The sequence below is a fragment of the Hyperolius riggenbachi genome, chromosome 8 (assembly GCF_040937935.1).
Source record: "Hyperolius riggenbachi isolate aHypRig1 chromosome 8, aHypRig1.pri, whole genome shotgun sequence".
NCBI classification, from domain to species: Eukaryota; Metazoa; Chordata; class Amphibia; order Anura; family Hyperoliidae; genus Hyperolius; species Hyperolius riggenbachi.
This window is the reverse complement of record NC_090653.1, coordinates 150,116,756-150,188,844: the sequence shown is the minus strand read 5'-3', so window position 1 is coordinate 150,188,844 and position 72,089 is coordinate 150,116,756.

Sequence of the window (72,089 nt, the reverse complement as noted above, 5' to 3'; positions counted from 1 at the left end):
TGGTTGTCTGTCGTTGCGATCACTACATGGTAGCACTCAGGCCTTGTCTGTATCTGTGTTCTAGCATAGTTTCCAAAGGTGTTGACGACCACGGACCTCACACCTTAGCGCTAGGAATATTAAACTGTATTATTTGTTATGACCTTCTGCCTGCCTGACTATCCTCATGTACTCTGATTCTGTACCTTGCTATCTCTGATATCCTGTTGCCAAACTCTGTTCGTTCCTGGACTCTGCATTTGCCTCCTGACTCTGTACCCCGCTATTCTGATACTCCATTGCCAAACCCTGCCTGTTTATTGGATTCCGTATCTGTCTCCTGAATCTTTTGGGAGTGAGTTTCTCCATTTGTGTGTTTGGTAAGTTTTAGAGCAGTAGGAGACAGGCCTTGGGGGTGGCAGCTCCAAGCGTTTGGCTGCGCTCACATATGGTGTTAGATGCTGGTTCTGGGGCCCCGGGCAGTGAGAGTTCCCGGGGCCCCAGGCTGGCTCATGCACCATTGTTTTTAATTTTATTGTAGTATCCCATGCAGTTTAGTTAGGAGGGGGGCAGATGAGAGGGAATATCTTGCACGCTGGTGCCCTCTGCTGGTCATATAGCCATTGTCTATATGCAACTGAAGCCCTCTCCAACTGACTGGCTGACTTGCTCAGCTTCTGCTTGATTAATCACTGCAAGCTAGGTGTGGCTTATAAGCAGCCTGCAGGCTTTATAAAGCAGCAGAGAACTGTTTGGGAGTGAGTTTCTCCATTTGTGTGTTTGGTAAGTTTTAGAGCAGTAGGAGACAGGCCTTGGGGGTGGCAGCTCCAAGCGTTTGGCTGCGCTCACATATGGTGTTAGATGCTGGTTCTGGGGCCCCGGGCAGTGAGAGTTCCCGGGGCCCCAGGCTGGCTCATGCACCATTGTTTTTAATTTTATTGTAGTATCCCATGCAGTTTAGTTAGGAGGGGGGCAGATGAGAGGGAATATCCTGCACGCTGGTGCCCCCTGCTGGTCATATAGCCATTGTCTATATGCAACTGAAGCCCTCTCCAACTGACTGGCTGACTTGCTCAGCTTCTGCTTGATTAATCACTGCAAGCTAGGTGTGGCTTATAAGCAGCCTGCAGGCTTTATAAAGCAGCAGAGAACTGTTTGGGAGTGAGTTTCTCCATTTGTGTGTTTGGTAAGTTTTAGAGCAGTAGGAGACAGGCCTTGGGGGTGGCAGCTCCAAGCGTTTGGCTGCGCTCACATGTGGTGTTAGATGCTGGTTCTGGGGCCCCGGGCAGTGAGAGTTCCCGGGGCCCCAGGCTGGCTCATGCACCATTGTTTTTAATTTTATTGTAGTATCCCATGCAGTTTAGTTAGGAGGGGGGCAGATGAGAGGGAATATCCTGCACGCTGGTGCCCCCTTCTGGTCATATAGCCATTGTCTATATGCAACTGAAGCCCTCTCCAACTGACTGGCTGACTTGCTCAGCTTCTGCTTGATTAATCACTGCAAGCTAGGTGTGGCTTATAAGCATCCTGCAGGCTTTATAAAGCAGCAGAGAACTGTTTGGGAGTGAGTTTCTCCATTTGTGTGTTTGGTAAGTTTTAGAGCAGTAGGAGACAGGCCTTGGGGGTGGCAGCTCCAAGCGATTGGCTGCGCTCACATATGGTGTTAGATGCTGGTTCTGGGGCCCCGGGCAGTGAGAGTTCCCGGGGCCCCAGGCTGGCTCATGCACCATTGTTTTTAATTTTATTGTCTCCTGAATCTGTACCGTATCTGTCTGTGTGTTAACGACCTGGCTTGTCCGACCTCGAGAACTGGCCTTACTGTTAGAGGCAGTTCCCAGACCTGTTAGTGACACCCTCCCTCTTGGGTGTCACTCACGCTCTGTCCTTCCTCCCCTCAGCCTAGCTCCTCCCCCCTGGAGAGTCTAGGCCAGAGGAAGGAACATACTTCTGGTGAAGTACTCAATGTATACTGTTGCATCTAAACACTCACTTGTTATATCAGGTGTCCAGAGGTTAGTAGATATATCTGATTATCGGTGATACTGCAGATCACCAATAATCGGGTATATTCTGTATTCTCAGTGATACTGCAGTTCACCGGTAATCAGACCCTGTCTGTGTTACACCGATCGTTACAGAACGACAGACCGAAATACAAATGGACGCACACTCTGACCGTCTGGGCGCACTTGCCACTTCGGTGGACACCATCAATCAAGTGCTGGGTAGTCACAAGACTATGATTGAAGCCTTGTCTGGCTCTTTACAAACCCTCCAGACAGCAGTAGATGAGGTGCAATCCCCTCCTAGTTCTGATATACGTTTACCCGTACCTGAGAAATTTTCTGGTCACAGATCTGACTTCCGAAATTTCAGAAGTAGAGTGTTATCTTATTTTGAGTTGAAACACCGAACTTCTGGAACAATGGCCCAAAGGGTCACATTTATTAAGACGTTGTTACCTGGCGATTTTCAAACGTGGGCATACAGTTTGCCCACAGGAGACTTAGCCCTCACGTCAGTGGACAAATTTTTTAAAGCTATGGCAGTAATTTACGACGACCCAGACCTCGCTGCGACTTCTGAGTGGAAGCTCAAGCTTTTGCGTCAAGGCAAGGGTCCGGTCGAGGACTACGCAGCGGAATTTAGGAAGTGGGCAGTTTCAGCCAGGTGGGGCAGTTATGCCCTCTTAGATTGCTTTTTATCGGGACTGTCGGATGAGGTCTCCAATCTCATGCTAAGTCTGCCTGAACCTAAGACAGTCGATGAGGCCATTTCATCGGCCATTCGAGTCGACCGTAGGCTGCGCTATCAGAAACAGACCCGGGGTAGTAGTCAGGTAAAGATGGTGTCCTACGCTGCGCCTCCAGTAACTCCACCTCCTCCTGTCTCACCTCCACCCGAACCTATGCAAATTGGTCGGTCAAGACTATCTCAAGTGGAGCAAAGACGTAGGATGTCTGAGCAGCTGTGCCTTTACTGCGCAGAGGGAGGTCATAGAGTACGTAATTGTCCCAAGAAGTCGGGAAATGCTACCGCCTAGGAGTTGTAGGGGGTAACACCCTAGGCGCGCGTCTCTTACCCCTAGAAGATAAACGGTTACTTCTTCCTTGTACTGTTACATGGGAAGATAAAACTGAGGTTTCCGAGGCCTTTGTTGATTCCGGCTCGGCAGCTAATTTTATGGATTTCGAATTTGCAAAGAAATTGGGTATTCCGCTCACCCCGGTAAAACCACCCATTCAGGTTACGGCAGTAGATGATTCCCCCTGCAAAGTAATCATCCGCTGTCTCAGACACCAGAGGTGGAAGTCACTATAGGGGTACTACATACAGAGAAACTGCAGTTTTTTGTGTTACACATGACCACCTCCACAGTCATCCTTGGCATGCCATGGTTGCACCGTCACTCTCCACAGATCGATTGGACCACTGGGCAGTTAACCAGCTGGTCACCTCATTGTTTCCAGCAGTGTTTAGGGAGGGTGACATTAGGTCAGACCAGGATTCATTTAGAGGGGGTTCCAGTACAATATTCTGAGTATACTGATGTGTTCTGTCCCAACGCTGCTGACAAGTTACCACCACATCGCCCGTTTGATTGCCCCATTGATCTTCAATCTGGTTGTATGCCCCCAAGGGGTCATCTTTACAATTTGTCCGGGCCAGAGAAAGTGGCTATGCAAGAGTATATTCGTGAGAATTTAGCCAAAGGGTTCATTCGACCTTCCCGGTCGCCCGCTGGCGCAGGGTTCTTTTTTGTTAAAAAGAAAGACGGAGGTCTGCGGCCATGCATAGATTACCGGGGCCTGAATAAAATCACTGTAAACAATCGCTACCCCTTGCCCCTGATAGATGACCTGTTTACACAAGTTACCAACGCTAAAGTCTTTTCAAAATTAGATTTACGGGGTGCATACAACCTGGTGCGGATCAGAAACGGCGATGAATGGAACACGGCCTTTAACACGCCCGACGGGCACTACGAGTATTTGGTGATGCCCTTCGGGCTGTGTAACGCCCCGGCCGTCTTCCAAGAACTAATTAATGAGGTATTCAGAGAGGTGTTGGGCAAATTGGTGTTAGTATACCTGGATGATATACTTATTTTTTCCAACAACCTCCCTGAGCACAGGACACACGTCTGAATTGTATTGGACAAACTGAGGCAGAACATGCTTTACGCTAAATTGGAGAAATGCATCTTCGAGGTAACATCTGTCACATTTTTGGGGTACATAATTTCCACCTCGGGCCTGTCGATGGACCCTGCCAAGGTCTCTGCTGTGCTGGATTGGCCTCAACCTGTGGGGTTGAAATCTCTTCAGAGATTTTTTGGGTTTTGCCAATTACTATAGAAGGTTCATAAAGGGGTACTCTACTGTCATTGCACCCCTCACTAGTCTCACTAAAAAAGGGGCAGATACTTTCCACTGGTCTCCAGAAGCTTTGCAAGCGTTCTCCACGTTAAAATACTTGTTTTGCTCTGCACCCATCCTAAGACACATCGACATTTCTTACCCCTTTATTGTTGAGGTGGACGCCTCAGAAGTCGGGGTAGGGGCTGTGCTGTCGCAGCGATCAGGGTTGCAGGGTAGATTACACCCATGCGCCTATTTTTCTCGTAGGTTTTCTCCGGCAGAGAGAAACTACGACATAGGCAACAGGGAGCTCCTGGCCATCAAGTTAGCCTTTGAGGAATGGCGTCATTGGTTGGAAGGAGCAGAACATACAATCACAGTTTTCACTGATCACAAAAATTTGGAATACATCGAGGGAGCTAAAAGATTAAGCCCCCGTCAGGCTCGGTGGTCTTTGTTTTTCTCGAGGTTTAGATTTATAATTACGTACACTCCAGGTAGCAAGAACATTAAGGCAGATGCCCTGTCCAGATGTTTTGAGCCAGAGACAGCACAGCCCTCTGCCCCAGAGACCATTGTTCCGCAGAAACTGATACTAGCAACAACTGAGACATGGAAAGACTGGACGGAGACCTTAGGGCCCTTTCAACAGGACGCCCCGGAGGGGAAGCCTGAAGGGGTTATGTTTGTACCCAGTGGCGTAGCTAAGGAGCTGTGGGCCCCGATGCAAGTTTTACAATGGGGCCCCCCAAGCACTCTATAGATAACAATTGATACGGCGCACCAAAATCTGCCAAGAACAACCACAGTGTCAGAGGTGCAAAAAGGGTATGGGGAACAGTTTGTTAATGATAACCACTATTAAAAGTATCTCTAGAAGATATTATTATGAGCACAGGACCAATAAAGAGCTAATACTGTAGTTGAGGGAGGGCCGTTTGGGGCCCCTCTGTCCCAAGGGCCCCGATGCGGTCGCTACCTCTGCACCCCCTATTGCTACGCCCCTGTTTGTACCACTGCCATTCCGTCTTCAGATTTTACAAATGTTCCATTCACACAAAAATGCGGGACACCCTGGAGCCTCCAGAACACAGGATCTGGTTGCCAGGTGCGCTTGGTGGCCTTCTCTGGCAACGTATTGCAAGGAGTATGTTAGGGAGTGTACAGTGTGTGCAAAAAGTAAGCCCTCCCGGCTGGCACCTGTGGGAACGTTGCAGCCCTTACCCACCCCGAGTGAGCCGTGGACCCACCTGTCCATGGATTTTGTGGGTGAGCTTCCCAGGTCTGAGGGCATGTCGGTCATTTGGGTGGTAGTCGACCGCTTTAGTAAAATGGCCCATTTTGTGCCCTTAAAAGGACTCCCCTCGGCCCAGGAGTTGGCCGATTTATTCATCATCCATGTTTACCGTTTGCATGGCATTCCGGAATAATTTGTGTCAGATCGGGGAGTCCAATTTGTTTCGAGATTCTGGAGGGCATTCTGTCACCAAATGGGCATGGAACTGTCATTTTCGTCGGGCTACCACCCACAGACCAATGGTCAGACTGAGAAGGTCAACCAATCGTTAGAACAATTTTTGAGGTGTTACGTTGCAGAGGCGCAAAACGATTGGGTCAGGTTTTTGCCCTTTGCAGAATTTGCGCACAATAATTTGAAAAGTTCTTCCACGAAATTCTGTCCATTTCAGATAGTTACTGGGAAGCTGCCCAAATTTTCCCCATTGCCAATCGCTTCCACTCCGTTTCCAGCTCTGGAGGCCTGGCAAAACTCATTTAAGGACGTATGGGGGATCGTGGAGAATAATTTGGGAAAGTCGTTTCAAAGTCAGAAAGGTCAAGCTGACAAAAAACGTTCCTTAGAGTGGAAATTTCAACCACGAGACTTAGTCTGGGTATCCACACGTCACTTAACCTTAAAACAGCCTTCAGCCAAGTTGGGGCCCAGGTTTGTGGGTCCATTTCCAGTAACTAGAAAGATCAACAATGTTACTTATGCCACTGATCTTCCTGCCAGTATGCGTGGCGTAAGATCCTTTCACGTGTCTCTGCTTAAGCCAGCAGTCCATGTGGGTCCCACTCCTCCTCCTCCTGTGATGATAGATGACCAACCTGAGTACGAGGTAGAGAAGATTTTAGACTCACGCATAGTTCAGAACTCAGTACAATATCTGGTTCATTGGAAGGTATGGTATTGAGGAGAGATAATGGGTACCTGAATGTCGCATGCATGCTGACAAACTGAAAAGTGAATTCCATTCGCTTTACATCCTGAGAAGCTTGGAAGGAGCTGTCCGGAGTCCACTCCTCAGGGGGGGGGGGGGGGGGGGTACTGTGAAGAAACGCGGAAAAGCCGCCGCATGGACGCAGGATGAGGCGGCTGTTTCCGCGGCTGGCATAGCAGAACGCGGAGAAACCGCCACGTCGGACGCGGCGGTTTGTACGCATAGGCATGCTTCTCTCAGTGGGGCGGGATGCGGAGAAAACGCTGCACGCTCAGACAGCGTGGCGGCGGATTCCGCATCCAATACAGCAGCAACATTACAACACATGACTGGTGTGGCTGGGACTGATAGTCCACACTGGTTTAGGAGGACGCGTGCGCGCGCAGAGAGGCAGGGCCTTTATGGCAGTCAGAGGAGGGTCAGCTGACCAGGCCGGTCAGCTGACAATTGCAGCAACTTGTATTGGTCCAGCACTTAGGGGAGGTGCTGGAGAGCACTGGTGTATATATACTGGGTGCTGGTCATTCTCTGGTTGTCTAATATATATAGGGGCGGAGTTTAACCACGCGAGCAGGAAGCAGATACTAAGAGGCAGGCGTCCCACGTGGAGTGTAGCCGAGGGGAGCGCGCACCAGCGGTGTAACACACGGAGGGACCACAAGGATCAGCCTGCCTGCGGCCAACATAGCGGGGGAGAGCCCGCATCAAGCAAAACTCTGTGCCTATTTTTGTCTTGGAACATGTGAGTGCAAAATTTTTTTTTAAAGTTAAAAAATGCTTAACAGTTTTACACTATGAGAGGCCTTTTTTATTGAGGGTCTGGGAAAAAGAATAAGATAAACCAGGAAGATAAACGACTTGTGGGTGAGCCGGACGAGTGTGATCCATATATATGCCGGAGTGGTGGGGGACGACCTGGTAACGGTCCCAAGGCGCTACTTGACCCGAGTGGGGGTCTCAGCAGACGGTGAGTCTGGCACAAAGGGTGTGGTGGAGGCTGCCTATCCATCTATAGAAGAATGAAGTATTGATGGAGATACAGTGATCGAGCTGCCATTACAGACTGTTGTCATGTTGCACTGAATACTGTGATATTGCGATCTAGCTGCCTCTACAGACTGTTGCTATATAGTAGTGAACAGCAGGGATTGGTGCAATTGTAGTGAATCATATTGCAGAGATTGGTGTGTGGTGAAATACCCTAGGAGCGCTACCTCTTTATGTTGTAATTCTCTGGTTGTCTGTCGTTGCGATCACTACGTGGTAGCACTCAGGCCTTGTCTGTATCTGTGTTCTAGCATAGTTTCCAAAGGTGTTGACGACCACGGACATCATACCTTAGCGTTAGGAATATTGAACTGTATTATTTGTTATGACCTTCTGCCTGCCTGACTATCCTCCTGTACTTTAATTCTGTACCATGCTATCTCTGATATCCTGTTGCCAAACTTTGCTCGTTCCTGGACTCTGCATTTGCCTCCTGACTCTGTACCCCGCTATTCTGATACTCCATTGCCAAACCCTGCCTGTTTATTGGATTCCGTATCTGTCTCCTGAATCTGTACCGTATCTGTCTGTGTGTTAACGACCTGGCTTGTCCGAACTCGAGAACTGGCCTTACTGTTAGAGGCAGTTCCCAGGCCTGTTAGTGACACCCTCCCTCTTGGGTGTCACTCACACTCTGTCCTTCCTCCCCTCAGCCTAGCTCCTCCCCCCTGGAGAGTCTAGGCCAGAGGAAGGAACATACTTCTGGTGAAGTACTCAAAGTATACTGTTGCATCTAAACACTCACTTTTTATATCAGGTGTCCAGAGGTTAGTAGATATATCTGATTATCGGTGATACTGCAGATCACCAATAATCGGGTATATTCTGTATTCTCGGTGATACTGCAGTTCACCGGTAATCAGACCCTCTCTGTGTTACATCGATCGTTACAATGCTTAATTAATTTTTTTCAGTCAATAAAATGACATTTTGCTGTGCGTAATTACGTGAAATTACGAATGGATTATGCGAAATCAATAGAATTTCCAAATCGTAATTTCGTGTGGCCGTATTTGCTAAATTCTACGTGAAATTATGCGTAATCTTAATTAGCAAATTATGTACATCACTAGAAGACAGACTTCACCTCACCATGTATAAAATGTCTCAGCCTTGGCCTGCACAAACATTGTTCAGTGTTAAGGAATTCAGTCTAAATACCAGCTAGCTGAGAGAGGTATCATGGGCAATGTTAAGTAAATCATTAACCCTTGCCCAGACACAAATACAGATATTTGTCCAACAAAAGTACAATAGAGCCACACTTGTATCAGTGTCAGGATGGAGAGCGTTACCTCCTCGGCGGTGAGCAGCGCGACCGCTGCTCCCGCATCTGACGTCATCTCGGCCACCGACCCGGCGTGTCAGGGTACATCCGCGCGAAGCACCAGCATCTTTATGACCTTAGGAGATGGGTCAGCTGACATGCCGCTGTATTCTTCTGCTGATTGGTTGGGGCGTTCCTGGGCGGGCTGTTTGAGCTGCCTGCTACTATATCAGGCTGGATTTGGCAGTTGCTCTTTGTCTGTTGTTGCGAATACTTTGGTGTTAGCGCTCAGACCTTAGTCAGATCCGTGTGTGTTTGAACCGGCAGGACCTCTGGGATTCGCACTTAGCTTAGGAAAAAACATATAATTGTGATTGTATTTTTGACCTCTACTTTGCCTCTTACTACTCTCTTGCTTTACGATTCTGTACCTTTGCCAATCTGATCTGTTGCTGACCTTTGCCTGTCTATTGACTCTGATTCTTGCCTCACGATTCTGTACCTTTGCCCATCTGATCTGTTGCCGACCTCTGCCTGTCTATTGACCCTGATTCTTGCTTTATGATTCTCTACCTTTGCCAATCTGATCTGCTGCCGACCTCTGCCTGTCCGACCTTGATCCCGCCAGTGGGCCCTTGCCACTGGGGGCAGAACCTGTCTGGTGCCTGTTTATATTATCTGTGTAAAGTGTGCACCAATCACCTGAGTTACATTTTAAATAAAATACTGACGTCAGTAAGTTCTGAGCTGAACACTGCCAATCGTTACAATCAGGAATTATAAAATATATTTATTGCTGAACGTATCCAAATAAAAATATTTATATACTGTAAATTGGTAACCACATGTTTGGTACCATGAAAGAAAAATGCAGAGTTGCAAGCACAGAAGATTTTACGTTAGCATTTCAAAGTCTCAACTACTTATCCCTACTTCTGAGCATGGAAATGATTTAAAAATTATTTATTAATAGCAAAAAGACAAAAATGATGCATGAAAATGTGTGAAAAAAACTCCAAACACTTATCACTTACAGGCACTCCGGGCTCCACAATTTTTTTCTAAGACACTGCATACTGATCTAAGTAACTGGGCAAAGAGCTGCAAAATGCATTATCTGGTTAATGTTTAATAAATATATTTGTTTTACCCCATGCAAGTCACTTTCTTCATTTTGGGGTAAGTAAACTTTATCATTGTTTCCTTTTATCCACAACCTATTTTTGTTGTGCCTCTTTTCTCCTAATATTACTTTTAACCCCCACACACACACAGTTTGTTAGGTAGGGTTCATTTACGTTAGTCCTTCTCAACTTTTAGTAGGTTTTTTTAGAGTGCGACCCACACAAAGAGATCTCAAAAAGATCCAAGAACCCGAGTGAGGATTGGCCCTCCTCACCTGCCTTCATACTGTGGTTGCTGGTTCTTCAATCCACACTTGTAACTTGTATTACTCCCATACACCTATTTCTTCACCTGGTGTAAATAACTACTGCACTATACAGCTCCGGGGGTGTATGTCTCTTTCTCTTTGTGGAAGGTTCCTTTAACTTCCCCAGATGTTCTCCATAGATGATTCCATAGTTGTGGTTGCTTGTTTTGTTGTAAGCAAGAGTCTCGAGCCCACTGGCTCAGCTAACCAGAGCTGTTTTTAGGCGTAAGCAAACCAGGCAGATGTCTAGGGAGCACATGCAGGGGGAAGGCCACATAGCTGGTCTTAGCACATTGTGCTTTATAGAATACTTATGCCCAACTGCTAGTTTCATTAAAAAAATGATGGTTGGTTTATTTTTTTCACCTGTAATGGGAACTACTAATTAGCATAAAAAGAGACCTAAATAACTTAATTATATGGAAAGTGCTATAAATGTGATTAGTAAGCTGTAATTGTTTTAGATTTGGTCTGTGTTGATTGTTGCAACTCTAAAGGATTTCCAGAACAATATCATGACCTGTAAAAACAGGCTGCCAACAAGGCTTCACACTCCCCCTTATAAAAAAAAAAATCATAGGAAGGGATTTTTATACTCGCTATATTTGTTTTTCTCCCTTTTTTCTTTTCTGCTATTCTGCTATTTTTTGCATACCATGATGTTAAGTCAAAGCCCAGTGTAATGAGCGTGGTGATGAATCCTATTATCTTATTCGGGGTGCACATGTTGCTTTGATTTATCCGAGAGTTTGTAAAAAAAAGAAAAAAATCATAGGAAGGGATTGTTGTGTGGGTTGAGTCAGTTTGGGTTGGGGAGGTGTTTTTTGGCCTGATAAAAATTTAAACTTTTTAGATTTATTTGGAAAAATAACATCATTTCTGCATATAATTTATCACTTTGCTATTGGTACTAACAAAACTACAAAACTAATTAATGTGGGCTATGATCTTTCTATTCACAAGATTGTGTGGACAAAAGTACCTTGTCTGGGGAACCAGAATGGCTAGAAACAAACAAACAAACACAGAACATTTATATCGCGCTTTTCTCCTGGCGGACTCAAAGACCTTGAGCTGCAGCCACTAGGACGCGCTCTATAGGCAGTAGCAGTGTTAGGGAGACTTGCCCAAGATCTCCTACTGAATAGGTGCAGGCTTACTGAACAGGCAGAGCCGAGATTCGAACCCAGGTCTCCTGTGTCAGATGCAGCGCCCTTAACCATTACACTATCCAGCCACTAAAGCACTAAAGCTCTCCTCTTATCTATTGTTTGTTTTAATGTGACCTATTTAGGGAAATCAGTCATTTGAAAATGTCCCAAGATTTCACCTCCATTTTATTTTTGGATAGCAAAAGGTCCTCATGTAATGTTTTCACCACCACTACAAATGAGTGAATACAATGAAAACATTATATCCCTTTAAAGTAAATCTGAGATTAATAAAAAGGAAGAATTCATACATAGCTTGGGCTTCCTCCAAACCCCTTCCGCCTGATCGCTTCCTTGCTTCCATCATCCATCTCCGTGGTCCTCCGCTATGGCTCCCGGTAACTTTGGAAGTCGGGGCTTACTGCGCATGTTCGCACTCCATAGAGCTCCCGTGGTGCGGAAGCACGATGGGGGAGCGCACGTGGCCGCACTGCACCTGCGTCGACTGGCCGGAGTTAATGGGAGGATTGTTGAGGATCCAGGAGGCGAGGAAGCAATCAGGCCGAAGGGGGCTGGAGGAAGGAAGAGGAGGCTGGAGGAGGAATGTATGAATTTTTTTTTGTTTCAATTCATCTCAGGTACAAGTTAAGATCACCTTCTGTAGAAAAACCAATGCTAGGAATTAGACAGAATTTTCAAACACATTTTCAGGTCTCAAATGGGTCTTAGATACTGTAGGACTAAACATGAAGATGGCAATTTGTGTGTAACACCAATGGTATTGAAGGACTGTAAGTGCCTCGTATATATTAAACAGTAACTTTGTTCAATTTTCCATAGTATATATAGTCCCATTCCTAACAAGAGAAGATTCAGATACATTTGTTTTTCAGGCTCTCCTTGATGTATTGTTTCAGTACTGCCATTCAGTTTCAGACAAAAAGGAGAAATGCTTGAAAGGAATTTTGGCCCCAAGAAGGAGCTCAGAGGGGCAGTGGGGCACAACACACACTTCACTGAAACGGCTCTCACAAAGGTTGCCAGTGGCCTCTTCGGAGCCATGTAAAAATCAAAAAAATCACTCAACCCTTGGCACACTCTCATGCAAATACTTGCTGCAAACCAGCCATCTGGGAAGCACTGCTCTCCCTACCGCTAAGTAGGATATTTCCTGCTTTACTGAAGGAAGCAATCATCAGGCCTCTCCTCAAAAAACCCTCCCTGGACCCAGATGCAATGACCAGCTACAGACCTGTCTCTAACCTCCCCTTTCTGGGAAAGCTAATTGAAAAAGCTGTATACCTCCAGCTAGAAGCCAGAATCCTACAAAATAACAGTTATGACCCATTCCAGTCTGGCTTCAGGAAACACCACAGCACTGAAACTGCCCTCATCCAAATATGCAACCACCTGCTCATGGCAAGAGACAGAGGAGAGTGCTCGATCCTCATACTGCTAGACCTTTCTGCAGCCTTTGACACAGTTGACCATGACATCTTGATAAACAGGCTACAGGAATACTGCGGCATTGATGGCATAGTACTTCAGTGGTTCTAATCCTTCTTGAGTGGCAGAACCCACAAAGTGTCTATGGGGCCCTTCCTGTCCACCCCTGTAACACTTAAGTATGGGGTGCCCCAGGGCTCAATCCTCTCTCCCCTGCTTTTCACGATTTACATGCTACCGTTGGGAAAACTAATCCAAAAACATGGCCTGACATACCACTGCTATGCAGACGACACCCAACTATATCTTTCCTTCAAGCCTGGTGTGACAGACCCAACTCTAACTATAAACGCCTGCTTACGTGAACTACAGCAATGGATGAATGACAACTGGCTGAAACTAAATGCAGACAAAACTGAAGTCCTTCTGATTGGAGGGCAGAGCATGATAACAAAACAACTTAACTTGCAGTCTTCACCACTGGGAATAGGAGGCACGGATCTACGCAGCTCTGATCATGTGCGTAGCCTGGGAGTTCTAATTGATGGGGATTTAAACTTCAGAACTCAAATCTCTGCTGTGGTGAAATCGTCCTATTTTCACCTGAAGAACATTGCAAAAATCAAGCACCTCATACCCCCAGAAGATCTGCCAACCTTAGTCCACGCCTTCATCACATCCCGACTGGACTACTGCAATGCTCTCTACACTGGCCTTCCAAAAAAGGCCTTGTACCGCCTACAGCTGATACAGAATACTGCTGCCAGACTGCTAACCAACCAACCCCGTCACTGCCACATAACACCAGTCCTGCATTCCCTTCACTGGCTACCTATAGAATGGAGGGTCCTATTCAAGATCGGCCTACTGACATTTAAATCCCTGAATAATCTAGACCCTGGATACATGAAAGATATGTTACAGCTGCGTAGCAATCCCCGCATTCTCAGATCCACAGGTTCTAATAATCTAGTCATACCCAGAGTCCACTTAGAAACTTTTGGTCCCAGAGCCTTCTGTCATGCTGCCCCTACGTTTTGGAACTCTTTACCTCAACAGATCAGGACAGCCCCATCCCTGGACGTGTTTAAATCCAGACTGAAAACCCACCTGTTCAGTCTGGCATTTGCAGAAATATAACTTTTGTTGTGTGAATACTTCATCCTACTAATTACTGAATCTGAGAGAGCCTAAGCGCTTTGAGTCCTATGGGAGAAAAGCGCTATAGAAATGTTATTGTATTGTATTGTATAAAAGTAGAGTTCTTAGTTTGCAAAAAAAAAATTACATTAGTTTGGGTATTCACATAGTTCACGCAGATGCTCCCCTGTATTTGTATATGTCCTTACTCTTGCCCTATAACATGCACAGTACAACATGGATGCCTACAGTGCATGAACCTATCAAAAGATTAGGACCACAAATCCTTGTGTCATGGGACAGATAGTGCTTTGGTCTAGCCTCAAGGGTTACATCCAATGCTCTCTCTCTCTATGCCCTTCTTATTGGTATTCACTAAGCTTACACTGGTGTGTGTATGGTGCGTATGGATGTATATTGTAGCACCCTTTGAGACAGGGCTGTGGAGTCGGTACAAAAATCCACTGACTCCGACTCCGACTCCTCAGTTTAGGATTCCACCGACTCCAACTCCTCTAATTTGCATATTACAATCTTGTTGATTGAAAGTATGTAACATGAAATTCTTCTCTTAAATGCCAACGCTTAGGAATTTTAAAAGACAACTGAAGTGAGAAGGATGTGGAGACTGCCAGATTTATTCCCTTTAGTCATAGACTAAAACTAGTCCTTGGTAAGAGTACTTGTAAAAGGTACAGACAGGAACAAAGAACATCTATCAGGCCCTAGGCAATGTAACTGTGGGTACATGTAAGAGTGATGTGCAGGTACTCTGCAGGGGAATAAGGAGATTCTTCCTCTATTACACATTCTTCATGCACAATCTGAACCAGGTTTATGGGTGATAAACACCTCTGTGTTCAATGTGCACAACATTCTCAGTGGATTCCCTGCAGCTCTGTGGGGAGTGTATGTAGAGCAGGGGTGCCCACACTTTTTCGGCTCGCGAGCTACTTTAAAATTTGCCGAGGCCAGGAGATCTACCAACGTCCCAAATGCTAAGCACGCCCCCCCCCCCCCCCCGACGTAGGTTAGCCAGGTGTATGTGCCTGCAGCATAGGTTACGTGCCCTCAGTATAGGTTAGCCAGGTATATGGGCCCCCAGTATAGGTTAGCCAGGTATATGGGCCCCCAGTCAAGGTTAGCCAGGTATATGGGCCCCCAGTCAAGGTTAGCCAGGTATATGGGCCCCCAGTGTAGGTTAGCCAGGCATATGGGCCCCCAGTGTAGGTTAGCCAGGCATATGGGCCCCCAGTGTAGGTTAGCCAGGCATATGGGCCCCAGTGTAGGTTAGCCAGGCATATGGGCCCCAGTGTAGGTTAGCCAGGCATATGTGCCCCAGTGTAGGTTAGCCAGGCATATGGGCCCCCAGTGTAGGTTAGCCAGGTATAGGGGCCCCCAGTGTAGCTTATCCAGGTATAGGGGCCCTCAGTGTAGCTTAGCCAGGTATAGGAGCCCTCAGTGTAGCTTAGCCAGGTATATGGGCCCTCAGTGTAGCTTAGCCAAGTATAGGAGCCCTCAGTGTAGGTTAGCCAGGCATATGGGCCCCCAGTGTAGGTTAGCCAGGCATATGGGCCTCCAGTGTAGGTTAGCCAGGCATATGGGCCCCAGTGTAGGTTAGCCAGGCATATGGGCCCCAGTGTAGGTTAGCCAGGCATATGGGCCCCAGTGTAGGTTAGCCAGGCATATGGGCCCCAGTGTAGTTTAGCCAGGCATATGGGCCCCCAGTGTAGGTTAGCCAGGTATAGGGGCCCCCAGTGTAGCTTATCCAGGTATAGGGGCCCTCAGTGTAGTTTAGCCAAGTATAGGGGCCCTCAGTGTAGCTTAGCCAAGTATAGGGGCCCTCAGTGTAGTTTAGCCAAGTATAGGGGCCCTCAGTGTAGCTTAGCCAAGTATAGGGGCCCTCAGTGTAGCTTAGCCAGGTATAGGAGCCCTCAGTGTAGCTTAGCCAGGTATAGGAGCCCTCAGTGTAGCTTAGCCAAGTATAGGGGCCCTCAGTGTAGCTTAGCCAAGTATAGGGGCCCTCAGTGTAGCTTAGCCAAGTATAGGGGCCCTCAGTGTAGCTTAGCCAGGTATAGGAGCCCTCAGTGTAGCTTAGCCAGGTATATGGGCCCTCAGTGTAGCTTAGCCAGTTATATGGGCCCTCAGTGTAGCTTAGCCAAGTATAGGAGACCTCAGTGTAGCTTAGCCAAGTATAGGGGCCTATATTTGGCAGCAGATGCACACAGTATCCCCCCCCCCCCCCCCCACACACACACACACACAGTGTGACATGAAAGCCCCCCTCCCAACCCTCGTATATTTGGCAGCAGATGCACACAGTATCTCCCCCCCCCCCCACACACACACACAGATACACAGGTACCCACATTTATAAACTTAACCCCACTAGCACTTAACCCCACTAACCCCCCCCCCCCCCCCAACGATCGTTCTCCCCCCCACACAGCACATGGCTTCTAATATTACACTAAATCCCCTTCCCCCTGCACATACCACTACCCCGCAGTAAGAATCCACTCGACCTCAACAGCGACCGACCCGACCTCAACAGCGACCGACCCGACACACCACGTAATGTGCCCACCTCAAAGCCTCTCCGGCGCGTCTCACAAGACAAGATGGCGGTCAGGTGTCGGCCTCGGCGCGTGATTGTAAGACCCGCGGGACCTGGGGGGGCGTGGCCACAACTCCTGCTCATCAGAGAGGAGAAGCTCGCAATTGGCTCCTCTCCCCTTCAGCCACACCTCTGTGCTGTCAGCCGTGCCTCTCCCCTCCGTGTGCTGGGAGCCTGGGAAGCATTTTCTGACAGCCGCGGCTGATTAGTTCCAATGCGCGGCTGGTGTATCAAACAACACGCGGCCAAAAGGCCGCGATATTTGTCAAGACGCGGCCAAGAGGCCGCGATCTACCAAATAGGCGGTCGCGATCTACCGGTAGATCGCGATCGACCTATTGAGCACCCCCGATGTAGAGTATAGTACTACTGTGTAACAAAGTAAACCTGAGACAGATGATATTAAAGTTTTATACGTACCTGGGGCTTCCTCCAGCCCCCTTCAGGCTAATCATAAATAGTCCCTTGCTGTCCTCCTCCGCCATCTGGATCTTCTACTATGAGTCTAGGTACTTGAGCCAGTCTGGCGTAGTGCGCATGCACACACTCCGCAGCCGGGAGAGTACTACACCTGCGCAGCACTATTGCGCAGGTGCAGAACGCTCCTGGCTGTGGAAGCGGCATGCGGCCAGACTGCGCTGACTGGCTGAATTACCAGGACTCCTAGCAGAAGATCCAGGTGGTGGAGGTGGACAGCGAGGGACTGATTAGCCTGAAGGGGGCTGGAAGAAGCCCCAGGTATGTATAAAACGTTTCTTTTCATCCTTCTCAGGTACCATTTAAATCGTAGTCACCAAACCAAATTTTAACAACATATCAAATTATTTGATTTCATGAGCAAAGAGAGTACATACATTTGCATAAATCAGAATCAGCGCAGAATTATTTCCATCTCATTGACCATCTCTACTAGTGACATGGCTACACATCAGGCTTTATACTTACAGCATAGATGTTATTTAGTATATATGAGATTCCTGTGTACACATCATATATACAGTCACAATGAGATGTGAATATCTGACTTTAAAAATATGGGGACTGCTTTATTGAAGCAGCACAAGTAACTAATTTTGATTGGTTTATTTCATTTTTGTGGGCTAAGCACAGCTATTACTGTATGTATAAATTATTTATGCTGACTATTATCTGAGAAATAGAAAATTTTTTCATATTTTCTATTTTAATTACAGTTTAAATTCATTAGGAGTCGGAGTCGGTGCATTTTTTCCCGACTCCGACTCCAGGCACCCAAAATTGCCCAGACTCCAACTCCACGACTCCGACTCCACAGCCCTGCTTTGAGGTTAGTCTGATACAAACTTAGCTTTGTGTAGCTGCCACCAAGTGCAAAAAACTGCAGAGTTAAGCGGCTCTCTGCCATGATGAGTTGATGTTGAAATGCATGGACAAATGCACATACACTTTTCCCTATTTATCACCAGACAGCTAACTCCTTTGGCTACAGGCAAACAAATTACATGGAAATACCCTTCAAGTACTTAAAAAAATGTGAGGAAGGCAGTGCCTGCCTAATGTGGATGTTTGCAGCAATTTGTTCATTTTTTCATTTCTCAAAATTACTACTAAATCAGCTTCTACTTTCTGAAATAAAAGTCATGTCCTTTCGCTTCTCTTCAGATGATTTCAGCATCTGATCAAGTATTAATGTGACTCTTCTCAGAGTTACAGTTAGTATTGTTTTAAGGATCCTATCTCTGGAACTACGCCCATTTTTGCCACTATTTATATATTTTTCAATCATTCACTTAGTTTGAATTGCCTAGGTAAGTCACAGGTGCTTTTTATTGTTGTATACCTATTATTTCATGCTGTTATTTTATGTCATTTATCATGATCTGCTGGTGTACTAGTTATAGAAGGTAATATAGAGAGAGAGAGGTTCTGCTACAGTGACCACAATGAGCATTTGACGTCATTAATGGGAGCACAGCTGTGCCAGACTGGATAAAGGTTGTATTGGTGCGGTTATGAGTGCTTCTCATCAGAATTTCTTGTTAGCAGATAAAGTAATTTTCCATCGTCTTGGAAAACTTTCTTGCAATTGGCAGGATATTATATAAAGTGTATTTCCGGTCACCGAAATAGAACGGGATTACTTTTGCAAACATAAAAGTTTAATCTGATGTGGATTGGCACTCACATCATCTGAAGGACCTTTGCGTGCTATGCTGGATAATATACTCCGCTAAAAGCTAAAATAAACCGCGCTCCAATGGAAGATAGTAATAACTTCATATGAGGGGATTGCAGCTTAAAACAGTCACCAACTCTTTATATATATATATATATATATATATATATATATATATATATATATATATATATATATATATATTTATAGCCACGCTACACAATCCAGTACTCATAAAGGAACTTGGATCACCCAAAAATTAAATAACAGAAACAAACATAGTGCTTAATACTGTTTAAAATGGTGCACTGCACCACCAAGCCACAGCACTCCACCGGAACGTGCCACCACCAGGGGAACAAAATAGTTAACTCTCCCACTATGTGGATGCACTCACCGGAAGCCGACTACATCTGAAAGGGATGAATGAGCATGTGCAGTGAAAATGCTTTTTGTAGTAGATTTGCATAATGCCATATTGGTCATCATAAGATAGTGTGTGTTATTATTTAATGTCACGCAATTCATCTTTCTTTTCACAGGCTGGTGTTCATGGATAGCCCTAGCGGAGTGCACTAGGATTAAGGTCAGGTGTATCATGTAGAATTTGGGTAGCCTAGAGTGGAATGCCCCTAAATGTGCATTTTTAATGTTTGTATTTCAATTTATATTATTGCATATATTTACATTCAATTTTTGATATAACTTAAGATGAATATAACCTAAGAAAAATACAATAATTGGTGTTTGCATTGAAATAGCAAGGAATGGCCTATGTCAGTGATCTGCAAATTTGGCTCTCCAGCTGTTAAGGAACTACAAGTCCCACACTGCATTTGCGTTTATGAATCATGACTTTGGCTGACAGACTCCTGCAATGCACTGTCGGACTTGTAGTTCCTTAACAGCTGGGGAGCCAAGTTTGCAGATCTTTGGCCTATGTCTAGGTAGTTTTTATCACCCCCCCCCCCCCCCCCTCCATCCAGGGGGTGTGTCCTTTGAGCTATTATAAATGGAAATTGTGATGTTTGGTTAATCACAGCCGACTTGATCTGGTTCAGCTATTTCCGCTGGATCCTGATCGGAAAGCCGCGAATGTACCTGCACGGGCAGGGCACTGGCTTTTAGTTTATGTTTTGATTTTTCCGTGGCTGCTAGCTATGGATCGGGAAACCTCAATAGGATCCAGAGACTTCCCCCTCTCAAGGAAGTATCAGATTTTTGTTTCAAATTACAGGTTTCCTTTAAAAATAAATAAATATGACCATGTCCTTTTCACTTCAAGTCCCCTTTAACATTTGCATGTGTTCAGCACTCAGAGCAGCCAGTTGAAGCAGCGACAGAGCCTGCATGTGGCTGAGAATGAAATGCTTCACACTAACCCACCACAGCACGCTTGTATTCATCAGTCGGCAGCAAAGCTCAGATGGACTGTCTGCCCTTCCAGCTTCTTGTTACAGCAGGAATATAGATATTCACAGGAGCCTTTCATGTGTTCTGAGAGCACTCCTGCTTCAGTGGAGGTTTCAGCTGGCTCCGTTGCCGTGGTGACGCTTGTCTCTTCTCCTGATCTCCTCTTGCTGTGGAAGGTGAATAAACCCGCCTCTTCTTCCTCAGATGCTTCCCTGGTCTCCCCTCCTCTCTTTCCCTTGACAGGCAGCTCGTCAGCAGTGTGGGCAGCTGCAGGCAGCGCTCGGGAGCTGATGCCATGGGCTTGGTCTGAGACTGAGGTGAGATGGATGGAGGTAGGAGCAGCAGGGCCTTTGACTAGTTCTTTTCTATTCTGTGTGTGAAGCCTCTGAGTGTGGCTGGGGCCTGCTTCGGCCTGTACTGTGCCTCGTCTGACGTTAGCAGGTGGTTGTGGGACTGCCTGGACCAGGGAACCTTGCAGCACCGTGTACACCACATAGCAGGCGTTCAAACTTGCAGCAAATCAGAACAGTTCTCGTGAAGGTGCCAATTCACCAAGCGTGAGCATGAAGGCCAGCATCATAAGGGCAGGGTGAGTAGTAATTACCCTTTCTACATGCTGTATCGTATGCTGCCCATACACTTACAGATTTCAATGCAACCTTACTGAACTACCAGTTAAAACTGTCATAAAAGAATGTAAAAAGATCTATTCAATTTAACAAGAACTACATGACTTTCCCATTTGCTAAAACATTTGAATCTGGCCTAAAACATTGAAACTTACTATGGTAATTGTTCTTCTTTGTCAATTTTATTAGTAATTATTTTATTCATTTAGAGAACCACTACTGCGAAAAATGTAAATACATGTGTACACTTACTTTTAAGAAATACATTTTTTCCAGATTTAAATGCACTATAAATTACTTTCTCGTTGCTTACAGAAGGCAGTAAAAATGTGAGAGATCTGATAGGTTTTGGATTATTCCATCTCCGATTTTCAAGATTTTCTTTATTTTCAGAAGTTCTTCAACTGCCAGAATAGTGTACAGATAAGTAGGGAGGCTGGCTGGAATCTTTGTATAGATTGCAGACTTTTTTTGTTAAGAATACAGGAGATACTGAGAATTCCCCATAAGGTGATGGACTAGTCCAAAATCTGTCAGATTTTTTTACTGCCTATTGCAACATAGGAAAAAAGTAATTTATATTACATTTTAATGTGGGAGAAATATGCTTTTTATATTTTTATGATAGTGATCCTTAAAAGGGCCATTGAATAATCATATTTGAAATGTGGGTGCCAGCATTGCCTTCTGTCAATGCTACTTGTCAAGAATCAGGCTTTACTTGCTTACTGATAACTTCCTCTGTCCCACCTTTTACTATAAATGCCTGTTGGTTTCAATCTTTGTAATGTCTTGTCATACTCGTTTCTGATATGCATTCTCTATAGCGATGTCAGCTTGGTTGTTTGCTTCACACAAAGGTCCATGCCATGTGCTTTGGGCATGATATGTCTGGTAGAGATAGTGAAGTGCTAATGATTCTGGCTTGCATGAATATTAAATGCAGCTTGGACCTGGGCCAATCAGATGCACCCCTGTGCTGATTTTGATTCCACTGCAGGCTGCGTAGACTATGCATGACATACAGTATGCCTGAAAGCTAGAATTATTTGCATCTCATTGACCATCTTTAAAGGACAACTATAACGAGAGGGCTTTGGAGGCTGCCATATTTATTTCCTTTTAAGCATAAGCAATACCAGTTGCCTGGCTGTCCTGCTGATCCTCTTGCCTTTAATACATTTAGCCATTGACCCCGAACAAGCATGCAGCAGATCAGGTGTTTCTGACATTATTGTCAGATCTGACAAGATTAGCTTTATGCTTGTTTCTGGTTTTATCCAAACACTACGGCAAGCCAAATAGATCAGCAGGACTGCCAAGCAACTGGTATTGTTTAAACGGAAATAAATATAACAGCCTCCAAATACTGTACTTCTCACTTCAGTGAAGCTGTCAGCCATACTATCTTAGAAAAAAAAACCACATATATATATAAGTAGATAAATACTTTCTCTACTTACATAACATATGTATGGCACTGTCCACGTTTCAATTTTAGTTATTTTTCTATAATAAAAAAAGAGAAAATCCTTCTTAGGATTTTCCATTTTAACTGCATCCATCTTGAAGCCAATCCTGATGCCATTTCCTCCCTTACTCTCCTCTTCCTGATTGTGTATGCATTGCCTGCCTCCTCCCAGTCTTCAGGCATTCCCACTCAGCTCTGCAATAGAAAATGCATTGTCTCAGCATAAGAAATATTGGCCAATCAGAGAGGAACAGAGGTGTGGCAGGGGAAAACAGGTGGGGGAGGGGGCAGGCTTCAGACAATCAGGCTGCATTAGTCTGAGAGGAAAGTAAAGAAGCATGCCCTGCAACTTCCTTCCTTTGTACCAAATAAGAGTATAAGAGTCAGGAAAACTGGGGAATGATCATTTATCAACAAGAAAAGTAATAGTGATTTTTAACTTTTGGATTGCCTGGTTAGCATCCTTAGTACTTGTTTACCAGATAACAATAAATAATTGTTTTGTGATTTTATGCCCGACAGTTAGGGCCTGAGCCCACTGCTGCGTTTTTAAAAACGCATAGAAATGCATGTGTTTTTAAGCATTTTAAAACGCGTTCAAATGCCTTATAACCCATTCAAACGCTTTAAAAACGCATTTCAAATCGCTTGAAAAAGGCATGCGTTTTTTAAAATGCAGCAGTGGGCTCAGGCCCTAACACTTTAATGCAGGGGACTCAAACTCAATTTACCCGGGGGCCGCAGGAGGCAAAGTTAGGATGAGGCTGGGCCGCATAAGGGAGTTCACGTGTCCCCGCCGCAAAACGAGGGCTGCAGAGCCCCCAAATCGCCCCGGGGGGCAATCCACCGGCATTTCCTGGAAGAGGCAGAGCTTTCAGCTTCAGCTCTGCCCCTCCTGACGTCAATCGCGGCGGATCGCCGCCTCTGCCCGCCCCTCTCACTCTTACTTCACAGAGAGGGGCGGGGGAGAGGCGGCGATCCATTCGGCGATTGACATCAGGAGGGGCAGAGCTACAGCTGGAAGCTCTGCCCCTCAGCGCAGTCGTGGATGTTTGCGCGGGGGATTTGGGGGTCTGCAGCCCTTGTTTAGCGGCGGGGATGCGGCGGATTACTTGGGAGCACTGAAGCAAACTATAAGGTAAAATGGGCAAATATAGTTAGCTTCCGTGTCTCTTTTGCTTTTGCCGGCAGGCAGGGCCGGTTTAAGCAACAATGGGGCCCCAGAGCAAAATAAACCTGCCCTCCCTCCCCCCCCCCCCCCCCCCCAACAGATACCCTGGAACAAAAATCGGCATTAAGGGACCTTTTTTGCAGCTGGTATAGTCAGGGTGTGAAGCCCCAATCGGTCGGAGCTCCACATTCTGGCTATCCCAGCCTGCATGGTGGACAAGGGGTTAAAAAGTTTCAGAAGGGGGGACCCCCCACATAATTTTTTTAAAAAAAATTCCCACACTCTAAACATAAAAAAAAAAATTGGAAAATAGGAAAAAATGCCAGGAATCTTCATACAGCCATATTGCGGCTGTATAGCGATCCCTGGCCAAAGCGCTGCGGCTGTGTATGGACCCCCTGGAAACCCTGTCAGGAAATGTATTGCTCTTTCTTTGGATACATGTATTACACTACCGTTAGGTTTGCTACTAAAAGTGACATTTACCGCATTTAAAAGTATACTTTTTTCCTTCGAAACTTTAAAATCGATTTTCTCAAAAACTATGAGGTCTTTTTGAAAAATTGTTTTTTCCTCTTATTCCTAATGATCTCCTTAACATATCCTGCAAATTTAGGGTTTCTAGCATTGAAGGTGGATTTGCTATTAACCATTAAAGTCGGCGGGTTTTTAAATGTGTATTTTTTTCCTTTGCAACTTTAAGATCGATTTTCACAAAAACTATAAGGCCGATTTGAAAACATTTTTTTCCCTCTTGTAGCCACTGGGGGCCCCTACAAGCTCTGGGGCCCTGGGGCCACAAAATATCGTATCGAGGGCCGCAAATGGCCCGCGGGCCGCGAGTTTGAGACCCCTGCTTTAATGTCTGTTTTCTGGGAAAGGGGAAAGAATAGTTGGTCAGGCTAGAAAACTTTGTTGCCTCTCATGTAAGTTTCAGTCACCTGACTCATCTGGTTTTGACATAATAAAGCAACAATAGGAATTGGCAAGCTCTTTGATACTTTCAAGGAAAGAAGATCAAACATCTGAGAAAATATGTCCTTTGCTACTGCTTATCCGAAGAAAAAAAAAATCTATGCCTTCCCCCAGGGGCGTAACTAGAAGTCACCGGGCCCCCCTGCAAGAATTTCAGCGCCCCCCCCCCCCCCCGGGGCCTGCTCATGGCTGTTTTTGGGGAGGGGGGGCGCAGGAGGGGTCGCAGCATGAGGGGAAAGCTTTGCACATCAGCGGGGAGGGGGGACAGCCCCTCCTCCTTCACCTCGGGCTCTCCCCTCCAAAACGGCCCCCCCAAAACAGCCATGAGCGGGCCCCAGGGGGGCCCCGGGCTGCTTCCCCTATTGTTACACCAGTGCTTTCCCCCATCCCTCGTACCATAGCATAAACAGGAGTGCTTGACTGAGCTAAGCATTCCTGTTTCTGTGAAGACTCTCATTTTTCCAGGGTGTATTTACTGTATATAATGATGTTTTAACTACAAATCTTTTTGTATTTTTTCATCACTAATACAAAAACTTCTTCAGCTTAGGCCCGGTTCATATTAGCTTTCTGAGCCAAAAGGATCCGGTGAGGGGATCTGGTCTCCGCTTCACCGGATCCGGATGGCTCAGTCCGTGGCTCGGTTCACATAGTGATCGGATCCGTTTTCACTCAGCAAATACATACCTAATTTTCAGTAGTAGCGATAGAGGCTTCCTCTTCTTCCGCAGTGACTACACAGCGCGTCATGTGACTAGTCACATGCCACGGAAGAAGACAGACACCTCTACCACCGGCTACTACTGAAAATGAGTTATGTATAAACCCTCAAGCTGCTGCAGCCTCCCGTCGCTAGATTCGCGTCGGCACATGCCCCCATCCCCCGTGGAACTGTCCGTTTCTTCACTAGTGTGAAGAAATGTTCCGTTTCCCATTGCCCCAAGGCTGCAGTATTTTTTGTCCGGATCCGTTCCGCTGGGCAGAACGGTACGGAAAATTAGGGCCTGCAGCATTTTTTAGATCCGTGGACCGGAACGTAAGGAACGTATCCGTACCAAAGGATGCATGTGAATGGATCCATAGGTTAACATTGGATCCATTTACATCCGTTCCATTAGTACAGTATACGTTCTGGTTCCGATCCGCAAAAAACGCTAATGTGAACCGGGCCTAAAAGGAAGGATCATTTGAACTGAATACGTTTTTCACATTGGTGATCTCCTAGAACAGTAAAAAAAAGTGTCCACTTGAAACTACCTTATTTTTCCTTAGGGTATTTTGATTCTTGGTGTATCTGTAGATAGATTTAAAGAACTGATGTTATTACTATTATTATTATTATTTAGTATTTATATAGTGCCAACATCTTACACAGGCTGTACAGAGTATATATTGTCTTGTCACTAACTGTCCCTCAGAGGAGCTCAAAATCTAATCCCTATCATGTGGTGTATGTATCCTACTCTAGGATAAATTTATAGGGGGAAGCCAATTAACTTATCTGTATGTTTATAGGATGTGGGAGGAAACCGGAGTGCAAAACTCCTTGCAGATGTTGACCTGGCTGGAATTCGAACCAGGGACCCCGCGCTGCAAGGTGAGGGCGCTAACCACTACGCCACTGTGCAGTCATAATCCAGTTCTTCTTTGCTACCTATGGAAACCTTTAGGAAACCAATACACATAAGACAATCATAGCATTATCTATAACTGATTTGATTATTGTATGAATAAATGGTGCTCAGAAATACCTAGCATAGTCTTGTACACACGTCAGATGGTCCTAGGCTGGGGCGTTGACTGGTTCGCCTCAGTCAAAAATTCAGCTTGTCACCCAGAGATCTCAAGTGCCGGATCATCTCAACCGAGCGCAGGCTGAGGGCATTGTTCTCGTTCTTACCCCTGCCACTCCATCGTGTGCCGTGTCTACTCCCTAGTAGCATTGCTGAGGAGCTGGGGGCTCCAGCGCGAGTTTTACATGGTGCCCCAATCACTCTATTGATATGAAGTCCAAAAACCTACCAGGTACAATTACAGTGTCAGAGAGGTATAATCAAAGTTAGAAAACAGTTAAGGATTACCACTATGCAATGCACATATAGAAGTGTTATCAGCATAAGGAGAGCCCTTAATGGACCCCTCTGGTCCAGGGCACCCAATGTGATTGACCCCTCTGCCTCCCCTATTGCTACGGCCCTGCTACTCCAATTCTGTAGCAACAATATGCATTGCTAGGCTCTAGGCTGGTGTCGCGTCTGTACAGACCTCAGCCCAAAACTGTTGCCCAAGGGACAGTATTTGTGGATATGTATGCACCTTTAGTATATGGGCAGTATTTAGCCACTGCACATATTATCTTGGGGGAGCAGTTGTGCAGAATGGATTTTCCTGGTATGTGGTTTCATCTGTATCATAAATTTCTGCTCAGTCCATGAACATGTATGATTGCCAAGCATAATCATGTGTTTATGCTGTATATTTTGCACCACATCATGCAGATATGCATAGACATACACAAATACTGTCGCCTGGGCAACACCCGGCCGAGGGCCATCTGGTGTGTGTACAAGACTATACCATGTATTTCTGAGCACCACTTAATCATATAATAAATAATCAAATCAGTTATAGACAATGCTATGATTGTCTTATGTGAATTGGTTTCCTAAAGGTTCCCATAGGTGGCAAGGGGAGCTGGATTATGCCTGCACACCTCAGTGCTCTAGAGCTGCTACAGATACACCAACAATCAAAATATCCTGAAGAAAAACAAGGCAGTAGGAGAACAGAGGCATCTTTGGGGTACTATATAATAAATGTGTTCATAATTATTCAAACAGTCTTTCGTGTCTGCTTTCTGGAGGTAAGTCCACCACTTCCTCCAAGTAAATTTTAAGGTTTTATCCATTTTTATCCTGCTGGCACCTCTGTTCTCCTACTGCCATATCATGTCCACCCTTGGTGGAGGGGTGACCTACCCCTTTTTCTTCTGATCTACAGAGAGCGACTTCTTAGCCCTGAGTGAGGACAGGCTTAATCTCCTCACCTGCTTATACAGTGGTTGCCTGAGGGGTAACCCATGTTATTGAGTATACCTATCTCACTAATCATATATTCCTATTGTTTTTAACATACCACACCATATTGGGCTCTCGGTTTTCCATTTTCTGTCTAAAGAAAAATACGGTAGTTTCATGTAGACACCTTTTTACTGTTCTAGGAGACATTTCGACACCAATGTGAAAAACGTCTTCATTTCAAATGATCCTTTCTTTGAGCTGAAGACATTTGTACTAATGATGAAAAAATACAAAAAGTTTCCAGTTAAAACAACATTGTTTTATCTTTGGCTATAAATACATCCTGGAATAATAAGAATGGATTTTCCTGGCATGTGTTTTTGTCTGCAACCAAGATTTCTGCTCAGTCCATGAACATGTATGATTGCCAAGCACAATCATATGTGTTTATTCCGTATACTTTGCACAACATCATGCGGATTTCATTCACCTTCTCATGCCTATCCTGAAGTCTAGTTCATAGGGATGATTTTCAGCATTTGGACAGCACAGTTACCCAGAAAGCAGTTACGAGCTGTAAAAATAATCAGTTGAGCATGGCTGCAAAACGTGGTTGTACAGGTAGTCTCCGGTTCACAAAGAGATAAGGACTGTAAGTTTGTTCTTAACCTGAAGCTGTTCTTAACGGACCACTATCGCGAAAATTGTAAAATTTAAAATACATGCTACCATATACAAATAAGAAGTATGTTTCTTTCAGAGTAAAATGAGTCATAAATTACTTTCCTCCTATGTTACTGTCACTTAAAGTAGGCAGTAGAATTCTGACATTACCGACAGATTTTGGGCTAGTCCATTTTTTCAAGGGGGATTCTCAGCATGGCTTTCATTCTTTATAAAGACATTCCTGAAAAAGTTTTATACAATGATGCTAGCTAGCCGCCCTGCTCGCTGCACACTTTTTTGGGCAGTTGGACAGAGCAACTGCCATTCGCTAAGTACTTTTGAAACTAAACAAAACCATGAGAATCCCCCATGAGGAGATGGGCTAGTCCAAAACCTGTCGGTTCTGTCAGATTTTTACTACCTACTATAAGTGGCAGCAACATAGGAGAAAAGTAATTTTGAGAATAGATGTTTTCACTTGTTCCCACTTGTTCGTATCGGCAGGTCAGTCGTCAGTCAGGTGTTCGTAAGTTGGAGCTACCTGTGTTCAGTGGTTTTACAGCATTCGACAACCACTTTGTTGAAGAGCAGTTTGCGTTCTTTGCATGTAACATTTGACAAGCAGTGATTTGTCTCAACCACTGCAACAGGCTTGAATTGGAGTGCCTCCATATTTCTTTGGAATGCCTGTAAAGTGTAATGAAGTTACAAAGCAGTTCATGGGTGTTTGGGAGGAAAGGTGCTTATAGAATTATCTCTGGTGGAGGAGGGAAGTGATGTAGCAGACCTTCTTTCAACCTCTATAGTGTCAAATTTTATGACCACCTATGGACTGCTACAAAACTTTTTTCAAATACACAAGATAGCTTTTTTGAAAAAGTTTTTATTAAGATATATATATATATATATATATGTATATATTTTCTGTATATTCTGGCGTATAAGACTACTTTTTAACTCTTGAAAATCTTCTGAAAAGTCAAGGGTCAGCAGATCTCGCTGCTGAGGACTGTAGTGAAGCGGAGCAGGCACACATGCGAGATCTGAGAGGCAAAGAAGGAGATAAATAGGATACAAGGGTGGGCCAGAAGGGTGAAAGAGGTGTGTTTTATGGTCACACCATGATCTATTCTTCCATACCGCTCTGATAAACAGATAGACAAGGAGAGCTGACCAATCCACTTAAGGAGAGGGAGAGTTGACCAATCAACCCACTCAATTGCCTCTATACTGTTATATACTGGGTACCACATACCATACAGCACCAGTATCTGTTCATACGAGTGTATGATTTTTTTTTAATTTTTATGTGGTGTGCATTGGAAGAGGAGTAGTCTTATACAGCGAGTATATCCCAAACTCTATATTTTAACTTGAAAAGTTTGGGGGGGGGGGGGCCTTTAGGATTATGATGTGGTGAGTGTGGTAAAATATCCTGATTTACGTAGGAAGTTACTAGTGAGGAAAGGAGAATGTTGCTATTTTGAATGATCTTAATTGCTTAGATAAAATAAATATCTCAAATACTGTCAAATTATAGCGCAAGTGTTTGTTGAATATACTTGTTTATTAATATTGACTGTAAAGCAGCGGTCTTTACAGTATACTCTGTACAGCTATAAACTAACAGAGGCGCTACAACTCTTTATATAAAAACTTCCCAACTAATTTGGTCATTGCTTTTAATCTGTTCGTTGGAATAGCCCCACCCATGGTACTATACAACCTCCTAATTATTAGCTATAGCAATTGTATAGTACAGTGCTCTCCTCAGCCTCTTTTAGCTGGGTGCTCCACCCGCCTCATTTTGCTGAGCGCCAGGCTGTCATCGGCTCACTTCCTCATCCTTCTCCTATACTTTAAGCAGAGTTGCACCGGTACAGCGAATGGAGATGGACTAGTCCAAAACCTGTCGGTTCTGTCAGATTTCTACTACCTACTGTAAGTGACAGCTCTGACTTGGGCAGTTGCTGGGGGAATTGCTACTGGTGGGGGGCTTGCACTTTGTAAATAACTACTGTATATATGTATAGCACTCTTTGAAAAAGCCGTAGGGTGAAACATGTTAGAGTTCCATATTGCAGCACTTTTGTAAATAGCACCTCATATCCACTTTGCAATCTCTCCAATATTTTCACTTTGCAGCATATACCATACTACTAAGGGGCTCCCTATGCAGGTTATCAAGCCTGCATCTGAGCTTACCTGTTGTATATTCTGTATAGTGTAGTAGGTTTACATGCGACCTCTATGTGGAATAGCTACACCACAATCGTTTTTGTGGGGGATCAGCAAAGACCTCCACATTATATATTGGTCTCTGCACTTATGAGAAGTGTTCTAACCTACTGAGGAGTAACCTGATACGCTTGTTCCCTCCTCTTGAGCAAATAGCTCTTTTAGATATTAAGCGACTTATCTGTGCTTTCTAGTACCTATAGGGCCTGTCCCCCTTGGACTTAGTGTTTGTTGTAAGTGACAGCAACATAGGAGAAAAGTAATTTATGGCTCATTTTACTCTGGAACAAATGTACTTCTTATTTGTATGTGTTCACATGTATTTTAAATGTTATAATTCTCGCGGTTGTGGTCCTTTAAAGTGGACCTGAACTCTTGCACAGGACAGAAGGAAAACATGTAGAAATGCACCCTTGTATGTATTTAGAGAGTTTATCCTGTGTAATTCCCCCCTCATCTGTGATGAAGCACAAGTTGTAATTTGATCCATCAGCTGTATTAGCTGGTTGCTTTGGCAGAGACACAGGATGTTAACAGTATGTCTGCTTCCATGAAAGCAGAAAGTAGAAACAGTGCAGATTTATTGCAGGATTTGTATCAGCTGTAACAAATGTTTTTCTTTAAATATTATTATGCTATTGTGTATGTTATAGGGCAGAGAGGAAGTTCTGAGTTCAGGTCTGCATTAAATCTCACTTCTAGTAACAGAAGTAGCGCAGTGATCAGAAGCCTTCATTAGTCAAATTCAAGACAGGACTTCCACTTACTGGTCATTTTTTTTCTTTCTGGGCTGAACAATTGTGAAAGTCCTATAATGTCTATTGAGATATCCTGTATATGAACTATATATGGGACTGCCTACTAGAAAATAAAGGCGGGGAGGTGTTGCTATCTGCAAATGGAAGATTAGTGGCTTGTGGCTTGAAATTATTTCTTAACCACTTTACCCCCCCCCCCCCCCCCGTGCTAAATTTCTCCGTTCCTCTGCGCACCGCTTCACCCCAGGGACGGAGAAAGGCGCACTTGTTTGTTTACTGGCTGGGAGTGGGCGGGGAACTCGCGCGCACACTCCAGCCAGCCAGCCAGCACAGCAGGTGACTAATTGGACGTTAGGAACAAGCGTTCCTAAATCCAATTAGACTCGCCGATTGCGAATAGAATGAAGACTACTTCAAACAGAAGCAGTCTTCTTTACAACGTAAAGTAAACAAACGTGCAGCGCTCGATCGTGCGCCCTTGCGACCCGCGCGCACACACACACCCCCGCTCTGCAGTCCAATGATTGGTTATGGGCACCCCAGTCCCCAATAACCAATCATAATACAGAAAAAAATGAATGGAAGCAGCGCTGCAAGGTAAAAATCGCGCTGGTGTTTCAGGGGTAAAACCCTTCCGTTGTGAAGTGGTTAAAGGCGCACCATGACTTGTATACGACACGTGTTTTAGATTTTACAGCTTTTTTTTTTATCATAGTGCCCTTTTCTTCTGTCCCGGATTTGTCCTGCCCATTTCTCTTATTTACACACCAGCTAAAGTACAGTTCCCCAACCCTGCCCTCAAGGCCCACCAACAGTACATGTTTTGCAGAAAATGATAAACATGTACAGGTCAGGTGGAGTAATTAGTGTTTCAGCAGAGCTGATTAACTACCTCTGTGGATTTCCACAAAAACCTGCACTGTTGGTGGGCCTTGAGGACAGGGTTGGGGAACACTGAGCGTACTTTAATTGTTATTAATGTAGCTGTCACTAGTTATTGAGAACAAGAAAAGATGAGACAGAGTCCCTTCCCATTATCTACAATACATCTGCTAAAAGCACAGTCTAAGAGTAGTGTCTAGTGTTATGGCTGTGGTCATAGTGTCCAGTGTTATGGCAGTGCAGGTCTATTACAAATGACATCATCACTGGTTTCACCCAGGTCTGCCCACATTAAATAGTATGGTCCACGTAACATAATTGTTTGACTGCGGGTTTTTAACCCACATGACTGGTACCGCATGGACCGACCCCAACAGAACCCAACTGTAGAACTAAAGGCATATATATTTTTAAGCCGCTAAAATACAAGAGATGGCAGATGAGCAAAGATACAACAATATTTTTATTTCACTTGACACATATTTGGGTACAGGCTGTCTTTGTTACATTATCAGCAGGTGATTGGGCTTTTATAATGGTAGAGAATGCTTATTGCAACAGCAAAGCAAGACTCTATCCTGCTCATAAACCATAACCAGCAAGTGGTGCCAAAACAATATTTGTAGCAGCTCATCTATTCAAAATAAAAATATTTACATTTTTAGGACTAAAATAAATTAGAGAAATGCAATAAAAAAAATGACAGATTCTGTTTAAACAGTGAACAAGCTGAATTAATCCAATAATGGGATGAATGTGGTAGTAGCAAATTCTCTTGTGTGAGGTTATTATGGTTTTCTCTCTCGTTCTTTCTGGTCTTATTATGTGGGCTCATATTTGGGCTGTTAATGTCACTGATATATGAATTCAGCAATATTCTGCAACTGCGATGAAGAGGGAAGCATGATGACACACTATACAAAGCTGAAATAACAGTTTTGGCTGAACACAGTCTTTTAATTTAAATTGAAGGAACTGCCAACCTGAGATTCTGTCTCATAGGAGAATAAAATCCTGTGTTAATTTATTTGTGTTTTATGATTGACATTTGTGTAAACAGTGTCTTATTTGAACAGAATGTTCTTGATCATTATTGGAAAAATGTAAAACCTATCTTCAGGTACATATCTAAAAATACTGTCTAATGCTCATTAATCAGTGTACTTAAAGGACAACTATAAAAAAAAGGTAAAATGCATACTGGTACATATTACTTTTTCCTGTGTCACTGATACAGTAGGCAGTGAAAATCTGACAGGTCTCTGAGGTTTTGGACTAGTCCATCTCCTCATGGGGGATTCTTAATTCTCATTTATTTACAAAAGCACTCATTGAGCTGCAGTTGCTCAGCCCAACTGTTAATTGTTCAAGTGACAGACCACCTATTACGCCAATCAGAGTGTGGGGATCAGGTCCTTTAATGTGACAGGATCGGCTGGTGCTCAGGGCGGGAGGAGTGGAGCCGACGTTAATTACTGCTTTTGCTATGCTGCAATTCAGCAGCATAGAGTGCGCTCAGTAACTGCTCCCCGATTACGCATGCTACGCTGCCAATAGTGCGCATAATGTGCAGGGACACTAAATTAAGACCCTCAGATTCACTAGTGCGCATAACAGCAGCTAAGTTGCGCTGTTCCGCAGCGCTAAACTTAGTGAATCAAGCCCTTCCTTTTTTGCCCTTCCCATTGAAAGAAGCGTGTGTGTGTGTGTGTGTGTGTGTGTGTGTGTGTGTGTGTGTGTGTGTGTGTGTGTGTGTGTGTGTGTGTGTGTACTTTAAAAAGTGGTTTACTAGAGTGACATCAGTTAAGAGATTCTATACAGAGCAACACAAGCTCTACAGCTGAGTATTTACAAGTAAATTGGAAAGCATTGGTGCCTTGATAAATCTTTTCCTGTAAAAAGTAAATTCATCGTTCTTGAGCATTAATGGAAAATGCTATAGATGCCTGATTCAGGTGTTGCCATTTTTGGGAATTATAGCTACAGCTGGAGACAGGAATATGAACATTGTCAGTGCAGGCTTATTTCTACAAGTTGCTTGTTTTTGTTGCTCTCTTCCTCATTCCATGGCTTCAGTACTTGGTGAATCTGTTAATATGAACAGGCAGTAGACATGTATTCAGTGAAGTATGAAAGTCACAACCTGCATGACTCTATTTGGGTCACTGACTCACTCAGTGGATGAGAATTACAGTCTGAGAACTAGCATTATATAGACAAAGAAAGCAATGAAATTACCCATGTTTTTAGCATGACAGATGGGAAGCACTTGTCTGAAGGGATCTGCACTATCTACCACCTTACTACACCATAATCTCATCCTGTGGATAAAACAGGAATGCTTCCTCACTGGAGACTGGATCATAGTCACGCTCCCTGCTTGTATAACCCAGTTGTGCTAAGTCACAGCTTCTTGTCCTCTTACAACTCATGTGGGTGGCATGGAGGAGGAGGATGCAGACAGACAGGGAAAGTAGCAATAAGTTCCACTGACTTGGGAACCAAGATGAGATGATTAACTCATTAACTCCCAGAAGGTCAAGAGGCATTGTGCCTGGTACACACCATGCAATTTGCCGTCAGATAGACGGGTCAAATAGATAATTTCCGACAGTTCCGATCTATTTTCCGATTTTTCTAATCGATGATGCATGTGATTTGTTTAATCAGCTGATAGATTTGCATAGCTCTGATTTGCTGTGATTACCTCCTGCTTTAGCACATGATCATAACTAATAAATTAGAGGCTTACATATCTATCACCTGATTAAACTGATCACATGCTTCTCCATGAGATCTAGACATGACCATCAGTGTTCACTAGACATAAAGCTATGTACACAATTTAACAGCTTCATGACCAGCGCAATTGAAATCTACATCCTGCTTGTGGCTGCGCGGCTCTGATGGGACATAGATTTCAAACATCTCCACCATGCCGTCCTGTCGATCGTGCCGTTCACTCCCCGCTGCAACTCACTCGCTCTGCCATCAGTATAACAGCAGAGCTCTGTGAGCCGGTCAGGAGCTGATTTCATTGGCTCCTGACCACTTGATCACTGTGAGCCAATCGCGTTGGCTTAAATTGATTGACAGGGTCAGGAGCCAATGAAAGTGACTCCTGACCGGGGCACAGAGCTCTGCCATCGCCATTATAGCGACAGCAGAAAGAGGGGCCTGCGGTGATGGGAGAGCGGCGTGACCGGCGGGAGTGACGGGTCTGTGCGCTAAATCGTCAGTAAGCGCAGTTTTGCGGTACCAGCAGTCTCTGGTCCTTAAAGAGACCCTTTAACAAAAAAAAGTTCCCCTGGGGGTACTCATCTCGGGAGGGGGAAGCCTCAGGGTCCCAATGAGGCTTCCCCCTCCCCTGTAGCTGCAGGCAGTCCAGCGCTGGCTCCCCCAAAGTGTCCCGGAATCCTCCCTCGACAAGCCTGACAAGCGCTGATTTATTTACCTTTCCTGGCTCCAGCAGGGGCGCTGTTCCGCATGGAGATAGGCGAAAATAGCCAATCTCCGTCAGGTCCGCTCTACTGCGCAGGCGACTTGCGCCTGCGCAGTAGAGCGGCCCGACAGCGATCTGCTATTTCCTCCTATCTCTGAGGCGGAGAGCCAGTACTGCGTCTGCGCTGGAGCCGGGAAGGTAAATATTTACATCCTACTGTTAGGGGAGCTTGATCTCGCCGCCGTGTGACCGAGGAGGACGGGGGAAGCCTCAATAGGATCCGGAGGTGAGTACCCCCCAGGGGAGGTTTTTCTCAGTACAGGTTTTCTTTAAGGGGGTATGAAAGTAGTTAATCATTGTCTCCCAAAACTATCTCTACAGATCATTTAAGGTGGCGATTCGATGATGAGGGCTGTAGAACATAAGGCATCAAGAACAGTGGATTAGATTCCTGGAGGAGAGGCCAGTGACATCAGACACCTTTCAAAGTTTCAACCAGTTCTTTTTCTTTGCAATACACTGTTTTTAAGTATGTTCAACTTTGATAGTAGAGGTCCCACTAGTGCACAGCAGAAACAGTTGTGGTTTCTCAGCCCCCATCGTCTGTCTGCACCTGCAGCTGTGATCTTTGTGATGCATGAATTAGTGTGCTTTCTAACAGCTTGCAGCAGGTTGGAAGCATTTTCCATTATGGTCAGTGAGAGGAATACTCCAAGAGCACCTGTCATTGCACCAAAACAAGCATTGGAAAACCACCAACATCTTTTATCCTTTGCTTTCAAATGTTAGACTCTCTCTCACTGGGCCTAAAAGCAGTTTGCTATTTTAAGAAGAGCAGAGAAAGCATCTTACATCATTCCTGCAGCAGCCAAGCAGCCAGCCCACTATGCATGTACTTTATTTTAGTGCCAGAGCATTCGTTGGATGGAGTGTTTTTTATTTGGCTGTTAGATTGTGACTGTTTTCTAGCTGCATAGTAAATGTATTTCACATTTTCTCCTTTCTTTTTTAAAAGGAAGCTCTAGATTTGTCAACCCATGTAAATGTATTTTGCATTACCAATGACACAGCTTGGTTAAGAAAAATGGGTTGCTAAAGAAGATAAAAGAACAGTCTTATGTGGTCACATACTACCCAAGGATGGAAACCTTCTGCTGGAGGAAAGTCTGTCTGTGCTTTTGTAACACAAAAGCACTAACTCATGGGTAGGCCTTCATTGGCTGACTGGAGTTCCTAGATGCAAATTCAATCAGCAGTCAGAATAATAAGTGAATATAAACATTGTACAGAAGCAAAGTGCTACATAGAATACCATTTTTTTAAAGGCTGAAAGTGTTTGGAACTGTACTACAGTGTAGTTTCTTTCCTTACTGGATTCAGCTGCTAGGTGTGACCATATAATACACAAACTAGGAAGAAAAATAGACCCCTGACTATATCTTTTCAGAATACCAGCATTGCAGTAGAAACCATGTGTCTATATGAGAAGGAGATGGGACCATGTGGTTCTCAGGAAGTAGGTGGGAAGATTTTTTAGACCTTAACTCTAATAACAGGAAATAGCAGACTCCAGAGGTCTTGAACCTGTATGGATAGCTGGACAGCTACAACAATATTTATTTTTGTTTTCAATCTGAAAGCTTAATTTCCATAGGTAATACTTATAATTTAAACCAATCAAGAAGATGGCTTTCAAAACTAGCCTTGTTCATTTTTTTTAGCTTAGCTGGACTTTTACAGAGTGATCAAATGTCATGTCACCTGGGTGACTATACTGTTAGCTACTAGCTGCACGTCATAGCACTTTGCTACTGCAATTCATAATTAGCATTAAAGACTAATGGCTGGTCACTAGTGCTAGCACTAGCTGCTGCCACTAGAAGCTCTATTAAAATGTAGTGATATGAGTTACCTCCATTGTAGCATGCCCATGTGGTTGTAACGATATGCTAGTGTATGAGGGCCACTAGCAGACAGACACTATCAGACGTTCCCTGAAAGGGAGATGTCTTACAGACAGTGACAGCTGAAGGCAGAACTGTCACTGCTATATGATACAAAGAATGGTCAGGCAATCAAGTCGGCAACGATCAGGCATACACAGTACAAATACAGTAGGCAAAATCGGAGTGAGTATTCAGGCAGAGGTCGGCAACAGATCAGATGGGCAGAGGTACAAAATCAGGAGACAGTATCAGAGTAGGTAAGCAGGCAAGGTTGGCAACAGATCAGATTGGCGAAAGTACAGAATCGGGAGACAGAATCAGAGTAAGTAATCAGGCAAGGTCGGCAACAAGTAATAACAATAGTATAAAGCCTGGGCTAGTGTGAAATCCCCGGGGTCCTGCCGGTTCAAAGCACACACGGACTGACTAAGGTCTGGAGCCTCCACAAGGTTGTGTTAGCTAGAACAGACAACGAGAGACACAAGGCTAAAGAAGTCTGGGATGACAGAACAGCCACGCCCCCCAGCGAATCAGGATCCGGGGGTGGCTCCATGCGTGTCAGCTGACAGCCGATCAGCTGACACGCTTCCTGAGTGTATAAGGAGCGCGACGCTGTCCGCGCGCACGCCCTCCAAGCTGGTCTGTGCGCACGCGTCTCCCCACCGGAGCGCCGCTGGTGACATCAGCGTTGGTGCGGCTGGGCGAACCGGAGGTCCTGGATGCGTCGCCGGCCGAGCCAACACAGGTATGACTGACATTACCCCTCCTCTGAGGCGTAGTCACTGATCACGCCAAAGCAGGTTTATCTGGGGGAGAAGTATGAAACTCGGAAATTACGGTAGTTCATAGGCATGAAAACTGGAGGCAGGAATCCAGGATCTCTCTTCTGGCCCATAACCCTTCCAGTGTACTAAATATTGTAAGGAGTTTCTGATTCTCCTGGAATCCAGGATCCTCTCCACCTCGTACTCAGGTTCCCCATGAATGATTACAGGGGGAGGAGGAGAAGAGTCAGCATCAGCAGCAGATTTAAGGAGAGAAACATGGAAGGATTTGGTCGTCCCTCTCATGGAGGCCGGAAGAGATACTCTATACGTTATACGTTACATCATTAATTTTCTCAGAAATGACATAAGGACCTATATATTTAGGACCAAGTTTATCCGAAGGTTGAAGTAACCCGATATTTTTGGTCGAAACCCAAACTCGGTCTCCCGGAAGGAACTCCTTGTGAGGTGCACGATGACGATCGGCTTGTACTTTCTGGGAGGCCACCGCATTCTCTAAATTCTGTTTTACGGATGCCCAGATTACTTGCGTCTTAGTCACCCAATCCTCTATAACCGGAAAAGATGTGGAAGAGGACAGGACAAAGGAAAACTTAGGAGATCTCCCAAAGACCACTTAAAAGGGGGAAAATCTTGAAGCATTCCGTAAATTATTATGAGAGAATTCTGCGAATGGAAGGAATTGCACCCACTCGTCTTGAGAATCGGACACATAGCATCTAAGAAACTGCTCTAGAGATTGATTGACCCTCTCTGTTAGCCCGTTAGTCTGGGGATGGAACCCTGAAGAGAAAGATAAGGAGATTCCTAGGTGCCGACAAAAGCTTTTCCAAAACTGGGAGATGAACTGAACTCCTCTATTGGATACTATGTTTTCCGGGATCCCATGTAACCGAAAAATGTTTTCGATAAACAAGTCAGCCAATTCTTTGGCAGAAGGCAGTTTCTCTAGCGGTATAAAACGTGCCATTTTGCTAAATCGATCTACCACAACCCAAATCACAGTCTTTCCCCGGGACGGGGGAATATCTACTACAAAGTCCATAGAGATATGTGTCCAAGGAGCATTGGGTATAGGTAAAGGCTGCAGGGTACCAAAAGGAGCATTCCTAGAAGGTTTACTTCGTGCGCAGACGGTGCATGCCGCAACAAAATCCTTACAGTCATCCTGAATAGAGGGCCACCAAAGATGACGTAGGAGTAACTCCTGAGATCTAGCCACTCCTGGATGACCAGCTAGTTTACTACAGTGGAACTGTTGCAAAACTGAAAGACGTAAATGTAGAGGAACAAACAGTAATTCTGGAGGTTTATCGGGAGGAGCGTCTGTTTGAAACTGTGCCAGTGTCTCCAACAGGTCATGAGACAATTCTGCCACGAAAATGATGACATGATCGGACAAAATATTGGTGGGAGTAGGAGACAGGGATTCTTCCGGTTCAAAACATCGGGACAAGGTGTCAGCCTTTACATTTTTAACACCAGGCTTGTATGTAATTATAAATCTAAAACGGGAAAAGAAGAGAGCCCATCGGGCTTGTCGAGGATTCAAACGTTTGGCATTTTCTATGTATTCGAGGTTTTTGTGATCGGTATACACAGTAATGATATGTTCTGCCCCTTCCAGCCAATGCCTCCATTCTTCAAAGGCCATTTTTACTGCCAATAATTCTCTATTACCGATGTCGTAATTTCGTTCGGCAGGAGAGAATTTCCTAGAGAAAAAGGCGCAGGGATGCAACCGTTCAGGCTGACCGGAATATTGAGACAGAACGACCCCAACTCCTACTTCTGAGGCATCTACCTCGACCACAAAGGGGCGAAGAACATCTGCATGTTTCAAGATAGGAGCAGAACAGAAGGCCTCTTTAAGGATAGAAAAGGCTCGAATGGCTTCTCGAGACCAATTGGCAGGGTCAGCTCCCTTTTTGGTTAGATCAGTAAACGGAGCTACAATGGAAGAAAAATTGCGAATAAACTTGCGATAGTAATTCGCAAACCCCAATAACCTCTGAAGGGATTTCAGACCCAGGGGCTGAGGCCATTCCAGAACTGCCGTGACTTTCTTCTGATCCATAGAAAGCCCGGAGTTGGAAATGATATAACCCAAGAAAGGAATCTCAGTGACCTCGAATACACACTTCTCTAGCTTGGCATAGAGCAAATTCTCCCTTAATTTTTGCAAAACAAATTTTACATGCTGACGATGTTCGTTGACAGAATTGGAGAAAATAAGAATATCGTCCAAATACACAATGACGAACCTACCGAGAACATCCCTGAATATTTCATTTACAAAGTCTTGGAAGACTGCGGGAGCATTGCACAGGCCGAATGGCATAACTAAATACTCGTAGTGGCCATCTTGAGTATTGAAGGCCGTCTTCCACTCATCCCCCTGTCTGATCCTGATTAAATTGTACACCCCTCGGAGATCTAGTTTTGAGTAAATCTGTGCTCCAGTAACTTGAGAAAACAGATCCTCAGTGAGAGGTAGGGGGTACCTGTTTTTAATAGTAATGTTATTCAGACCCCTATAGTCAATACAAGGTCGCAGACCACCATCTTTTTTCTGTACAAAGAAAAACCCGGCTCCTGCTGGAGAGTTAGAAGGCCGGATAAAACCCTTCTCTAAATTTTCCTTAATGTACTCTTTTATGGCAGTTTTTTCAGGACCAGACAGGGGGTAGATATGACCCCTAGGAGGCATGGTGCCAGGTCGTAACTCAATGGGACAATCGAAGGGTCTATGTGGAGGGAGTTTATCGGCAGATTGAAGTGAGAATACAAAGGAAAAGTCAACATACTGCGTAGGCACACCTCCTCACCCAACTGAACTGAAAGAAGAGGCAAATTTTAAACATCAAATGAGGAGAATGCTTCTGCAACCAAGGGAGACCTAAAACAATAGAGCAGGAAGACATTTTGAGAACATAAAACTGCATCTCCTCAACATGAAAGAGACCAATCTGACAAGTGAGTGGTGCGGTCTGGGAGAGAGGTTGCTTATCTTGTAAAGGACAGTCGTCAATTCCCGTAACATACAGTTTTTGCTGCATAGGTACTAAAGGAATATTCCAACTCTCTACAAGATCAAGGTCAATAAAATTCCCTGCCGCACCCGAGTCTATAAAGGCTTGTGAGGAAAACTCAGACTCCTTTAACGAGACTCTAATGTGTAGCAGCAATTTATCAAAATTTTGGGGTGTTTGAAGCTCGCCTAGGGGTACACCCCTGACAGAACCTAGGCGGAGGAGTTTCCCGACTTTTTGGTACAATTCTGCACAACATGCCCTTTCTCCCCACAATATAAACACAAACCCTCCTGTCTCCGTCTTTGTTTCTCTACATCAGATAGTTTAGCATGTCCTAACTGCATAAGTTCATCAGCATGCATAGGATTTGCAGTGGGGGTAACAATGGAACTATGTGGAAAGGACCGAGACCTGCTCTGATGATGATAGCGAACTCTACGGTCAACTTTTATAGCCAGAGAAATAGCCTCGTCTAACGAACGAGGCTCAGGATGACCAATTAATAGTTTAGAAACTTTGTCGGACAAGCCCATTAAAAACTGGTCGAGCAAAGCATAATTTTCCCACCTAGAAGCACTTGCCCATTTCCTAAATTCCACTGCGTAGTCTTCGGCAGTGTTACGTCCCTGACGGAGACTACGAAGTTTATGCACAGCGGTAGCAGCCATATCTGGGTCATCATAAATTATTGCCATGGCATCAAAGAAGTCTTTAACAGACTTAAGAGCTTCATGCTGGGGAGGCAGATTATATGCCCAAGTTTGGGAATCACCCTGTAAGAGTGTTTTAATCAGGGTGATTCGCTGAAGCTCACTGCCTGAGGAAATAGGCCTCATTTCAAAATATGACAGACAACGATTTTTAAAGTTACTGAAATCACTTCTATGCCCTGAGAATTTCTCGGGTAAAGGCATCTTGGGTTCTACCACCGTTGGAATAGGTGGAGCCGCTTGGACTGCCTGTTGCGGTTGTAAGGAGTGGACAACCTGCAACAACCCGTTCAATTGCTGCTGTTGCGTGGCTACCGTGTTACTCAGGTTAGCAACAGCCGTAGTGAGGTTTTGCATGTGTTTGCAAAGTTCCTCCATGATTGATTGGTCTGTTCTAAAGTAAAGGTAGCCATACACTGGTCGATTTGCCATTAGATCGACCAGCTGACAGATCCCTATCTGATCGAATCTGATCAGAGAGGGATCGTATGGCTGCCTTTACTGCAAACAGATTGTGAATCGATTTCAGCCTGAAACCGATCACAATCTGTGGAGCCGCCGCTGCCGCCTGTTCCCCACCCCCCCCCCCCCCCCGCATACATTACCTGACGCTGGCTCCCGGGCATCTTCTCCGCATCTTCTCCGCGCTGCACCCGCTCCATCCCGGCGCTTCCTGTGTCACTCCGTGACCAGGAAGTTCAAATAGAGCGCCCTCTATTTGAACTTCCTGGTCACTGCAGTGACACAAGAAGCGCCGGGATGGAGCGGGTGCAGCACGGAGAAGATGCGGAGAAGATGCCCGGGAGCCAGCGTCAGGTAATGTATACCTGATCGGATCGGCCGCCGCTAGCGACGCGTTCCCTATCCGCGGGCGATCGAGGGTAATTTCCCGCACGGCGCGATCGACGGACCGATCCGATTTCGGGAGGAAATCGGATCGGCGGGTGCGTTTAGCGCGAACGATTGGCAGCAGATTCGATCCCAGGATCGAATCTGCTGTCGAAACGGCCGCGAATCGGGCCAGTGTATGGCCACCTTAACGATCTGCTAGTGTATGAGAACCACTAGCAGACAGACACTATCAGACGTTCCCTGAAAGGGAGATGTCTTAGGGCTGGTTCAGACGGACGTTCAGAGGCGTTGCATTTGTTGGCGTCGTGGTGGTGATGCGTTCGGGCTTTCAGCAGCGTTTGCATTGCGTTCGGATGCGGTCACGTTTTTTCTTCCCCTAGGGGGACATTACCCGTCGCGGTTAACCGCCCCTGGAAGCTACATGTAGCTTCCAGGGGCTCCTTGAACGCCAGGGAAAATCGGGACCCGAACGCCGCATTTGTGTAAACGCGCGTGAAAGCTTGGCACAAACGCTCCCATTGACTTAAATGGGAGCGTTTAACGCCAAGCCCCGAACGCTGGCTGTAAACGCTGTACAAGCGTCCGTCTGAACCAGCCCTTACAGACAGTGACAGCTGAAGGCAGAACTGTCACTGCTATATGATACAAAGAATGGTCAGGCAATCGATTCGGCAACAGATCAGGCATACACAGTACAAATACAGTAGGCAAAATCGGAGTGAGTATTCAGGCAGAGGTCGGCAACAGATCAGATGGGCAGAGGTACAAAATCAGGAGACAGTATCAGAGTAGGTAAGCAGGCAAGGTTGGCAACAGATCAGATTGGCGAAAGTACAGAATCGGGAGACAGAATCAGAGTAAGTAATCAGGCAAGGTCGGCAACAAGTAATAACAATAGTATAAAGCCTGGGCTAGTGTGAAATCCCCGGGGTCCTGCCGGTAGAAAGCACACACGGACTGACTAAGGTCTGGAGCCTCCACAAGGTTGTGTTAGCTAGAACAGACAACGAGAGACTGACCGCACGAGGCTAAAGAAGCCTGGGATGACAGAACAGCCACGCCCCCCAGCAGCCCAGCAAATCAGGATCCGGGGGTGGCTCCATGCATGTCAGCTGACAGCCGATCAGCTGACACGCTTCCTGAGTGTATAAGGAGCGCGCCGCTGTCCGCGTGCACGCCCTCCAAGCTGGTCTGTGCGCATGCATCTCCCCGTCGGAGCGCCGCTGGTGACATCGGTGTTGGCGCGGCTGGGCGACCCGGAGGTCCTGGATGCGTCGCCAGCCGAGCCAGCACAGGTGTGACTGACAGTGGTTCAGTGTAAAGCCATATGCAGTTAAAAGTGTATCTGAAGGGGAAAAAGTGCCCCAAATGGGTACTTACCTTAATAGAGGGAAGCCTACTAGTGTCCTCCACACTTCATTGAAAACAGCTTGCCGAAGAGTGGGCGCAGCCATGCTCTTGTCCATGACGAAGCACTGCCGCAGTATGCAGTAGCATGGAGCTGATCAGGCTCAGCTTTGTCTATCGAGCCCTAGGGACTTCCAAAGGGTCCCATTGCTGGATCAGTGGTCTCAAGGTCTGCAGGGGTAATTATCTAACTATTGCTGTTTTGAAAATTATAGGTTTACTTTTTTTTTAAAATGAACTCTTCAGTTTCAAGGGCTACAAACAAAATATATTATCTATCTATATATTATATATTTATATTATAATATATGTATACACGCATAGACTCATTCATAATAGTGAAATGATGAACAAACCTAATCCCATAAATATTGGGACATCGACACAATTTTAACATTTTTGGCTCTACACACAACCACAATGGATTTGAAATTAAATGAACATGATGAGCTTTAACTGCAGACTGTCAGCTTTAATGTGAGGTTATTTACATCATCTAAATCAGGTGAGCGGTGTAGGAATTACAGTAGTTTGCATGTGTGCCTCCCACTTGTTAAGGGACCAAAAGTAATGGGACAGAATAAAAATCATAAATAAAACGTGCACTTTTTAACCTCCCTAGCGTTCTGGACAAGCTGAGCTCGTCCAGAGACACTGTAGGGTGCCGCTCAGGCCCCGCTGGGCCAATTTTAATAATTTTTTTTAAACACGCAGCAAGCACTTTGCTTGCTGCGTATTGTAGACGATCGCCGCCGATGCGCCGCTATCCGTCGCATAACGAGCGCCCCCCCCCCCTCCCAGACCCCGTGCGCTGCCTGGCCAATCAGTGCCAGGCAGCGCTGAGCGGTGGATCGGGTCTCCCTGTGATGTCACAATGTCGCCGACGTCACGACGTGCGTCACCATGGAGACGGGGGAAGCCCTCCAGGAAATCCCGTTCAGAACGGGATTTCCGGATGGGCCATTGCGCCGGCGGCGATCGGAGGGGGCAATCATGTAGCTGGCGCTAGGCTAGCTACATGAAAAATAAAAAGTGCAAAAAACTGTTGGCCGCGGGAATCAGAACACCAGGGAGGTTAATACTTGGTTGCAAATCATTTGCAGTCAATTACAGCCTATCCCCTAGCCCATAGACATCACCAGATGCTGGGTTTTATCCCTGGTGATGCTCTGCCAGGCCTCTACTGCAACTGTCTTCAGTTCCTGCATGTTCTTGGGGCATTTTCCCTTTAGTTTTGTCTTCAGCAAGTGAAATGCATGCTCAGTCGGATTCAGGTCAGGTGAGTGACTTGGCCATTGTATAACATTTCACTACTTTCCCTTCAAAAACTCTTTGGTTGCTTTTGCAGTATGCTTAGGGTCATTATCCCTATACACTGTGAAGCGCTGTCCAATGAGTTCTGAAGCATTTGGCTGAATATGAGCAAATAATATTGCCCTAAACACTTCTGAATTCATCCTGCTGCTATTGTCAAAGTCAAGAGAAGACTTCACCAGAGTGAATACACAAGTTCACCACAAGATGTAATTCATTGGTGAGCCTCAAAAACAGGAAGGTCAGATGAGAGTTTGCCAAACAACATCTAAAAAGCCTTTACAGTTCTGGAGCAACATACTATGGACAGATGAGACCAACTTGTACCAAAGTGATGGGAAGAGAAGAGTATGGAGAAGGAAAGGAACTGCTCGCAATCCTAAGCATACCACCTCATCAGTGAAGTATGGTGATGGTAGTGTCATGCGTGGACATGTATGGCTTCCAATGGAACTGGTTCTCTTGTATTTATTGATAGTGTTACTGCTGAAAAAAGCAGCAGTATGAATTCAGAAGTGTTTTGGGTAATATCTTCTCATATTCAGCCAAATGCTTCAGAACTCATTGTACCGCGCTTCACAGTGCAGATGGACAATGACCCAAAGCATACTGCTAAAGCAACCAAAGAGTTTTTGAAGGGAAAGAAGTGGAATATCATGCAATGGCCAAGTCAATCACCTGAACTAAATCCGATTGAGCATGCAATTCACTTGCTGAAGACAAAACTGAAGGGAAAATGCCCCAAGAACAAGCAGGAACTGAAGACAGTTGCAGTAGAGACCTGGCAGAGCATCACCAGCATGAAATCTTCAGGGAATTGGCTGAGCCTGCCATGTCTGCCATGCCGCTGCCCCCCCCCCCCCCCCAATGTATAATTGTGCCCCTGTGTGTGCATTATTACATTACCTGTGCGGTGTCCTTCCATCTCACCGGGTTCATACATGCGTACACGCTAGCGTTGCATAGCGTGTGACGTCAGAAGTTATGCGCTGCTAACGTGTATGAGTGTATGTGGAGCCTGGCAAGATGGACGGACACCGGACAGGTAATGTATAAATGCACACATGGGGGGGGGGGCACATTAATACATTGCGGCGGGGGATCCGTCATTCATTCCAAAATCGTCCGTCATACCGCCGCACACCCGACCAACCAACTTCGGCCCCACATCTTGCAGCATACACGATTGACAATGCGACCAATTCCGTCCCAAAACTGGTCGCTTTGACGGCCGGGCATGAACTTGACAACACCGATTTTCATCCAGTTCGATTATAATAGTGGAATTGGATGTTCGATTGGCCACCAAGTCGCCTGATGTATGACCACCTTAAGATAGATTAAGGCCAATTTTTGGGGGATGAGCCAGTTAACACTATAGTTATGGGATGTGGAAGGAAACCAGAATGCCCAGATTACACCCACACTAACACTGGAAGAACATACCAACTGAGAAACACTGCTCTAGCCAGCCATTTTTACTACATTCATCTAAGTAGTACATCAGCTATCACCAACCATTGTTTCCCTATTCAGATGCTTTCATTTTTCCCAGAATTGTTAACCCCCTTTTTAATGGTCACTTTTTCATTTTTTTATATGCTTTTTATCCCTTCTCATCTTAACACAGAGCAGTAGCAATGCTTGCTGAGCACCCCACACAACAGGGAAATCTCACCACATACAGACAATGCTATGAGTCATCTTTGTGCTCTTCTAGTAGTTGCTACCTGAACACTGAGCAAAAGGATGACTCATTTCTGCACCAGGACAGAAGTGGCAGAATTTCTATCCCAATATATATTCCAGCTGTTTTCCTTTATGCGAGGAATGCTGTATAGTCTATATCCTAGATCTGAAGAGAGCTTTTACTGAAGTCATTTTCATCTGCCAATGAACCATAAAGACAGTGATACAGACCAATCTGTGTGTACCCTCGCAGCTCATTAAATATAGTAATGTATGCCTCCTGGAAAGTGATTCAATGAAAAGTAATTGTGCCATGTATACCTGCACAACACATGCATTTCATTTTCATCTACTGTGACTACAGGTGGCTCCTAACATTGGTAGTGATACATCATGTTGGATCACAAACAACCAAACTCCATTGTTTTTTTTTTGTTGTAGTCCTTACAGAAAGGCAATTTTCAATAATTTTCCCCTCTCAGTAGAACACGTTGGGCTGCCGAGCTGTGTGTTTGTACAACAATCATTCTCAGAATGATCTTACCTGGCAATAATTTTTGAAAGTGTATGGATTATTGAAAGTGTGTAGGTATAACAAGTGTGAAGAGATAACGTATTGCTTATTCTACAAAGATATTCTAAAATGGTGCTTACATTTGATGATGCCCCTAGAAAAGATCACAAATAATTGAATTACACAGACTTTCCAAACTAGCTGTGTTTTTGTTTTAATTGGTATCGCATGTCTCCAGTCGTGCAATTAGTCATCCTGTCTATTTAAATGGAGAAATGTAGTCACTCTGCTGTTTGGTATTGTGTGTCCCATGCTGAACATGTAGGGCCAATCTCTCAACTTTTAACTGGAAAAAAATGATTGACCCTAGTATAGGATGAAGGTAGGAAATGCAGCACCTACTATAGGTTTGTGTAGCAGCACCTGAGGACCTGAGTGCCTCATTTCCCTCTACTACTGGACATTATTGTTACTCCAATATGCAGAGTGGTGATGGCAGAATTTCAGTGATGTGAAAAAGAGGATTGGTGAATAGTTTGCATTACAGCGGCCATATGCAATTCACTTTTTCTCCTGAGTTTTCTCTTAGGAGATAATTTTTCACCGTCTATTTAAAATAACTTTCCAGTACTTTTAAACTAAAAAAAGTACCAAAAAGTAAATAAAAAAGCGCTATCAAAATAATTTTGAGTATTTTTTTTCTTTCTGGTGACTTATAAGGAATTTTATGACAAGTTGTGAAAACTCAGGTGAAAAAGTTAATTGCATATGGCCCCAGGATACCAGTGGTGGACTGATGGCAGTGAAGTTCCTGGGGCACTAATGTGCTCTGGCTACACAGAAGGAATATACATGCAGGATTAATAGAATGGTAGAGAGCAGGCACTGCGGATTCTGTGTTTTATTGCCTGGTAGGCATTTAGTGGCCTGCACCTACCTCCGATACTCAATCCCCAGTATGTGAAATGTATCACTTTGCTGAACCAGCCTGTTTATATGATGTGATATAAAGTGCAAAACTGCGCTGACAATACAACATATGGGGTAAAAGTATATACTGTACAACAAATAAATGGTGGTGCCCCTTGTACTATACAAACATTTATAAAATGTCTAAAAGAATTGTGTTCTAAAAGTTCATGAGTCCAGTTTAACATGGGATCAGTGGCGAACATACGGCCGTGCAGGCCGTGCCGCCGCACGAGGGCCCCTGAAGTTCCGTTTTCTTCAGGGGCCCATTAAGTTTTTTTTTTTTTTTTTAATATATATTTTTTTTATTATTTTATCCCCCGGGGGGCCCCGACTCCTATCCTCCCTCCCTCACCTCGGGGGCCCCCCTCCCGGTATGCGCGGCGGGAGAGCGGCAAATCCGGGTCACCAGGCATGCGCTAGAGGGCTCAGCCGCTTGGTCTCCAATATGTCGACAGAGTTGGAGACATATTGGAGACCAAGCAGCGGAGCCCTCTAGCGTCTGCCTGGAAAGCCGAAGACTTCCTGTATTTGCCGCTCGCTCTCCCGCCGCGCATATCGGGAGGGGGGCCCTCCCGGCTACCTAACCACCTACCCACCCGGCTACCTACCCACCCACCAGGCTTCCTACCTACCTACCCACCCGACTACCTAACCACCCACCAGGCTTCCTACCTACCTACCCGGCTACCTACCCACCCACCAGGCTTCCTACCTACCCACCCGGCTACCTACCCACCCACCAGGCTTCCTACCTACCTACCCACCCGGCTACCTACCTAACCACCCACCCGGCTACCTACCTACCAACCCGGCTACCTACCTAACCACCCACCCGGCTACCTACCGGGCTAGTTACCAACCCACCCACCAGGCTACCTACCTACCCTCCCACCCACCCACCAGGCTACCTACCTACCCACCCACCAGGCTACCTACCTAACCACCCACCCGGCTACCTACCGGGCTAGTTACCAACCCACCCACCAGGCTACCCACCCACAAGGCTACCTACCTACCTAAACCAGGCTACCTACCTACCTACCGGGCTAGTTACCCACCCACCCACCAGGCTACCTACCCACCAGGCTACCTACCCACCCACCAGGCTACCAACCCACTCACTCACCCACTCACCCACCCACCAGGCTACCTATCCACCCAACCACCCATGGGAGCTGCGCGCCGGATGGAGGCTAGGACAGGAGGTCTGCTGCTGCAGGTGAGTAAATGTTTTTGTTTTTTTATTTATATTAGCAGGTGTATGTTCTGGGCAGGTCTGCCACCTGATTGCATGTATTTTCTGCGCAAATCTGCCGACCTGATTGCACGTATTTTCTGGGCATATCTGCCGACATGATTGCACGTATTTTCTGGGCATATCTGCCGACTTGATTGCACGTATTTTCTGGGCATATCTGCCGACTTGATTGCATGTATTTTCTGGGCATATCTGTCGACTTGATTGCACGTATTTTCTGGGCCTATCTGCCGACATGATTGCACGTATTTTCGCGGGTTCTTTCCACACCCATTTTTTGCTGCGGCGCGCTTCGTGCGCCGCAGGTTGTAGCCACGCTCATAGTTTGCCACGGCGCGCTGCGCGCACCGCAGGTCGTAGGGGTCCCACAATTACAACTTTGCACAGGGGCCCACTGCTGGCTGTGTCCGCCACTGCATAGGATAGGTGCCAAATTGCTTCAAAATTAGTTTGCCATACACAATTATTCAAGCAGGATGGTCCTTAGCCTCCTTAGCGGTAATCCCGAGTCACGCTAGAGCGGTAATCCTGGACCTTAGTGAGTTATATGCAGGAGCTGCTGCATATCTCTCACTGGTATGTTTTTTTTGTTTTGTTTTTTAGGGTCTAAAACCTTGTGAAAAAAATTCACAGATTTTAGACCCAAAATCTGGAAATAATCATAATGCCAGGGAGGCATTAGCCTTATAGCGTAATCACCAAGGCGAGGCACTCACCCTTTGCATAGACCCTCAGCAAGATAGGGTCACAGGCCACCACTCTGCACCACTTGGGGGGTGTAAAAGTCTGGGCAGAAGGTCTCCCCCACATTCTGGTCTAGTAGCTCTCTATGTAGCACACTTGTAAACTTTGATATGATCTTTATGTGCCTCCATGAAATATTGTGCCACTAATGAGGGGGTTACATTATTGCTCTTATATCTGCTGCTTATCTGATAGTGGAGAGTTGTTTTTGAATCCTGGCTTTAGAGGTGGTCTCATCTGTCCAGCATAAATCCTCCTGCAAGGGCATATGATAGCATAAGCCATGGCTTTACTTTTTCGATTACCAGAACATCTAATTTCAAACTCTTTAAAGTTTACCAGAGATGGTACAATAGGCTTAATTTATACTCATCCGGGGCTTCCTCCAGCCACATGAGCAGTGTTGAGTCCCTCGACATCCTCCTCAGCTCCTCCATTCTGGCGCTACGAATGCCAGTAATCCTGTAAGTTGCCGGCAGTCTAGGTCTTCTGCAAATGCGCATCTCGGCGCCCCTGCCATGCTCCTTCCCCTGGAGCGTTCAGCACCTGCATATTAGTCCACATGCGCCAAACGCTCCAGGGGATGGGAATGAAGAGGGGTGCGGTCGCGGCCGCACATGCGCAGAAGGCCGCGACTGTCCGGATTACCGGGACTCGCCGAGTTAACGAAGAGGCTGAGGAGGACGACGAGGGACTCAGTGCTGCTCATGGGAAAAAAAGAAACAAATGTTATTAGTGCAAAAGAGGCACTGTGATTATCATTATAGCCACAGTGCCTGAGTGATCAGTAAATCATCAGCAATCTTGCGGTCAGTAGAAAAGGGCCCTAATGTTCATATTACTAACTTTTGGTATATGGGGTCATAAAGCGGCACACAATACTGTAGCCATGGGCATAGCAATCAACCCGGCGACCCCTGCCATCGCAGGGGAGCCCAGAGGCTTTGGGGGCCCCTCCTCCACGCTCTCCCCAATCATAGGTGCGGCTAATTAGCAAAAAAACCTCCCGCTTGCTCACAAAACCCGTCCCCGGCACCTCCTCCCACCCTGCAGTGTAGAGAGTAGCAGAAGCGTCAGTATGGTTTTCCTGCTTCCAGACGGTGCTTCACAGCAGAACACTCCCTGCTGCTATTCGCTGGCTCCCAATCACGTGACATGCATGGTGTTTGGGGACCAAGGGGGACCCATGCTATCATTTTTGCAGGGGGGCCCTATTAAGTCTAGTTACGCCACTGACAGTAGTGACGTGCATAGCTGCCTAGAACATTCCTCCCCTAGGCTTTACACAGTTTTCACAGTCATTGTGTACTGACTGAGGCACACAATGATGGGCATCATTTTAAAAGAGATTATGACATTAGATGCAACATGTAAGAAGACAGTTAAATCTGAATGCAGAAAAGCCATATATTGTGAAAGAATGTTATATGACATGATATGATGGCTATTGTATGTCATAGTAAATCTCACCAAGGGGTGACTGGATCTTGTACAATACTGACTAAAGAAACCATCTTTGACACAGGAGACCAGGGTTCAAATCCTCTATCTGGAAAATGTGGGCGCCTGTTATTGTCCGAAGTTTGGCCACCACCATAGGCGCCCATTCAAATATTGGGATTAAGGAGAAATTTGGGCACCCTAAAATTACATTTTTTCCCCTTATTTTTCATTTTTTTTGCTGCGGATTGGCATGGGGGTGGGTGGTTAAGGCTACTGGTGCGCAGTGGTTAAGGTTAGCCATGGGTTGATGGGTGGGTGAGGTTAGCTGTGGGGGTGGGAGGTTAAGGTTAGCCATGGGGCGATGGGTGGTTAAGGTTAACCATGGAATGATGGGTGGTTGAGGTTATCTGTGGGGGGTGGTTGGTTAATGTTAGCCATGGGGGAAGGTGGTTAAGGTTAGGCATCGATAATGGGACGGTTTAATGTGAGAATAGGCTTTTTCCTCTGTGCCCTCCCACTGAATAGGTGCTGGCTTACTGAACAGGCAGAGCCGAGATTCGAACCCTGGTCTCCTGTGTCAGAGGCAGACCAACTTAACCATTATTCCATCTGACCGATAACAAAGACGAGGTTGAGGCCCCGGCTAGAGCCAGGCGTACCACACCCCATGTCACTGGACCGCAGGTGGCGCAGGATCAGACTCAAGGGCAGCAGAGTGGTGCTAGTGTTGATCCGAGTTTTCTTGGTGAGGCATGCACCAGCAGCGTAGCATCTCCTTGACCTAGCACCAGTACTACCATCAGAGCCGGGACAAGGTCCTCCAGCACCCAAGGCTTAGACACCAAAGTGCGCCCCTCCATCCCTCCACCCCAGCCGTCACACACTGATTGCTATTAGACTAAGAGGCACCCCAGAGCCCCCAACACCTTAATCTCTAGTTATTTGGCTTGTAGTCACTTCCATGTATCTCCTTTTCTTATTTCTTTGTGCTTCAAACACAATTAGGAATGACAGCTGAATGAATTGTGCGCCCCCTCCTACACTGCGCCCTGAGGCTGGAGCCTCTCCAGCCCATGCCTCGGCCCGGCCCTGACTACCATAGACCCTGGTGAAGTGGCGAGCACCAGCAAGGTAGTAGAAACTGGTTCGGTGGCACGTGCATTAAGACCCGAGTCGCAGCCACCAGCAAAATGGGCCCGTACTACCCATAGTCTCCCAGAGGTGCTGGCAAATCCCAATTGGCAATCCCCTGGTTCCGCCGCACCTGTACTGCCCCTTTTCACCACCCAGTCTGGAGTCCAGGTGGAGACAGATAATCTAGGATTGGCCCTAGAATTTTTTCATCTGTTCTGCACCGTGGATCTCTACGACTTAATTGTGGCTGAGACCAACCATTATGCCACACAATGCGCAACCGCCAATCCGAGAAGCTACCATGCCCAGCCTTTTCGATGGAAACCACTCCAAGTTTCCAAACGTAACATTTATTGGGCCTTCTTCTTAACATGGGTCTAGTCAAAAATAATGTATTGCGGTCTTATTGGTCTACGCACCCAATACATCACATGCCCATGTTCTCTGCTGCCATGTCCAGGTCACGATTTGAGAACATCCTGTGCTTCCTGCACTTATTATTTATTTATTGTATTTATTTATAAAGCGCCAACATATTACGCAGCGCTGAACATTAATTTAGGTAAAATTTCAGTGCCAATACAACCTGTCATCTAATAGGCCACCCTGCTTATGACCGGTTCCACAAAATTTGGCCCCTCATAGACCACCTGTCATCAAAATTTTCAGATGCTTATACCCTTGAACAGTCATTTTGAGGCATTTGGTTTCCAGACTACTCCACGCGGTTTTGGGCCCCTAAAATGCCAGGGAAGTATAGGAACCCCACAAGTGACCCCATTTTAGAAAGAAAACACCCCAATATATTCTGTTAGGTGTATGATGAGTTCATAGAAGATTTTATTTTTTGTCACAAGTTAGTGAAAATTGACACTTTGTGAAAGAAACAATAAAAATCAATTTCCGCTAGATATACTATTTCTCCTTAATCAAACAAACAACAAACACAGAACACTTATATCGCGCTTTTCTCCTGGCGGACTCAAAGCGCCAGAGCTGCAGCCACTAGGGCGCGCTCTATAGGCAGTAGCAGTGTTAGTGAGACTGGCCTAAGGTCTCCTACTGAATAGGTGCTGGCTTACTGAACAGGCAGAGCCGAGATTTGAACCCTGGTCTCCTGTGTCAGAGGCAGAGCCCTTAACCATTACTCCATTCAGCCACTTAATACGGCGATACCACATGTGACACTTTTTTGCAGCCTAGGTGCGCTAAGGGGCCCAAAGTCCTATGAGCACCTTTAGGCTTTACAGGGGGTGCTTACAATTTAGCACCCCACAAAATGCCAGGACAGTAAACACACCCCATAAATGACCCCATTTTGGAAAGTAGACACCCCAAAATATTCAGAGAGGGGAATGGTGAGTCCGTGGCAGATTTCATTTTTTTTTGTCACAAGTTAGCAGAAATGGAAACTTTTTTTTATTTTTATTTTTTTGTCACAAAGTGTCATTTTCCGCTAACTTGTGACAAAAAATAAAATCTTCTATGAACTCACCATGCCTCTTAGTGAATACCGTATTTTTCGGACTATAAGACGCACTTTTTCTCCCCCAAAAGTGGGGGGAAGAAAGTCAGTGCGTCTTATAGTCCAAAGGTGTCCACAATACGTGCCCCCTCTGTCCTCTTGCAGGCCTGTGTCTCTGGTGTCCTCAACTTTACCCTCTGACCAGTGTCCCAGGTCCTCCTGCATCTCACTGCCCCCCTCTGTCACATCTGCCCGTGTCTGGTGTCCCACTGTGTAGGGACCCGGGACCTCCGTGTAGCCATTCAGCGGCTCGCTCACAGGAGCCTCCATACGCCGTGCATCCCGCTGTACATACCGGCACCCTCTGTCCCATCAGTCCTCCTAGTAATTTACTTTTCAGGTACCGCCTTGTCCCGGGAGTAGAGACCGGGACCTCCGTGAAGCCATTCAATGCCTCTCTCACTGGAGCCTCCAGACGCTGACAGCCAATCAGAGGGAGCTTTGCAAGTGAATCACTGCTGTGATTGGCCCAATGTCAGAGTCACGGTCCCGCCTCCGAGACCAGTGCCTCCAGTCAGAATGCTAGGCGGTCGTGATTGATTAGCAGCACTCCCTCTGATTGGCTGCATGGCGTCTAGATGCCCCAGCGAGTGAGCCACTGAATGGCTGCATGGAGGTCTTTACACCCGGGACGCCGCGGTACTTGCGAAGTATATTACTAAGAGGACTGATAGGACAGAGGGGGCCGGTAAAGTACAGGGGGCTGCACGACGTCTGGATGCCCCAGCAAGTGAGCCGCTGAATGGCTGCACGGCCACGGAGGTCCCGGGTCTCTACAACATTGTTTTGGCAGCGGTAAGTAAGAGGACACAGGCGGCTGAAGGGACACAGGGGGCTGTTGATGTACAGGGGGACACCGGCATGGCAGCAGATGGAGCTGGATTGATATCGGGGACAAACATACACAAGGTCTCAGTGGGCAGATGGGACAAGGGGGCCAGTGAGGTACAGAGGGACACTGGGCACAGTGGCAGATAGAGATCACTGATCGCACGCACGCACACACACACACACACACACACACACACAGTCATAGGGGCAAATGGGACAGAGGGGGTTGTTTAGGCACAGGGGGACACCGGACACAGGGGAGCAGATGAGAATAGACTGATCTTAGGGGGACACATGAGGTCACAGGGGGACAGAGTGGACACATTAGGGAGCAGGGGACCAGTGAGATACGAGACACTGGCCAGAGGGGAGACAGGAGGGCACAGGGGGGAAGATGGGACACAGGAGGGCAGATAGGACACCGGAGACACAAAGGGGCAGATGGGACAGAGGGGCCGGTGAGACAATAATTGGGGAGAACATGTACAAGACGCTCCTGGACCATTAACGCACCAGGTTTAGTATTTTTTTTTTCTTAGGTTCTTGCCCTCTTAACCTAGGTGCGTCTTATAGTCCGAAAAATACGGTACTTTGGCATGTCTTCTTTCCAAAATGGGGTCATTTGGGGGGTATTTATACTATCCTGGAATTCTAGCACTTCATGAAACATGACAGGTGCTCAGAAAAGTCAAAGATGCTTCAAACTGGGGAAATTCACTTTTTGCACCATAGTTTGTAAACTCTATAACTTTTACCCAAACAAATAAAAATCCAATAAGTGTCTATTTATTGATCAAAGACATGTAGCACAATACATTTAGACAAAAATGTACGGTATATAGAAATTTTACTTTATTTGAAAAATGTCAGCATAGAAAGTTAAAAAAAAAATCATTTTTTTGACAAAATTCATGTCTTTTTTGATGAATATAATAAAAACTAAAAAGAAAGCTGTATTAGTGACAAAAAAAGGAGGTAAAATTCATTTAGATAGTAGGTTGTATGACCAAGCAATAAACCGTTAAAGCTGCAGTGGTCTGAATGGAAAAAAAGTGTCTGGTCCTTAAAGAGGAGCTGTTAGGTATAAGGTCTCAGAGAAAATAAACACATATATCAGTAGCTAAAGATTGGCTGTACTTACATTACATATGCATTTCACTGTCCATGTTTGTACTTCACATAATTTTTATATAGTATTTGCAGAGAATGATGCTCCTGACAGCTCATGGCAGGTTCCATGTTTGTCTGTCTCCTATGAAGCCAAATGTGTCGTCATGTCCTGCCTGCTTCCTGATGATTCCACTCTCACAAACGCTGGTAATGAATAACACTACTGTGCAGTGAATATTAATTAGCCATGTGGCTAGGAACAATAGCGGACTCCTGCAGTGTACTCTGCCCGAGATTTATTAGTGCTGTGAGGTAGACTGTTACATGCTGTTGAAACTTGAGCCTCACTAGCAGCCAGGGGAGGGCCCCAGAATGCTTTGCCGTATCTGTTATTCGGCTTGCGTCCTCCTTAGGAGCCTGGGAATACGGAGCCTTGCTGTCAGCAAACATCTAAAGTAAGAGAGATTTTTAACTGCAGTATTGCCTTTTTGGCTTCCTTCTAAACTGTTTAACACAGGAGAATAGAGGTTTAAATTAGCTTTTGCAGCCTGACAGTTAGGCCACATACACACATCAGACCATAGTCTTTTGAAAATGAAAGATCACAGACCAATCTTACCACCCTTCATGTAGTATGAGAGCCATGCCTACACAGTCTATTCTATGGAGCTGAACTCCCCATCAGAAAAAAAATCTTTGCAAGATGCTGCACACACAGATGCTGTACAGACACAAAAGATCAGTATCTGCAAAAGATCTGTTCCTGCCAAGAATCCATTCCTGCAAATTGCAATGATAGTCTATGAGATCTGCAGATCATCATACACACATGATTTAACTGACATTCATCTGCAGATCAGATCCACCAGGATGGATTTTCAGATCTGCGGATGATTGCTTGATCTGCAGATGAATGTCAGTTAAATCATGTGTGTATGATGATCTGCAGATCTCATAGACTATCATTGCAATTTGCAGGAATGGATTCTTGGCAGGAACAGATCTTTTGCAGATACTGATCTTTTGTGTCTGTACAGCATCTGTGTGTGCAGCATCTTGCAAAGATTTTTTTCTGATGTGGAGTTCAGCTCCATAGAATAGACTGTGTAGGCATGGCTCTCATACTACATGAAGGGTGGTAAGATTGGTCTGTGATCTTTCATTTTCCAAAGACTATAGTCTGATGTGTGTATGAGCCTTTACTCTTTAAGGGGTTTTAAGACTGCAGTCCTTAAGTGGTTAAACATTTTTCCTGCAACTTTTAGAAACTGTTTATAGAAAATCCCTGCAACCTTTAGGTTTCTTTTTTTTTTTATTTCCTTGTTAACCCCTTCTTAAATGCATGTATTTCCTCATAGCATTTGCCTTATGGTATTTCCTTTAAAGTGTTGCAGTGTGCTGTATATGTTACGGCCAGAACCCGAAGTTTGGCCACTTCGCGTTCTGGCTGGCCACTTCGGGTTCTGGCCGGCCAATGTGCGACGTGGTCGCTGCGCTGCGGCCAGTGTTAGAAATGAAATGATTCCTGTTAAGATTCATGTATTTTCCGGCCGTCTCGCTGCAGCCAAATATATGAAAAGTTCGTTAAATTAATGAAATGAAGCCGGCGGCAAATGTAGCAGATGAAGCCGCCGGCTTCAGCTCTCTCTCCTCTCCCTGCCTCTCTCTCTCCTACTGGCAGCCGGCGGGGACACGCGTGTCCCCGAGAGTCATTCGTCGCGGCAGGGGAAGCAGAGCGGGGAGGCTGCAGACATTGCTTCTGCCAGCACCCGCTCTGCAGGAACGGCAGGATTCCCTGCCGCGACTAACGACTCTCCGGGACACGCGTGTCCCCCCCGGCTGCCAGTAGGAGAGAGAGGCAGGGGGAGGAGAGAGAGGCAGAGCGGATCCGGCGGCTTCATTAACTAACTTTTCATACATTTGGCCACAGCGAGACGGCAGCCAGAAAATACATTCAGCTTAACAGGAATCATTCCATTTCTAACATTGGCCGCAGCGCAGCGGTCACTTTGCACATTGACCCGCCAGAACCCGAAGTGGCCGGCCAGAACGCGAAGTGGACAAACTTCAAGTTCTGGCCGTAACATATACACTAAATAACTTCATGCATAATGTGTGCTGCAGGTGTGCCTTTAACCCTTAATATACCAAGCCTAGCTTGTCAATGTTATTTATCAAGCTGGGGTCCTCGAAGGACCCCATAGTATTTTTGTAATTTCTGAACTGGTTTGAGTAAACTACCAGACATAGTTATTTTTTATAATTATAATTGGGTTTCTGAAACTGTAATTTAGTGATTCAGGTATTGCTAGTATTAAATATTTTGTTTATCTATTTAGATAAAACATAGCATGTGACGCAAGTGATGTTATGTGACGTGTCATAGAGCCCATGAATGACTCCACCTTCCAACCATCTCTGTAACGCGGATAACCAGGCACAGCAAAGATGTGTGCCGCACCAGGCATGGCTGCCACATATGTTTACAGGGGTGGTTTGACTGTAAAACAATATGAGGCAACGTGGAAGCAATACTTCAGTGTGTGGCTTGATGAGCCTAAGATAAAGAAAAAACGAATACGGTAAAATTCCTTAATAGTGAACTTCAAAGGACCAGGAAAATTAGAATATATATCAGAAGATTACTACATGAGGATTGTATATTTATACAGACGCATTTGCAGGGACCTGAGGACTGAGTTTACTATAGCCAGAGGTTTACTATATTAGAGTTTTTCCTTAAAATGAGATTCTACTGTACATCATTTGGAACACCTCACTATCCAAAAAGAGGCTTACAACCTCTGGAAAAATCCTATATAATAATACCTAAGTGTCCCTGGGCCAGATTTTTTAAAGCATTACCGACAATTTTTTCTTCTAAAACTGTTCTAACCAGCAGAAGAACAGTTCTGTATGATAGTAAGAAACTTCCCAAAGCCTATGTAATAGCGGCAGTTTAGCGTGGATTTCTAGAGCTACACTACAGTTAAGAAAAGTGCAAATCCATTCCTTAACTGCTGCAGATTAAGAAGTGCTCATTAGCAGTTCTACAGTGTAGGCTAGATGTGATTTGTGAAGGGCTCCTCCCCCCTCACTCAGAGCTTGCTGACAACAGGTGTGTTGGTTACCTCAGCAACAGCAATTCCCCTCACACACTGCACTGTCTGAGAGACCTTCCTAGCTCCTTCTATTCCTTACAGTTTAACCACTTGCCGACCGCGCACTCATACCGCGCGTCGGCAAAGTGGCAGCTGCAGGACCAGCGACGCAGCATTGCGTCGCCAGCTGCAGGCTGATTAATCAGGAAGCAGCCGCTCGGGCGAGCGGCTGCTTCCTGTCAATTCACGGCGGGGGGCTCCGTGAATAGCCTGCGGGCCGCCGATGGCGGCTCGCAGGCTAAATGTAAACACAAGCGGAAATAATCTGCTTTGTTTACATTGTACGGCGCTGCTGCGCAGCAGCGCCGTAAGGCAGATCGGCGATCCCCGGCCAATCAGCGGCCGGGGATCGCCGCCATGTGACAGGGGACGTCCTGTCACTGGCTGCACAGGACGGATAGCGTCCTGTGCAGCCCTGATCTCCGGGGGGGGGGGGGGGAGCAGGTAGGAGAGGGAGGGGGGAATTTCGCCGCGGAGGGGGGCTTTGAGGTGCCCCCCCCCCGCCAGCCACATGCAGGCAGGAGAGATCGGACCCCCCCAGCACATCATCCCCCTAGTGGGGAAAAAAGGGGGGTGATCTGATCTCTCTGCCTGCTACATGATCTGTGCTGGGGGCTGCAGAGCCCACCCAGCACAGATCACTCAACACAGCGCTGGTCCTTAAGGGGGGGTAAAGGGTGGGTCCTCAAGTGGTTAAGAAGGAATCTGCACTATCTAGTGATTTCTTAAGCTGGCCACTAACGGTCCAATTTCTAGCGAAAAATCGTTCGAGCGATCAGAAATTCTGAACGGATGAAAAATCGTTCACTACACCATCAATTAACCAATCATTGCTTCCTATCTATCACGACCACCAAGAAAATCCAAATTTTCGTTCGACGAAAATTCATTCAGGCGACATTTTTTTCACTCGTTCATAATCGATTGTGTCCACCAATGGAGATTATTTACAACCAATCCGATCAGAATTTCTGATCGCTCAAACAATTTTTCACTAGAAATTGGACCGTTAGTGGCCAGCTTTAGGATGTCTGAGACAGTTCTGCACCGATTTCTAAAAACCTACTAATATTTTGTCTCAGACACTCTTGATAAATCTGCCCGTCTGTGTCCTGTCCCTGCTTTCAGATCTGACAGTTTGTTATCTGTGATCCTCATTGCATTGTGGGAAATAACAGCTTTTTCCAACTGCCAAGCAAGCAACATCTCCCTGTGTGCATATACTTTGGACAGCGATTGGGGATGGGCAATTGGGACGCATCTGTGCATGCATTGCGAGGCGAGGGGGGGGCTAGTGGCCGTGGCCTAGCGCCTGTTTTTTAACAGACAGGCCCTTTTACTAGTTCCAAATAAATTATAACTAATTTCTGTGGAAGTAACTCCCTTGCTATGTAGGTGTGTACTAGCGTCTTATAACTCTGGATGTGGTATGTTTGCTGGTCATCACATTGGTATGTACCCCAAAGAAGTGTGACCACATTTTACAGGGGGTGGGGGAAGAACTATGGGGCCCCAAAGCAGCCTCTATAGTTGCCGCTACACCCTTCATATCACATGCTACTGTTCCTACTACTGTAATAATATGCCTTGATGGCTCATTGTGATACTTTTTTTGGCAAATTTTATTCCACACCGAAATGTATGTGAAAATGTTTTATGTAATGTATCATCAGAAAATAAGCATACACTTTGTATGTTCTTCATGTATAATGCATGCTTTAATTAGTTTATTATGGTATTAGGCCTACATTAAGTTGATGTGCATTATTTTTCACCATTTTCAGTGTAATATGCCCTAATTGCTACTCTTAAAAATGTGTTGAATAAAAAGGCAATCTTTTCACAAAAAATACAAAATTACCTGCTTGCAACCTAACAAATAGGCCCCATAGTTCACAAATCCTTTTAGAATGCCCAATCAGCTTGGTGTGACCTTAAACTACTAGTATAGGAGACTAAAAGATACCAAAAAAGCCCTCTTACTAAAAAGGGATATAATAGAAAAGTAGGAGGCGCTATTGATAAACTATAGGTGAATGGTAAATATAGAAGGGAATGTGAGAATTCCACCCTCTATCTCCTGCTGCTATTTCACTATGTTGGAGTACCCCTGTCTCACAACTAAAGTCAAGCAATCTTACTAAAAAGCCAACGCAGGGTGTAGTTTACTTTCTTAAAACAGAAGGTATTTGCGATTTTTCACCTTTAAGTGAATGACTGTGGTTTCCCACAATGCATCACTACTAAATATGCAAATTATTTCTTTATGCCCCTGAAGCCAGGCTTACATCCAGAACGGCTGGTGTATAGCAAGCCTATAGCTTATAAATTTACAGAACCACATCAACCATGGGCAGCGACGGGGGGTGCTTTGGGGTGCTGAAGCACCCCCTAAAATTCCCTGAGCAACCCCAGCTGCTCGATGCCCCGCTCTTGCTCCCTTCTTTAGTGCTACAAGAAAATGGCCGCCGATGTCCACAAATGTGGACATCGGCAGCCATTTTCTTGTAGCACTACGGAGGGAGAGGAGGCAGGGAGACTCAGACGCCTGACGCAGGAGTGGCGCTGGCAGGAACAGCCATAGAGGTTGCGGCCACCAGCTCAGAAGGATGCACGAGCGGTGGCCGCGAGAGGGGAGGGCAGGCTGGGGCAGCATACTACCTACACTGGGGGCAGATCTACTCCCTACACTGGGGCAGCATACTGCCTACGCTGGGGGCAGATCTACTACCTACACTGGGGCAGCATACTACCTATGCTAGGGAAGTTGTACTACCTACACTGGGGCAGCATACTACCTATGCTGGGGGCAGATCTACTACCTACACTTGTGCAACATACTACCTACACTGGGGGCAGATCTACTACCTACACTGGGGCAGCTGTACTACCTACGCTGGGGCAGCATACTACCTACACTGGGGCAGCAGTACTACCTAGACTGGGGCAGCATACTACCTACGCTGGGGCAGCTTTACTACCTATGCTGGGGCACCTTTACTACCTACACTGGGGCAGCTCTACTACCTACGCTGGGGAAGCATACTACCTACACTGGGGCAGCATACTACCTATGCTGGGGGCAGATCTACTACCTACACTGGGACAGCTGTACTACTTACACTGGGACAGCTGTACTACCTACACTGGGGCAGCTATACTACCTACGCTGGGGCAGCTGTGCTACCTACACTGGGACAGCTGTACTACCTACACTGGGGCAGCTATACTACCTACGCTGGGGCAGCTGTGCTACCTACACTGTGACTATCTACACTGGGGCAGCTGTACTACCTACGCTGGAGCAGATGTACTACCTACGCTGGGGCAGCTGTGCTATCTACACTGGGGCAGTTGCACTACCTACACTGGGACTACCTACACTGGGGCAGCTGTACTACCTATGCTGGGGCAGCTATACTACTTATACTGGGGAACTATACTACCTATAATGGGGCAACTGTATTACCTATACATGCCCACTTTCCAGTGCATAGACACGCCCCTTTTGACCACGCCCCGTTTTTAGCCATGCCCCCGATTTCACTTCGCACGCCGCAACTTTGCAGCTACCCCTAGAAAAGATCAAGCACCTGCATAGCACCCCCTAAAAAATGTCCTGGACCCTCCACTGACATCAACCCAACATGCATACAGCCTGTTTTGGACTATTGGTCCTCCCAAGTGCACGGCAGAGTTTGATATGGCTCTATGGCAGCGATGGCGAACCTATAGCACGCGTTCCAGACCCGGCACGCGTAGCCGAATCTGCTGGCACGCCATCGCTGCTGCGCTATGTCCTGCATGAACTGGCCGCGTCGTCTACTAGACGCCGAGCCCGTTCATAGCCGCAGCCCCGCTCCAGCCTCCATAATCTTCCGGCAGGCAGAGCAGGGCTACGGGAAGATGGTGTCCGAAGCCCTGTACTGCAGACTATTTGTATCTCCAGTACAGGGCTTCGGGCGCCATCTTCCCGTAGCCCTGCTCTCTGCCTGTCAGCGCGGGAGACTGCAGGAGGATCGTCCGGGGAGCTGCGCGCCAGAGGCCGGCCGGGAGAGACTTCTGTCAGGTGAGTAAATTTCTTTTTTTGCAGGTGAAATGTGGCCCACTGCGTTTATTTTCTGGTGAAATGTGGCCCACATTGCGTTATTTTCTGGTGAAATGTTGCCCACATTGCGTTATTTTCTGTTGAAATGTGGCCCACATTGCATTATTTTCTGGTGAAATGTGGCTGACTGCATTTATTTTCTGGTGAAATGTGGCCCACTGAGTTTATTTTCTGGTAAAATGTGGCCCACATTGCGTTATTTTCTGGTGAAATGTGGCTGACTGTGTTTATTTTCTGGTGAAATGTGGCCCACATTGCGTTATTTTCTGGTGAAATGTGGCTGACTGCGTTTATTTTCTGGTGAAATGTGGCCCACATTGCGTTATTTTCTGGTGAAATGTGGTTGACTGCATTTATTTTCTGGTGAAATGTGGTCCACATTGCGTTATTTTCTGGTGAAATGTGGTCCACATTGCGTTATTTTCTGGTGAAATGTGGCTGACTGCATTTATTTTCTGGTGAAATGTGGTCCACATTGCGTTATTTTCTGGTAAAATGTGGCTGACTGCATTTATTTTCTGGTGAAATGTGGTCCACATTGCGATATTTTCTGGTGAAATGTGGCCCAAGTTGCGTTTATTTTCTGGTGTCTGGGGTAACTGTTGCTGAATTTATTATTTCATGGTCATAGTTGGCTATATTTGCTGCTTTGGGGTTACGGCGAATATACTAATAAATAGCATCACACAGTTTCTGCACACCCATGATGCGAATCCTCGTTTCACCACATCACGGCAGAAACACTGCTTTCTTATGCCTTGCTGTTACATCATTACGTTAGCTCTGCCCATACAATGTCATGGCCACGCCCATTTGTTGGCGTGGCGCAAACAGTTTTCAAGAACTTTGGCGTCATTCTTGACTTCTAAATATCTTACCTCCTCTGGTATCCATTGCTTGCAGCAAAGATAATTAACCACTAGGGTGTGCTTCATGCTTTCTTTACATCATCTCAATAACTACAGTGCTGCCCATAATTATTCATTCCCTGGCAAATTTTGACTTAAAGTTACTTTTATCAAACCAGCAAGTAATTTTTTGATGGGAAATGACATAGGTGTCTCCCAAAAGATAATAAGACGATGTACACAAGGCATTATTGTCAAAAAAAAACAATATTTCTCAGTTTTTATTTACATTTGAGCAAAAATTGTCCAGTCCAAAATTATTCATACCCTTCACAAACTGTCACAGTCTGTAGGAAAATCCAAAGTTCTCTACCATTCCAAATAGTCCAAGCTGTTCTAAAACATCCTAACTACCCTGATTAATTGGGAACAGCTGTTTTAATCAACTCAACAGGTGAAAACCAGCAGCTCTCTGCAGCTGGTTTGTGGACAGGCATGGCTAAGACGAAGGAGCTCAGTGAGGACCTGCGGCTGCACATTGTGGCTGCTCACAAGTCAGGAAAGGGCTACAACGCCATTTCTAAATGTTTTCAAGTTCCAGTGGCTACAGTGCAAAGTATTATTAAAAAATACAAGATGTTCTGCACTGTGGAAAATCTAAGAGGATGTGCTCGGAAGCCAAGAGTGACACCTGTGCTGGCCAGGAGGATAGTGAGATCGGTGAAAAAGAATCCAAGGATGACCACCAAGGCCATCCTGTTGAATCTTGGGTCTGCTGGTGACAAAGTTTTAAGGCAGATAATCCAGCAGACACTGCAAACTGCTGGGTTCCACGGATGCAGACCAAGGAGGACGCCACTTCTCCAGATAAGGTACACAAAAGCTTGCTTGATCTTTGCAATTGCTCATCTGGACAAAGAAGAAGACTTTTGGTCTTCTCTGTTATGGTCAGATGAAACAAAAATGTAATTGTTAGGTCACAATGATGTTTCCTTCATTTGGCGTAAAAAAGGAGAAGCCTTCAACCCAAAGAACACCATCTGTCAAACATGGTGGTGGGAGCCTAATGCTTTGGGGGTGTTTTTCAGCCAATGGAACAGCGAACCTAATCACAGTAACCGGCACCATGAAAAAAAGAGCAATACATGAGGATTCTCAAGGACAACATCAGGCAGTCTGCAGAGAAACTTGGCCTTGGGCACCAGTGGACATTTCAGCATGACAATGACCCAAAACACACAGCAAAAGTGCTGAAGAAATAATTAGCAGACAACAACATTAACGTTTTGGATTCCTGACTTGAATCCAATTGAGAATCTGTGGAGGGAGCTAAAGATCAGCGTGATGGCAACAAAACCCTCCAACCTGAAAGATTTGGAGCTCAAAGTGGGAACCACATCTATAAGTAATACATTTTGTGTGTGGGGGGCCAGTAAAAAAAGCCTCAGGGGGCCACATTCGGCCCACGGGCCTTAGTTTGAGGACCACTGATCTAAACTTTAGATAAGATATATAGACAAGTTACTTGCTATAGTTTTTCACCTCTGATCTGCTTTAAAAGCAAATTGAACATACGTGGCTCAAATTATAAGCCACCATTAACTGGTTACAAATACCATATAGGTGTCTCACAACGTACAGTATATAGTGACTCAGGCTAATAAGCTCAGTGATTTTAAAATAATTAACAAATAATGCAAATATTAACCACTTCACAACGGAGGGGTTTTACCCCTGAAACACCAGCGCGATTTTTACCTTGCAGCGCTGCTTCCATTCATTTTTTTCTGTCTTATGATTGGTTATTGGGGACTGGGGCCCCAATAACCAATCATTGGACTGCAGAGGGGGGGGGGGTGTGTGCGCGAGCACGGGTCGCTGCACGTTTGTTTACTTTAGGTTGTTATGAATGAAGACTGCTTCTGATTGAAGCAGTCTTCATTCTGTTCGCAATCGGCGAGTCTAATTGGATTTAGGAACGCTTGTTCCTAACGTCCAATTAGTAACGTGCTGGCTGGCTGGAGTGTGCGCGCGAGTTCCCCGCCCACTCCCAGCCAGTAAACAAACAAGTGCGCCTTTCTCCGTCCCTGGGGGTGAAGCGGTGCGCAGAGGGACGGAGAAATTTAGCACTGGGGGGGTGAAGTGGTTAAAGAAGAGCTAGAATAGTATCTGCTCTGTTTAAGAGGGACAGAAGTAACCAGGCTGAGTGCTTGCAGAATGTGACCTCGGTGAAACTGACAGAAAATTTTTAAAGCATAAACTTCCCCTTTTAACTACTTTTGGCAACTGTTTCAAGCCAATGGATGTGCAGGTGTACTGCTGTATAGGTGGACCACCTTAGACACAAGAAGCCCATTGTCTATGTGCGAACATTGTGCATCACAGTCAGTTTGCCTTAACTCTATAGAAACAAATATACACTACAGCTCACATTGCCTCCATTGAAATCCCATGTACAGTACTTGTCTATAATGTGTGTCATCAAAACTGAAACAGTTATGTCTCACATATCACCTGGTTATGGTTCACCTGATCAGGTCAAATTTCTCGTAAGAAAAAAAGCAAGGGTTGCAATCCCACCCTGATGTGGAATCGGTGTTTGCTTTGAATCATATTTTGATTTTATCCTAGACGTGTTTGTTATATGGAAGGTCTGGCAGTTTGCATCTCTTTGCTCATGGTCATCAGTATACACTTGAATACTTACCCTTTTCCTTGAGAAACAAAAGAAAAAAGTGTTGGACCCAAGTATAAGCCCAGGCCGCTATTTTTAACATTTCACATATCAATCAACAGGAATGGCAATAAAATTACGGTAACAGGTCGGGACTCAGAGAAACACAAAAGAGTCCACATTTGGAGGGTAGAGAGGGAAGATGGAAGGGACCTACCTCAGCAAGCATGCATTGTAGCTAGAGTGTACCTTCCCCCTCCCCTGCAGCAAATCTGTATTGTGTGCAATTGTGTACCCCTTCCCCATGTATTTTCCCATCCACCCCTGCAAACATTTACTGTGGCAGCATATACACACCCCCCCCCCCCCCTTACCCTCCGGTCAGCGGACATGCACTGTCATTGTTTAGCCTTCCTGCAAACACCTATCATGCAGTTGTTTACACGTCTACCCCCTCCTTCCACATGGCAGCACCTATTGTGACAATTGAATGGACCTCCTTTAGTAAAGTACTGCTGTATGTACCTCCTTGCTTTCTTATGTAGGATACAGCTGGTCTGTAGGCTAAGTATAACATTACGGATGACACAACAAATCTCAAGTACTTTTGAAATGAATGACTAACTGGAACTTGGAAATGAAATCGATTGTACACATCCAGTATCCAGTTTTTACTGCCCTTGCCTCTGTTTCCAGTGATCCCATTTTGAATCGTGGGACTTTTATGACTCAGTTTAATGATTTGAAATCCAGTACAGATCACCATTCTCCCATTTTTTTCATGATGAGAAAAAAACACGGGAATAACATCAGATCTTTACATCTTCTGTAGGAATTTCCACAGCTGCACCTAGAGAGATGAGGTCTGTCACTTAATTTAGTTGACTTGATCTCTTCTGTGTGGAAGATGGAATTCTGTTCCTGGCAATCTGAGGCAGACATGGAGAATGTCTGCAGACTTAGTGCCCCTGGATTGATCCGATTGCCTTGAGGACAAACAATTTCTGGATCGTGAATGTCTTCCTAATGGTGGCCATACATGGTACAATAAAAACGTTCGATTATCCAGTTTATTCGATCTAAATGATCGAGTCGAATGAAAGTTGAAAATATTTTTTTTTCGATCAAGAAATTAGAATGATTATCCCGTTTTTTCGAGAAAATCTGATCGGACATGCTGGAAAAATCTTTATATTCGATCTAACAGAATAATCGAACTAAATTATCTAATCAAAAAAATGTTTTAAATTGTACCATGTATGGCCACCTTAAGCTGCCTGCTGGAGGAGAATGGCGATTGGACTCCATTATCTCATCAGGTGCCTGGGCAGGAAGGACTCTGGGGCTAAAAATGACAAAAAAAAATATATGCCTATGAAGAAAAAGCAAATGTTCAGCTTCATGTATAGCACTATTTTAATACTTACTACCCTTACCTATTAATATTGCGGTGTTCCCTTTTGAACTATCAAACAGTTAAAATGCAAACATAATAAAACATGTTTTCATAGTAAATTCAAACAGAGCCTTCAATGAATGCTGTACTGTAACTGTATGCTGCTTTAAAACAAATAGCGTCAAGTCCCAATCTTACCTTTTTTTTTTGTGCACTGAGCCTCACACAGCTGGCATCTTTGACGCACACACACAATGTAAAATGGTAAGAGAGGGAGCTTCCTGGCTCTCTTTCACGATGAGAGAGCGTGCTCTCATCCAAAATGGCCACTCCAGACTCTCACAATAGAAGAGACCCTGCAATGCCCCACTCATTGCCCTAGTGGCATCGCTAGGGTGTTTGATCCGGGGCACCGCCCCGAACCTGTTGCCATGGTGCCCCGGATCAATTATGGCCAGAGTGCCCCGTGAGCCGCTCTCCCAGTCCTCAGTCCTCAGATCACGGCGACTCCACCCGCCCTTCACTCCCTCCTTCACCTATACTAAAATCCCCATACCTACCTACATTGAGGACCCCATACCTACCTATACTGAGGGCCCCTATACCTACCTATACTGAAGACCCCTATACCTAGCTATCTATACTGAAGGCATCTATACCTAGGTACCTATCCTGAAGACATCTATACCTAGCTACCTATGCTGAAGCAAAGCCCCCGGGCCCAGCAAAGCAAAGACCCCGAGCCCCAGCCTAGCAAAGCCCCCAGCAAATGTAAAGCCCCTGGGCCCCAGACAAGCAAATCAAAGCCCATAGCCCAAGCTAGCAGAGCCCCAGCAACGCAAACCCCCCGGTCCCAGCAAAGCAAAGCCCCTGGGCCTCAGCCCAGCAAAGCAAAGCCCCCAGCCCAGCAAAGCAAAGCCCCCAGCCCAGCAAAGCACAGCCACCGGCAAAGCAGACCCCTCAGCCTAGCAAAACCCCCAGCAAAGCCTCCTGGCCCCAGCCCAGCAAAGCATACAGCCAAGCAAAGCTCCCAGAAAAGCCTAGTAAAGCCTGCAGCCCAGCAAAGCACCCAAAAATGCCTCACCCCAGTGAAGCCTCCAGCAAATTGCCCAGCCCAGCAAAGTCCCCAGCAAATCACCGAGCAAAGTCCCAGGCCCAGCACCTAGCAAAGCCAGGCCAGCACAGCATCACCACCAGCCAGGCAGCCCAGCATCACCACCAGCAAGCCCAGCATAACCGCCAGCCGAGTACAGCACACAGGCCAGCCAGCCGAAAACAAGACAGACAGAAGCCAGGTGAGGGGCTTATTTATGTGAAATACTACCTATTAAATATATTTAAGTTACACCACTTCTATGTTCATGTACATTTGGCCCCACCTATGACCATGACCATGCCCATTTCTTGCCGCGGCGCCGCACAATCTTTCCCTCTTGGTGCCCAGGGGTGCCCCGTATCTCCCAGGAACCTAGAAACACCCCTGCATTGCCCCACCCAAAGAGGCTGTTGGTAGGACGCTGCGGTCCGAACCCAGAAGTGCACCGAATCGGTCACAAGGAGTATGGCCATAGCACAGCAGAATGGGCTGACACACCCGTCGGGAACTGAGAGGATCTGTGCCGCTTAACCCGGAAGACACCATGGAAGAATCCTGCAGTCCAAACCCAGAAGTGCTCACTGCAGCACGATATGAGCAATGCTCAGTAACCACTGAGGGGCTATAATGCCTGAACCTTTTAGGTAAGGCTATTAATTATCCTAAGAGAACTCAAGAACAGAAGTTTGCCCTCTGAGGGTCATTGAGATACCTGAGGTTCAGGTCATCAGTAAGGGGAGGTTGAAAGCCTGATTGGAGACCACAAAAAAGCACAGAGACAAGGAAAAAAATAAAGGGAAAAAATAGGTACCTCCCGGTGGGAAGGACAAAAAAAGGAATGATGTAGGATGAGTGGAGCACTCTTTTATATATTCAATGGGAGTCCTGTCTGGCAGTTGGAGGCAGACAACTGCCAGCCGTATGCTGCCAAAGATACAAGGAAAAAGCTTTTTTCTTGATGCTATTTTATGTTTTAGCTCGTTTTTTAATGTAAATAAATGTAACGTGCTTTTTAAAATGCATTTGAAAGTGCAAGGCTCACAGCAGTGTAAATGGGGAAGATTGTGTATTATCACATTAGCTAGTCCTTGCCTTTGATTTCCATTTTCCACTACAACGTAATAATATACGGTAATTCATTGACAACTATTTATAAAGTGGATGAGGGTGTGTTGTTTTTATTGATGTTAAGTTTGGGCAACAGTGAGGAAACAGGATGTTCTCTGCATAATGTTATCTGTCTAAGGAGCTGGTCGTGACTCTCATAAAAAGAAGTATTTAGGTAGAAAGGTTTGGTTGCTAAGCACTGGCCGTCTGTGGCATTCCCCTCCCTGCTCCCAGCTTGTAGTGTCCATTATTGAGATAACACCACCTTCACCGAGACTGGTTAGCCTAGCTGTTCCATTCATCTTTACTGCAGAAGACTTTTTTTTTATTATGATGTTAGTGTACGTCACAGGGGTATTCATAGCTTATAGATTTTTTTAATGTAATTTCTGGTTTCAGTGTCACAACCATAGTGTTTATTGATATTTTGTCTCATCCTATTCTCTTCTCATCCGTAAACATGTCAATGCAACCATATGCCATGTTAAAGTCTAACATGAAATAGGCAATGTTATATAAAAAGTCTAGTGCATTGATTTTGTTTATGTTTATGTGAAAAGGAAAAATTCTAAGAAATTAGGCAAGCTGAACAGGAAGGAAAAACAGAACGTCATCTTCATGGAGTATTTTTTTTTCTTTTCTTACAAAAGGAAAGCCCTCAGTTCTGATACTGCCGTGTAGCATAGCTGTAAAGGTCAGCTGTTTGAACCCTTTCACTGCTGAGATTTGCTTCACATTCTGCACCTTATATGGTCATGTCCGTTTTCAGCTACTTTTATGAGCGCACAGGTGAAAGATGAGATCCAGAATTGAGAGTTTACTGAAACTCTGCAAACCATATATTTTCTGATAGCAGAGGACCTGTAAAATTCAAGATAGTATTGTTGATTTTGGATCTCCCTTGATACTCGTACCCCTTTACATGGAATGTATATTTGCAGCAAA